This window comes from Callospermophilus lateralis, chromosome 3, assembly GCF_048772815.1.
Source record: "Callospermophilus lateralis isolate mCalLat2 chromosome 3, mCalLat2.hap1, whole genome shotgun sequence".
NCBI lineage: Eukaryota > Metazoa > Chordata > Mammalia > Rodentia > Sciuridae > Callospermophilus > Callospermophilus lateralis.
In genome coordinates this window covers 172085390-172157204 of record NC_135307.1, presented here as the reverse complement: position 1 = coordinate 172157204, position 71815 = coordinate 172085390, and the positions used below count along the sequence as shown (strand labels likewise).

At 44.0% G+C, this 71815-nt stretch overlaps 3 protein-coding genes across 3 annotated transcripts in view; all 3 read right to left on the bottom strand.

The window, feature by feature from the left end:
- LOC143394886 (signal-regulatory protein beta-1-like) overlaps nucleotides 1-1658 on the bottom strand; it is a 17307-nt gene extending 15649 nt beyond the window's left edge. Inside the window, exon 1 of the mRNA XM_076849454.1 lies at nucleotides 1304-1658. Coding sequence (XP_076705569.1) covers nucleotides 1304-1658 — 355 coding nt within the window. The remainder of the gene's footprint in view (nucleotides 1-1303) is intronic.
- Nucleotides 1659-41325: 39667 nt separating this feature from the next.
- LOC143394885 (signal-regulatory protein beta-1-like) lies at nucleotides 41326-60745 on the bottom strand. Its single transcript, XM_077109085.1, has 3 exons — nucleotides 60669-60745; nucleotides 44333-44685; nucleotides 41326-41438 (listed from the first exon to the last, which is right to left on the bottom strand). The coding sequence occupies exons 1-3, from the start codon at nucleotides 60743-60745 to the stop codon at nucleotides 41326-41328; spliced, it is 543 nt and encodes a 180-aa protein (XP_076965200.1).
- A 4452-nt stretch (nucleotides 60746-65197) lies between these two features.
- On the bottom strand, nucleotides 65198-71444 carry LOC143394884 (signal-regulatory protein beta-1-like). The gene is made up of 4 exons (XM_076849452.2): nucleotides 71090-71444; nucleotides 68853-69170; nucleotides 68004-68362; nucleotides 65198-65254 (listed from the first exon to the last, which is right to left on the bottom strand). Exons 1-4 carry the CDS (start codon nucleotides 71442-71444, stop codon nucleotides 65198-65200), a joined length of 1089 nt encoding a protein of 362 aa, XP_076705567.2.
- Nucleotides 71445-71815: the final 371 nt, after the last annotated feature.

Here is a 71815-nt window from a genome sequence, read left to right as displayed (position 1 = left end):
GCATACTACAGGGACACAGCCACATCAATGTTTATAGCAGCACAATTCACAATAGCTAAACTGTGGAAGCAACCTAGATGCCCTTCAAAAGATGAATAAAGAAAATGAGGTATATATACACACACAATGGAATATCACTCAGCAATAAAAGAGAATAAATCATGGCATTTTCAGGTAAAAGAATGGAGTTGGAGAATATAATGTTAAGTGAAGTTAGCCAATCCCCCAAAACCAAATGCTAAATGTTTTCTCTAATATAAAGATGCTGACTCATAATGGGAGTGAGGGGGGTGAGCATGAGAGGAATAGACAAACTCTAGATAGGGCAAAGGGGAGGGAGGTAAAGGGAGGGGAAATGGGGGTAGGAAATATGGTGGAATGAGATGGACATAATTATTCTAAATACATGTATGAAGACATGAATGGTATAACTATGTTGTGTACAACCAGAGATATGAAAAATTGTGTTCTATATATGTAATATGAATTGAAATACATTCTGCTGTCATATGTAACAAATTAGAATAAATTTAAAAAATAAATATAATGCAACTGTTATCTCCCACCATCTGAGGCGTATTACTTCTTATAACACCGTTTAACAAATAGGGAAAAAGATGGTAAGTTTTACACTGACTGATGAGTATGTAGCAGGCATTCCAAAATATTTCTGAATGTTGTTAAATGAAAAGCCAACATGTTTTCTTTGTTTTGTTGTTTTTTGAAAAATACTTGAATATGAAAAAAATGCAATCCTTATAATTTTCAATCTCAGTAATTCTATTATTTATATCATATGGGAATCTATGGTTTGATGTTTTAAAGATAATATTCTAAAGTTTAATTGGTTGTAATATCCCGAATACTAATCATATGTACTAATTAATGTGCAGCAGGAACTCTCCTGAGTATTTTATATTCATAAATACATTGACATTTATAATCCTTACAACAAATCTTCGAGATGGATACTATTATTATCCCTATCCTACCTATCCTACAGATGAGGCATAGAGAATTGAAGAATCTCATTTCAGTTTGTAAATGGCAGAGCTAAAAGTGGAACCCGGGCTACCTGGCCCTGGAGCCTGTACTTTAGTGCAACCTATTCATGAGCCTTTAGGAGTGGCAGGATTCAGAAGGTCAAGACTACTGATTATTTCAGCTCCGTCACCGGGACCCTCCACTGTCCTCCTCATCTGTCTCCAGTCTTGACACAAGAGCTAACAAAGGGGGCTGAGCTCCTGGGGCTTGTGACTTGTCTAGGAACAGCTTGTCTAGGGCTCTAGGGATCTGGACTTACTACGCACAAGTATCAGGGTGCCTGGTCCAGACTTAACTTCCACGTTGCCATCGCTTGTTGTCCTGAGCATCAAGCAGTAGTAGGTGCCAGCGTCTGCGAGGGTGAGGTTGCTGATGCGGATGGAAAAGTCCGTGTTGTTTGTCTTTGTGACATCTGACATACTTTTTATCCGAGGGAAGTGGCCTTCTTCGAAACTGTAGATCAACTGCCGGTCCCGTTCAGTGCCCTTGAACCACTTAATGGACCCCATGGGGAGCAGGGAGGTCACAGTGCACCGCAGAGAGGCTGACTGTCCTGCTGCTATGGACACCGACTTCACAGGTTGAATCACCTGTGGCTCCTCCTCACCTGTCATTCCTACAAGGAAACACAACTCGGTCACTCTTTTTTATTTATTTTTTTTTGTGGTGTTGGGGATTAGAACCTAGGTCCTTGTGAATGCAAGGCAAGCACTCTACCAACTGAGCTAAATTACAACTTAGTTTCAAGCGCCCTGTCTTGGTCCATCCTGGGTTGAGGCTGGGTGCTTGGGTCCAGACTGCAATTGAAGTCCCATTAATTCCTTCTTCGCACATCATGCATTAGCACCTAGGATGGGAAAACGGCTGAACTGGGTGCCAGGAGCTTCGCAAAGACAAGACAGGAACAGAGTCCTTGCCAAGGATTCAGACAGGAAAGTCACAGGGAAGAAACAAATCTATGAAAAGTTGTTCAGTAACCACAGTAAACCAGTGAAATGCACATGCTAAAGGCTATGGCAGACTAGCTGGAAGGATTACAAAAAAAATTTAGGCAAGACTCAGCATCTGAAATACCAGGGCACGTTTTCCAGCTGCAATGAAAGAGACAGGTTGATACCAAGGCCCACAGAACGGTCAATGACACCGAGAGAGAGACTAAAATTGGGTATAGGGAACTATGCAGATTTCTTGTGCAATCAAGCGGGGGTTGTACTCCCTTGGCAGAAAACTCTTGATAAGAAAACAAATATAACTTTAAAAATGTGATAGCCTCCAGGAAGTGGGATGGCTATGGAGACTTGTATCGATGACTTGTCTATTTCTTCCCTGTTTGGATTATTTGACAAGCTTGTAATAAAAATAAAATAAAACATTTCTCCCTTCTAAAAGCATACACTATTTTTAGAATGTTGGTTTGGTAGAAATGAAAATGATGGTCAGCTTTCAGTGTTGCTAACAGTGTCGTGGAATGGTATCGTGAATCAGGCTACTGCCACTGCAGGAAGCCACCCGTGAAATACACGAGGATCTTCTCTCGGCATGGAAGCCAGAGAGAGAGAGAGAGAGAGAGAGAGAGAGAGAGAGAGAGAGAGAGGGGCCTGGCATTGGGAACTCTCCGTGCCTCTCCCACGGTGATAGACTCCCCAATGCCAGTGACCTTTCCCTCCACTTGGCTAGAAAGGTTCCTCCTAGAAGCTCCAGAGGTGGGTGTAACCTGTTAGGAACTGAACAGCCTATCTTGAACCTTTTTTGGAGAAGAACATTCTTAGGAAGGCCTTTGATGCCTCCCAATATAAATAAAGCAGATGTGGGCTCCATTTTGCCAGAAGCTCCATCAGTTGGACCAGCTTGCCCGTCCTGCCCATGCTGTTGAAACTACCTTCTGTGTTCTGTGGTATTTTCTGCATTTCATTTCCTCTTAGCTTTTATTTCTCAGCCAACCCCTTCCACCGAGGGGAGCCCCATTTGCCACCCTACGGCAGGCAGGAATATAAATGGATGACAGCGGTGCAGGCCTGTCATCCCAGTAGCTCGGGAGGCTGAGGTGGAGGATCCCAAGTTCAAAGCCACCCTCAGCAACTTAACAAGTCCCTGAGAAACTTAGCAAGACCCTGTCGCTAAATAAAAAGTAAAAAGGGTTGGGGATGTGGCTCAGTGGTAGAGGGCCTCTGGGTTCAATCCCCAGTACTGGAAGAAAAAGAAATCAGCAAGGACATCAACAACAACATCAAAACCAAAATAGAAAGAAAAGAAACTAATAGTTAAAGTGACGTGGCTGAAGTGCATGTTGGTATTGATGATGATGTAGATATACGTATCTTGGCGTGGAAAATGATCTCCAATTTGTTTTTGAGTGAAAGAGCCATAAAACACTGAGTGTAATCCTATTTCTTTTTGAGTTCCACACACGTGGAAGCAACATAGTAAAGAGGTTAAACGAAAGGCTTGTGGGCCCCCTTGGATCCATTAGAATGCCTCCTCTTTTGCTTATTCGATGTTTGACCTTGAAAAAAAATTACTTAGCCTTCCGGAGCTGTAGATTTTCACCTATGCCACATAAACACTGTGGGAGGTGAGACTTTCCTTGTAGTTTTATTGTTAGACTGAAACCCGAAAGCCTTTGAGAGATACTCAAGACTCACGGGAGGACTTTTGCAAGAAGGTTGCTGTGGTTTGAGCATTCCCCCCCCCCGCTCCCCGCCAACTCGTGTTGGAAGATGAGTTCCTGAGGGCATCAGTGTTAGAGGCCAGGCCTCCTGGGAGGTGCCTGGGCTGTGAAGGCGCAGCCCTCACGAATGTCACGAATGCGCTGATTTCTTTCACAAGGTGAGTGAGCTCTCTCGTGGAACTGGGTTAATTATAGCAAAACTCGGTTGTTTTAAAGCCAGTCCATCCCTCATGTTCGGTGTCTTCTGCATGCTCCACTTTCCTTTCCACCATGAGTTGAAGCCAGATGAAGCCCTCACCATTGTGGCAGCTTGATCCTTGAGCTTCCCAGCTTCTAGAACTGGGAGCCAAAATAAACTTCTTTTTTTTTTATAAATTACCCAGTCTCTGGTATTCCGTTATAGTCACAGAAAACCAACTAAGACAAAGGGCCTCTCCCCATTGACCTGGAGTCCAGAGGATGAGGGCCTGGCCTGGGCATCAGGTTGATCTGGTCTCAAGGTAGGGCTTCAGGTCTGGAAATTCTGGGAGGCCCATTCCCTCCCTCTTCTTCCAGTTTCTTCTATGGAGCATAATAGATTATTCCTATTTCCCATCACTGCTGTGAATTTAAACAAAGACTCAGATTGCCAAGGATACACAGAGAGTGTCCTTTAATGGTTAGAACCATTTTTGAGATATTCTTTTGTATTTACTAAATCCTGGAAGGAGATAGCAGCCAGAGCTTACATAGATACTTCTGTGTGCTACATCTTACTCTAAACACTCAATTATAATTAACTAATTTAATTTTTACTACAACCCTGTTAGCAAGACATTATTATGTATCACTATCTCACAGACAAGAAAACACAGGCACAGAGAAGTTTAGTAACTTGCCCAGAAGCAAACAGCCTCCAAGTGATGAAATATGAAGTTGAGCCTTGGCAGGTTGGTTTTGAAAAATATCTGTGCTTTCAGCCACTTCAAATGCCTCTCAACTGAGATGCTGATAATCATGGGAGGAGGAGGGCTGCCTCTCCTGCCTGCCTGAGTCAGCTGTGGGGAGAAGGGAGGGGACAGGCAGGAGAAAGGCTCGTATCAATAATGTCGTTGTAAGATGCTGGGATTCTGGGAGACATGGTCTAAAAAGCACCAATTTCCATTTTTTTCTAACAGTCCACATCCCATGTATAGTCCTGGTAATTTCCCTCTCTCTCCATCTAGCCATCTCCATCCTTCAGAACCAAGACAGCACCCTTTCCCCCGCACGCCCTGGGTGCCGTGGCCTTCAGCAGGAGCAAGAAGTCAGCTGCCACCCCTCTCCCTCCTCCCTTGGAAGGGCACCGGGTCCTGCCCATCAAGCACACGGGGGTCATGAAGCCTTAGAGGGGGCCAGGAGTGCAGGAGAGGAGGGGCTGGGAACCCCTGCCATTGGGGGAGGCCTGGGCGGGGCGGCTGCTGTTTGGATCTGGGTGGGAAAGGAAAGGACCCTCCAGTCGATGAGGACCTGGCGGGGTTGGCGGAGGGAGGTGTCTCCAAGAGAAAGGAGCAGCAGGCAAAGAGGCCCTGGGACAGAGATCCATCTGCCCCGTGGCCAGGGCTCACCTGAGAGGCCCAGCAGCAGAGGCAGCAGTAGGGGCAGCAGAGGCAGGCGGGGCTGCGAGGCAGGGGTGGGCATCATCTGCTCCTAGGGCCTCCTGTCCGACGAGGTTCCTGACTCCCTGCTCCCTGGAAAGAGGCAGTATCTGTCTTGGGTGAAATAAGAGGAAGTACCCGAGGGAAGGGCTGTGGGACCCTGGCACTTCCTGCTGGTGGACTGTGACATGGGAGCTAGGCACGAGCTCAGAAGTGACTGATGTCAGAGTCCCCAGGTGCTTGCAGAGGTCCCCGGGGACTCCTCTAGCACCCAGGCTCTGACCCTGGACCCCTCGATTTCCATGTGGGGGCACCCATGGCCATTCCTCAGGAGCGTCCCTGGAGGCAGTCTGGCCTGGTGGAGGGCGTGTGTGCTCTGTGTGACAGGCTACCCCTGGGCACAGGTGAGCTGCAGAGCTGGGGTCAGGAGGAAGGCTGCTGGGCATGGGGCCTCCAGAAGCCAGGCCTCCTTCTCTCCTCCCCAGAGGTGCCAGGGTGAAAGAGCTCGCGTCTGACGGGGGCTGTGTTTGGGCAGAGTCCCCGTTTAGAGGAAGTGGCTTTGGGTGAGGTGTTTGGAATTAGGCCTTGGGAGGAGGAGCGAGGTTTCTGTTCTAGAAACCTCCCTCCTGGGCGCCTGGGCCTCGGCCTGCTCACGCTGCAGGAGAGCACATGCCCAGAATCAGCTGCGGGTGGCGAGGAGGGTGCCTTTCCTGGCCATCTAGGTCTGAAGCCAGCTCCGGGGAGAAGGAGTGGAGGGGCCAGAACACATCATCCCAAGAACGGACTTCCTCTTTCAATGTACTTCTGAGCAGCAGCAGGCATACAAGAGTGGGCCCGGAGCCGCAGCCTGGTGCCAGACAGAGCCTCCCGTGACTCAGTTTCCCCACTGCTCCCAAGCCCCGCCTCCTTCGCAGTGGCTGACCCTAGGCTGGGATGGGAAGGGCAGGACCACAGCCGGAGGGAGGATCTGATTGCTCTTCGGCAGACACTGGTGTTCTCACGGTGGGCAGGACATCTCCATGCCTGGTGTCCTGCTTGGCATCTACAAAACAAACTCACCTGCCAGGTCCCTCTCACGCCTTCCTGGGTCCTTCCTGCGTCCCTGTCTCAGCGTGTGACACCTGCTGCACCTCCCTCTCCACAGTCACCCCTGGCACGGACAGCCTCATCCACTTTCCCTGTGCCAGCCATCTGCTTACCCTGGGGTGGTCCTGTTAAAGGAGAAGTTTGATCACGTCACACTTTCAGTGGCTTCATGTCACTCTCTTTGGGTGGCTTCCCATTACTCTGAAACCCTTCTCTCGTCCGCACTGATTTGGCCCCCGATCCTTTGGCAGCTGCACTCCAGCCTTCACTTATGTGTGGGCTCAGCTCCACTGACCTCTCTGAGGGCACTCGAAGTCCCCGCTGTCCTCCTCTCTTTCTTCCTTAGGTCTGAGGCCACTGGATCTCCTGGGGATCGTCCTCCTCCTTGTTATCACTAGCATCCTTGGCAGAGTCTGTACTCACCATTTATATTTCATACTTGTCTTGCTTATGGAGCACGCAGCTCAGTGAGAACAGGGCGTGGTCTTCTCTGTTCTCCGCTGAGGATGCCCAACAGGTGTTTCTGAACCAGGAGAGGGTGTGGATGGAGGAGGTTTTGTCCTGGCACGGAGACAGCTTTACCTGCTTCCTGATTGCCACGTCCTGAGCTGCTCTCCTCTGCTGTGCCCTTCCACCACGATGCCCGGCCTCACCTCTGGCCCGCAGCTATGGAGTTGGCCATCTAGGGACTGAGACCTCTGAAACCAGGAGCCAAATAGACTTTTCCTCCTCTAATTGTTCTTGTCAGGTCTTTTGGCCACAGCAATGAAAAATCTGACTAAAGCCAGGAATCTCGACACTCACTAACCACCACAGTAGTGGCCACATAGCCAGCTCATCCCTGACCCACCTCTGTGAGGCCAGAGGCCACCTCTCCCATGGATTCTAATCCTCTCCGTTCTTCTGGGAGACCTTTTGCAAAGCTTTGCTCAAGCTCTTCTTCCTTCTTCACCACGCAGAGCTGTTTAGTGGACTCCAGGAGATTCCCGGAGGACTACCTAAGACAGAATCGGGTGTTCCCCTCTTCCAGATGAAACGTGGCACCTTGGGCCCTTCTTGGACTGGCTTCTTCCCCTAACCTTAGCCTGCTCCTGAGTCAGGCTGTGGTCACTCTTGTCCCTGTGCCTCCAGCATCTCCTCAGCCCTCTGCTTCCTGCAGAATGAAGGCTGAGACTCCATCTCCAGAAGCAACCTGTGGCCTAGGAGGAGAGTCACAAGAGCAAGGGTGGCAAGAAGAGTTGTCAGAGGTCACACAGGAACCCCTCCTCCAGGGCCTTCACTTTCCCATCCGAGGTCACTGAGGCCCATCTTGGGGACAACTATTCCTGCTGCACAGCGCACCCTCCCTGGTGCAGAAACCTGAGGTAGGAGCCCAGGAAAACATGCATCTCACCCTCCTCCACCGTTAGTTACCTTGCACACCTTGCTTGCTCCCAGCATAGTCACATGACATGGTTTATTATCTCCATGTTGGTTAGAAAACTGAGACTCAGTGATTGTAGGGTCACAAGGTGGTGAGACTGGAACCCACATGTCCATTCCTGCTGTCCCTCTAGATACAGGACAGGGGACCCAGACACCCAGACACTGGGAACCTGGAGCCTGGAAACCAGGAGAACAACATCAGGGCATAGGAGCACGTCTACCCTGGTAGTAAGTGGCATCTAGACAGCGCCTGTCGGGAGAGCTCAAGGCTGACTTGCTCCGCACCAGGACCTGGGTTCATGCAGGAAATGAGGAAACTTTAGAAACCTCTGGGCATGAAATCATTAAGAGCATTCAAGGAAACACGGACTCACTGGTCTGGTAGGAGTTCTCTAGTCCTCCTCATTGCCAGTACCCCAAATCTACTTTGTGGGTACATGAGGCCTTAAAAGTATTTACAGCAGATCATAAATAGGAGCTCTCTCCGCAGAGTTGAATTGGGTGTCATTGATTTTTTTTTTAAATTTAGTTGTCAATAAAACTTTTTATTTATTTATTTATTTATTTATGCATTTATTTATTTATATGGAGCACTGAGAATCGAAGCCAGTGCCTCACACATGCCAGGCAAATGCTGTACCACTGAGCCACAACCCCAGCTCTTGATTTTTAATATTTAGTTTTTAATAGATAATTACACAATTTTGGATTTTTTTTTTTTTGTGTGTGTATGCTTGTGTGAGAGTGAAAAGAGCAATCAAATGAATGAAAGAGCAAAAGTGAGAGTATTGTGTATGCATGGAAGAGAGAGAAAGAGAGAGAGAGAGGGAGGAAGAGAGGGGAGAGAGGGCACTGCAGGATTTGCTGTCATAATTTAAATTTCATGTTGGAGAAGAAAGTCTTCAAGAAAGATGATGGAGCCTCTTTAGATAAATCACAGAGGCTGCCATTGGCTACATCTTAGACTTGGCCTGGTGAGCAGAAGCCAAAAGTGTCCTTTTTGCAGAGACCTTCTGCTGCCCATCTTGTTCCACCTGGCAGGTGAGGACAGTGTCCTCCACGTGGTCAGTTTTCTTCCCTGGGATGAAGCTCTGCTCATTGCATAGTCCGTCGCTGCCTTTGGTGGGGACTAGAGTCTCATCTGTCTGGGAGACATTTCCATTCTTCTGCCAGGTCCGCTGTGCATTCTGGGGCTAGAACTTCTTTGCCTCTTGTCCTTTGAGATGGGGTTTGAAAAATAGACATTGTTGGTGAAACGGAAATAGCTCAGGACAAATGCTCAGACTTCATGAAATAATCAGACCCACCTTGCTCACTACTTGGTGGCCATTAACTTGCCACCTGCCTAGCCTGGTGGCAGTCCCTAGCACACGCATGAGCTCATCCAACTCAGCATTTCTATGGAGAGGGTGCTGCAGGCTCGGTGTGGCCCACACTGCCGATGGCATGAGAGCTGAAGTCCTCTGAGCCAGGGTCACCTTAGGATTGTGTTGGCATTACTACTTTCTTCAGCTGAACACCTGGAGGGATGAAGGTTCCTCTCCATTTTTGAACTACTTCAGGGTGATGTTTTATTGGGAAAGAAGCCACAAGACAAGCAGCTGAGATCCACAGTCTGCCCAAGTAGGGCCCGGTCCCATGGGCCTATTACCACGGCCAGAGAGGGTGAGACCCCAAGAAGGACAATAGATACCCATTAGAGTTGGTGAGCCAGCAACTGTTCGAGGCATTTTATATAATTTTAAGTCTAAAAACTTCTCAGAATTAAAATTGATCATGTCAGTTATATTCATGATCATGTCATTTATTGATATCCAGAAAGTGGGTACTGGAAGAGGGAAGGAATATTTGAGCAGATGCTCATATTTTCCTAGACTCAGGATGGACACAGATTTCTCTGCTTTGTGGGTACCATAAGGCTTACAAAGACATCTTTTGATTTTTTTACAATTTTATTTCAAATTATTTTGAAATAATGGCACTTAACCTTGATTGTAAAGATAAGGAACAAGAGATGTAAATATTAATAAAAACTCTACATTTCACTCTTCCTCCCCTTATTTTGAATTTTGATGTCCTATTTTATATATTTTATGTCACAGATCTCTTAACATACTAATGTAGATATTGTTGTTTTTGGCAGATGGCAGTTATTCAACGAATGAGAGTCATGATTATTGAGGTAATAATACACCAGGCCGAGTAGGAGACATACTCACCAATAACAGACACCTGGGTGCCCTGACCTGATTAGTACTCTGTGACACTTAGCATCTGCAAGAGATTTCACTGATAAAAATGGAAAAAGTCTGTGCTGTTGGGTTTGTTGGTGTCTCCAATTGCTTTTACTAAAGGAATGTGGCCTTTCTGGAAATTGTAGGTTAATTCTGGGGTTGGATCAGATCCCTTGAATCGTGAGACAGGCTCCAATTGGGATTGGAACTGGCATGTTGCAACCCATGGTGATTGTCTCTCTAGGTGACATGGTCTGTACCATCTCAGTTTGTTGCACCTTGAACACCTTGTCTGTGATTTCTGGAAAGAAATGAAAATCATTTCTCATGGCTTGGATGCAGGTCATGTTTGTGTCTTGTACCTTCCTTCTATTAATGACATGCACGCATGCCCACACTAAGAGCAGAAAAACCTAAACCCTCAGTGCTGCAAGAGGGGCATTGGTCCACTTCCTCAGTTCCGTTTCTCAGTTCCTGGCCATGTAAGAGGAAGGCACAGGAAGCAGGGGCCATTGGGATGGGTTAGTGTTTATTGAGAGACACGAGTCGCTTTACTCATCCAGAAGTCAGAACTTACTCAAGTTTGGAGGTGGCTGCCACTGTCGTTCTGCCACTTCACTCCTCTAGTGAGTTTGGAATTGACCTTCATCTGTCCTCAGAATCTGTGCAGAGATTAGTGCTTAGAGAAGTCAAGAGATAGCACAACGGAAAGATGTGGTCACTGCCCCCATGCACGGCCCCACTGCTCATCTCTGTAAGAGGGGAGAGAGGGACAGTTTCTTTCCTGAAGAATAAGAGAGTAGAGCTGGGCTCAGTGGTGCATGCCTGTGATTCCAGGCACCCAGGGACTTGGAAGGCTGAGGCAGGAGAGTGGTGAGTTCAAAGCCAGCCTCAGCAGTTTAGCAAGGACCTCGGTAACTTAGTGAGACTCCATCTCAAAATAAAACATAGCAAGGGCTGGGGATGTGGCTCAGTGACAGAGCGCCCCTGGGTTCAATCCCCAGGACCAGGAAAAAAAAAAAAAAAAAGAATAAGAGAGTAGAGCCTCAGGGGTTCTCAAAAATTGGGAAGTACTCCACTGACCCACATACCCCAAATTGTGTTGAGTTGACAAATCATCAAAATCACAGGCTAAAAGGAATTTAGGGAGAGAGGTGGCAGGAAAGAAGCGTTTGTTCCCATCATCAAGCTTCAGGGAAATCTGTGGTGTTCTCTGATCAGTTGGATGCCACAGAATGTGCCTGGACTCAGGGCAACATTGCTGGGAAGGTCCGGGCTCCTGGCTGAGCAGGAGGACCCCTGATCTCACTGCATTCATGAGGTTACTTCAGAGGGAAGTGACGAGAAGGAGAGTGAGGAGTAGGCTGTCCTCAGGGAGCGGAGGGGGTGGAATCTCAGGGCAGAGCTGGGAAAGGCCAGTGCAGGAGATGGCTTGACCCCTCCTGCAGGGCTTTCTGCACACAGGGCCTGGAGAGGGCGATGCACAAGGCCTCTCCTCCGGCCTCAGAATTCCCCGAAGCAGCTCCAGCCGGGGAGAGGTGACATGTCTGGTCGTTGAATGTCTGTGTGGGCCACATGGCCCTAGACTGGAATAGGGTGACCACTCAGGTTCCTGCTGCCAGTACCCCGTGACATCCTGGATGGCAATGCGGGGTGGCTGAGGGGGGTCTTGCAGGCAGGTGGCATCTTCCTGCCTGGGGAGGTCCCTTTGTTTTGGCTCAGGGGATATTGGGCACTTGGAATCCAACTTCACTCATGTTGGGATTCCATTCTGAAGCCAGAAGATCAGAGTTCAGATTAGACTTCTCAGACGGAAAGCTCAGGTGTAAAGCATAAGTCTTACACAGTGCAGATAGTGGAGGGCTGAGTTGTCCCTAAACTCTTAGAAAAGTCATTCAGCCCTCCAGGTCTCAGTTTTGGAAAGCTGACCAACATACCCTTCTCACTCAACGTAACTGAATCTCAGTTTCACCTCCTGTAAAACACCTAGCTCGTAGCCATGCTGTACACAAATATATCATATTTTTGCTTGGGAATATCCCTTTTCCTATGACCTTCAGTTCTGGTGATGTTGACCATCAGGGAAGTGTGTGGCCTATAAAAAACATGGCTTGATTCAATGCTTGGCACAAGACTCTAGAATAGCTTATCAGAAGGGCCATCTGTTAAATCCTAACCCACAGGGATTTTTTTTTTTTTTTTTTTTTTGGTGGAATACAGCGTATCAGTTTGGTGCATGGTACAGACTGTTAAAGATTCATCTTAATGAGCCCAGGGAATGGTGTATGAGGTGTGCTCACCCTTCACAGACACGTAGGTGTCTGGACCCGTCATAAACTCCACGTGGGGAAACTCTACCTTCACACAGTACTGGGTGCCTACGTCCTTCAGTGACACATCGCTGATGCAGATGGAATGATTTGTCTTTCTGGCCAATTATTTTTTGCCACTTGGGTTACTCAGGAGAAGTGGCTTCTGCTGAAACTAGATTAATTGTTGTCCTCATCTGGCCTTCTTGAGCCATGAGACCATCCCTTTTGGTGGCAGGGCAGACATTTGCAGGCCAAGGTTAGGACATCTCCAGTTTTGACTGACTCTGAATTCTCAGGCTGATCCACTCTGAATTCTTTATCTGAAGATCCTCTAAAGAAACCTGGGATAATCTCTCACATTCCTTGTCTTGTTCCAAGATGGCTTGAGAGTCAGATTCTAGGTCAGGGGCCTCATTACTCAACCTTTGGGTGAAACGTACTAGCACCCTTCATTTTATTTTTCTTAATTTAATTTATTTTATTTATTTTAAAAAAATGACAGCAGAATGTATTACAATTCTTGTTACACATATACAGCACAATTTTTCATATCTCTGGTTGTGCATAAACTCTGTTGACACCGATTCATGTCTTCATACATGTACTTTGGATGATGATGTCTATCACATTCCACCATCCTTGCTAACCCCCTGCCCCCTCCCTTCACTCCCAACCCTCTGCCCTACCTAGAATTCATCTATTCCTCCCATGCTCCCCCTCCCTATCCCACTATAAGTCAGTCTCCTTATATCAGAGAAAATATTCGGTATTTGTTTTTTAGGGATTGGCTAACTTCACTTAAACATTATCTTCTCTAACTCCATCCATTTATCTGCCAATGCCATGATTTTATTCTCTTTTATTGCTGAGTAAAATTCCATTGTGTATAAATGCCACATTTTTTTAATCCATTCATCCACTGAAGGGCATCTAGGTTGGCTCCACAGTTTAGCTATTGTGAATTGTGCTGCTATAAACATTGATGTGGCTGTGTCCCTGTAGTAAGCTGCTTTTAAGTCTTTGGAAAGCACCCTTCATTTAATTTTAGTGCCTGGAAACCAAATAATTATCCTTGCTCCACTGGAAATAATCACTAAAAATAAATAAATAAATAAACGTATGTATGTATATGAATTAAAAAAAAAGAAAGTAAAATCAGCATAGTATAGTGATATAGGCAGATCAATGTTTATAGCAGTGCAATTCACAATAGACAAATTATGGAGCCAGACAAGGTGTCCCTCTATAGAAAATTGGATAAAGTAAATGTGTTATATATAACAATGCAGTTTTACTCAGTCATGAAGAAGAATAAAATATTTCATGATAAACAAAAGCTAAAAGAATTCGAAGCCAGAAAACCAGCACTGCAAAGCATTTTGAGCAAAATACTACAAGAAGAGGAATTGAAAAATAGCGCCCAAAACTAACAGTGGGAGGTATCTCAGTAAAGGGGGAGAAAAATAACCAAAGGGGAAAAACTAGCCAAACTAAAATAAATAAATAAATAAACATGACTGGAAGTACAAACCATATTTCAAATGTAACCTTATATGTTAATGGCCTAAATTCACCAATCAAGAGACATAGACTAGTAACCTGGATTAAAAAAACAGATCCAACAATATGCTGCCTTCAGGAGACTCATATGATAGGAAAAGACATACACAGGCTGAAGGTGAAAGGTTGGGAAACATCATACCACTCACATGGCCATCAGAAGCAAGCAGGAGTGGCCATACTCATATTGAATAAAATCAACTTCAAACCTAAGTTAATCAAAAGGGATAAAGAAGGACACTATATACTGTTAAAAGGAACCATCCACCAACAAGACATAACAATTATCAATTTGTATGCACGAAACAATGGTGCTGCAACATTCATAAAACAAACTCTCCTCAAGTTCAAGAGTCAAATAGACCACAACACAATAATGATGGGTGACTTCAACACACCACTCTCGCCATTAGACAGATCCTCTAGACAAAAGCTGAATAAAGAAACTATAGAACTCAATAACACAATCAATAACCTAGACTTAACCGACATATATAGAATATATCAACCATCATCAAGTGGATACACATTCTTCTCAGCAGCACATGGATCCTACACAAAGATAGACCATATATTATGCCATAGAGCAACTATCAGTAAATATAAAGGTGTGGAGGTAATACCATGCAGCATATCTGATCATAATGGAATGAAACTGGAAATCAATGATAAAAGAAGGAAAGAAAAATCCTGCATCACCTGGAAAATGAACAATATGTTACTGAATGATCAATGGGTTACAGAAGACATAAAGGAGGAAATAAAAAAATTCTTAGAGATAAAAGACAATACAGACACAACATACCGGAATCTATGGGACACAATGAAAGCAGTTTTAAGAGGGAAATTCATTTCCTGGAGTTCATTCCTCAAAAAAAGAAAAAGAAAAAAAAAAAAAAACAAAACCTCAAAACCCTAGAAAAGGAAGAGCAAAACAACAGCAAATGTAGTAGAAGACAAGAAATAATTAAACTCAGAGCAGAAATCAATGAAATTGAAAAAAAAAACCATTGAAAAAATTGATAAAACTAAAAGTTGGTTCTTTGAAAAAATAAATAAGATCGACAGACCCTTAGCCATGCTAACGAAGAGAAGAAGAGAGAGAACTCAAATTACTAACATACGGGATGAAAAAGGCAATATCACAACAGACACTACAGAAATACAGAAGATAATTAGAAAGTATTTTGAAACCCTATATTCCAATAAAATAGAAGATAGTGAAGATATCGATAAATTTCTTAAGTCATATGATCTGCCCAGATTGAGTCAGGAAGACACACACAATTTAAACAGACCAATAACAAAGGAAGAAATAGAAGAAGCCATCAAAAGACTACCAACCAAAAAAAGCCCTGGACTGGATGGGTATACAGCGGAGTTTTACAAAATCTTCAAAGAAGAATTAATACCAATACTTTTCAAGCTATTTGAAGAAATAGAAAAAGAAGGAGCTCTTCCAAATTCATTCTATGAGGCCAACATCACCCTGATCCCGAAACCAGACAAAGACACTTCAAAGAAAGAAAACTACAGACCAATATCTCTAATGAACTTAGATGCAAAAATTCTCAATAAAATCCTGGCAAATCGAATACAAAAGCATATCAAAAAAATTGTGCACAATGATCAAATAGGATTCATCCCTGGGATGCAAGGCTGGTTCAATATACGGAAATCAATAAATGTTATTCACCACATCAATAGACTTAAAGATAAGAACCATATGATCATCTCGATAGATTCAGAAAAAGCATTCGACAAAGTACAGCACCCCTTTATGTTCAAAACTCTAGAAAAACTAGGGATAACAGGAACATACCTCAATATTGTAAAAGTTATCTATGCTAAGCCTCAGGTGAGCATCATTCTGAATGGAGAAAAATTGAAGGCATTCCCTCTAAAATCTGGAACAAGACAGGGATGCCCTCTCTCACCACTTCTGTTCAACATAGTTCTTGAAACACTGGTCAGAGCAATTAGACAGACAAAAGAAATTAAAGGCATAAAAATAGTAAAAGAAGAACTTAAATTATCACTATTTGCAGATGATATGATAATATATCTAACAGACCCAAAAGGGTCTACAAAGAAACTGCTAGAGTTAATAAATGAATTCAGCAAAGTGGCAGGATATAAAATCAACACGCATAACTCAAAGGCATTCCTGTATATCAGCGACAAAACTTCTGAAATGGAAATGAGGACAACCACTCCATTCACAATATCCTCAAAGAAAATAAGATACTTGGGAATCAACCTAACAAAAGAAGTGAAAGACTTATACAATGAAAACTACAGAACCCTAAAGAGAGAGCTAGAAGAAGATCTTAGAAGATGGAAAAATGTACCCTGTTCTTGGATAGGCAGAACTAACATTATCAAAATGGCGATATTACCCAAAGTTCTCTACAGGTTTAATGCGATGCCAATCAAAATCCCAACGGCATTTCTTGTAGAAATAGATCAAGCAATCAGGAAATTCATATGGAAAAACAAAAGACCCAGAATAGCAAAAGCAATTCTAAGCAGGAAGTGTGAATCTGGAGGTATAGTGATACCAGATTTCAAACTGTACTACAGAGCAATAGTAACAAAAACAGCATGGTACTGGTACCAAAACAGGCGGGTGGACCAATGGTACAGAATAGAGGACACAGAGACCAATTCACAAAATTACAACTTTCTTATATTTGATAAAGGGGCTAAAAGCATACAATGGAGGAAGGATAGCATCTTCAACAAATGGTGCTGGGAAAATTGGAAATCCATATGCAACAAAATGAAGCTGAACCCCTTTCTCTCTCCATGCACAAAAGTTAACTCAAAATGGATCAAAGAGTTGGATGTCAAATCAGAGATTCTGGGCCTGATAGAAGAAAAAATTGGCTCCGATCTACATATTGTGGGGTCGGGCTCCAAATTCCTTAATAGGACGCCCATAGCCCAAGAGTTAATAACAAGAATAAACAAATGGGACTTACTTAAACTAAAAAGTTTTTTCTCAGCAAGAGAAACAATAAGAGAAGTAAATAGGGAGCCTATATCCTGGGAACAAATCTTTACTCCTCATACTTCAGATAGAGCCCTAATTTCCAGAATATACAAAGAGCTCAAAAAATTAAACAATAAGATAACAAATAACCCAATCAACAAATGGGCCAAGGACCTGAACAGACACTTCTCAGAGGAGGACATACAATCAATTAACAAGTACATGAAAAAATGCTCACCATCTCTAGCAGTCAGAGAAATGCAAATCAAAACCACCCTAAGATACCATCTCACTCCAGTAAGATTGGCAGCCATTAAGAAGTCAAACAACAATAAGTGCTGGCGAGGACGTGGGGAAAAGGGTACACTTGTACATTGCTGGTGGGACTGCAAATTGGTGCGGCCAATATGGAAAGCAGTATGGAGATACCTTGGAAAGCCGGGATTGGAACCACCATTTGACCCAGCTATCGCCCTTCTCGGACTATTCCCTGAGGACCTTAAAAGAGCGTACTATAGGGATACTGCCACATCAATGATCATAGCAGCACAATTCACAATAGCTAGACTGTGGAACCAACCTAGATGCTCTTCAATAGAAGAATGGATAAAAAAAATGTGGCATTTATACACAATGGAGTATTATGCAGCACTAAAAAATGACAAAATCATGGAATTTGCAGGGAAATGGATGGCATTAGAACAGATTATGCTAAGTGAAGCTAGCCAATCCTTAAAAAACAAATGCCAAATGTCTTCTTTGATATAATGAGAGCAACTAAGAACAGAGCAGGGAGGAAGAGCATGAGGAAAAGATTAACATTAAACAGAGACGAGTGGGGGGAGGGAAAGGGAGAGAGAAGGGAAATCATATGGAAATGGAAGAAGATCCTCAATGTTACACAAAATTACATACAAGAGGTTGTGAGGGGAAAGGGGCGGGGGAAACAACAAGGGAGAGAATTGAACAATAGCAGATGAGGTAGAGAGGGAAGATGGGAGGGTAGGGGAAGGGGGATAGTAGGGGATAGGAAAGGTAGCAGAATACAACAGTCACTAATATAGTATTATGTAAAAATGTGGACGTGTAACCGATGTGATTCTGCAATTTGTATTTGGGATAAAAATGGGAGTTTATAACCCACTTGAGTCAAATGTATGAAAGATGATATGTCATGAGCTTTGTAATGTTTTGAACAACCAATAAAAAAAGAAGAATAAAATTATGCCATTTGCTAGTAAATGAATGGATCAAAAGAACATGATGTTGAGTGAAATAAGCCAGACTCAGAAAGTCAAAGGTCAAATCTTCTCTCTCATATGTGGAAATTAGAGAGAAATAAGGAATTAAAAAGTGTGTTGGGGGGAGGTGTCTCATGAAAATAGAAGGGAGAACAGTGGAAGAGAGGAAGGGGATGGAGGGGAGGGAGGTTGGATGGGGAAATGGAGGAACTGTGAATAAAACTGACCAAAATTACATATAAGAGGTTGTGAGGGGAAAGGGGGTGGAAACAACAATGGATAAATACATCACAATGAATTCTACATTTATGTATAACTACAATGCACCAATTAAAAAAAATAAAAACTATACGTAGGATGAGGAGAAGGGGACCAGGGAGGCTAGCACCTTCCTCCTGTCTCAGGACAGGAGGATGGCATGGGACATGGTAGACACTAAATATTTTGCATGAATAGATGGTTGATTTCATTTAAAAATATGAGATTGAACCTGAGTCATATTTTTCTTTATGTCCTCCAATAAGATCCCGAGCTAGGGACAGTGTGCTGCTATAATCTGAGTTCAGAGAGTGACCTGCAGGTGGAGGCAGCTCCTGTTTTGAACCAGCTCTTCCACCAGGCAAAAACCCCACTTCCAATTCCCTCCAAGTAAGCACTGAGCCATGCATTTTTCGAGGTTGATATTTCCCCTACAAGGTACAAATTGGTTCCCGGGACGTGCATGCATTGTAGATATTACAATGGTTTCAGCAAAACTCAATCTTCCCAGCACAATTGTGTTCCTTCATACATAATTTCTCTTGCTATGTGTTCTTGGGTATCACACAACAGCAGTGAGATTTGAATTCACGGGAGATACATAACATGTGCAAGATAAGTGCTACAAAACTCTGGAATCTTCTTTTGACTGATTTATTTTTTATTGAGTCCGGCGTACTTGTTTCCTATTGCTGAGTAACAAAACACCATAAACTTCATGGCTGCAAATGACACATATTTTTTTTCAAGGCTGTGTGTCCATATTTCAGACTATAGCTTAACTGGTTTTCTGTTTCAGGGTTTCACTAAGTACCAATCAAGGTGCTAGCTGGGCTGTATTCTGTTCTGGAGGTTAGACTGGGGAAGTTTCATTTTAAGTTCACACCGGTTGTTGGCAGAATTCTGGCATTTGTAGTCATTAGATTGAGGCCCTAGTTTTTGTGGGATGCTTACAATTCTTTGCTCTCTGGTCTCTCCATAGGCAGCCCACACTACTCCGTGCAACTCCTGGCTCCTTTCTATTTCAAGGCCAGCACGAGAGAGAGAGAGAGAGAGAGAGAGAGAGAGAGAGAGAGAGAGAGAGAGAGAGACTGACTACAGTACTCTGTGCAATAAGTTATGTTATGTAACCTAACATAATTGGAAGAGTGACAGACAGTTATCTCCTTTTCCATGTCCTACTGGGTAGAAGAACATAACAAGTCCTGCCCACGCTCTAGGGGAGATTATATAAAGGTGTGAACATAAGACTGCAGAGGGCACTTGGGATCACCTTATAGCCTATGCACTATATTCAGCAAGCATGATTATAAAGTTAAAAATTTTTTTTGGCCTCAGGTATTTTTTATTAACTTTTACCTTATTTTTTTTTCTAGTGAAACTTAACCCTGAAGAATAGCAGGAGGAAGTTCTAGATTTATTCTTACCCTGTATAAAGTACCCAGCATATAAAAACCTACATACACACATAAACAAGCACATATATCTGTGTTATTAAAATTTCATAGGGGGGAGTGTTATGGATTTAATCCGTCTTCCAAATACATGTTGAAGTCTTCACCTTTGGGGTCTCAGAATATCAGAATAGGTGAATCACGGAGGCCTGTGGGATTTCTTCCTGCCTGAGGAGCCCCTTCTTTTGGCTCAGGAGATACTGGGCATTTTGGTAACAAGCTTCACCCATGTTGAAATTCCATCCTGAAGCCAGAAACTAAAGATTCTACTGAAAGTTCAAAGTCAGGGATTAAGTCAAAATACATACAATGCCTATATGGGAGCCCAGGTTTGTTATTAAGTCTTTAGAAAACTGGGTCAGCCTTCCCTTTACAGAGGCGATCAGGTTTATCTTAAGGTCACTGGTAGTGGCCCTAATCTTACATGGCTGAAGTCCTCATTAAAAGGTGAAATTAACACAGAGAGACCACAGAGGTAAGGCCATGTGAAGACTCGGGGAGAACGCTTTCTACAACCCAAAGAATGATCAGAGATTAACAAAAGCTGGGAGAGGGGAGGGGAACTCACAGCCCCAGGGGGAACCCACCCCAAACACACTTTAATTTTGTGTATTTTGCCTTCAGATCCGTGTAAGCCACCCAGTTTGAGTCCCTTGTTGCAGCAACTACTGGAAACTAAAACAGGGTGACAGGGAAGCAAAAAATATAGAAAGACTTCTTAGCAGGATGATTATGGAAAAAGAAAGTTTGAGAAACACTGAAAACACTGAAAGTAGGGAAGGGGAGGAAGAAAGGAGACCATCATATAGTTCAGAGAGAGGATATTTCCTTTGTGTCCTTCTTGGTGACCTGACAGATAGTCATGACCACTAAGGGGAAAGCGGGGCTCATTTCTTGTGTAATGTGGGCGAATCAGACAGCTTACAGCTTCTAGTACCTGGAGGAGGCAGCAGCAGGGAGTGGGGCTGTGTTCTCATGCGGAGGTTGAGCGGGGAAGGTGCGTTCTAAGTTGGCCCAGGTTGTCGGTAGAATCCAGGTCTTTGAGCGGGTAGGTCTAAGGCCCTCGGCTCCTCCAGGCTCCCTCAGGTCCTTGTCATCTAGACAGTTGACACCATGGCTCTTTGCTTTTTCAAGTTGGTTTAGTCAGCTTTTTCTACCACAGTGACTAAAATACCCAACTGGCACAATTGTAAAGGAGGAAATGTTTATTTGAGGGCTCAGTTTCAGAGGACTCAGTCCATAGACAGCTGGCTCCATTCCTCAGGGCTCAAGGTGAGGCAGGACACCATGGTGGAAGCAGGTGGTGGACGGAGGCAGCTCACGTGATGATCAGCAAGCAGAGAGAGACTCCGCTTTCCAGATACAAAATATATACCCCAAAGCCATGCCCCCAAGGCCCTGACTCCTCCAGCCACACCCCACCAGCCTTCAATTACCACTCAACGAATCCCACCAGGTGATTAATCCACAGATTGGGTTAAGGCTCTCATAACCCCATCAATTCTTCTCTAAACCTTCCTGCAGTGTCTCACACTTAAGCTATCGGGGGACACCTCACATCCAAACCATAACGAAAGGTTAACAAAAGAGCAAGAGGAGCTCTTGATGTGGTGAATCCTCTGTAGCCTAATGCGTCATCATCTCTACTAGTGGAAGCTGAGGTGCATTCCTTCTCTAACTGTGAGCAAATCCTACCATTGACAGCTAACAGAATCTAGAGAAGGAGGCAGCAGGAGCTGGCCCAGCCAAGGGAGGGGTCAGAGAGCGGCCTGCCTGCCTCTGTGTGCTGCTAACAGGACTCTGGAGCTGTTGCCCTTGGTGGGGTGGATGGAGGGAAGGTGGCTGAATTTGGAGCAACACTGGGGAAGCTCGGCTGTCCTGACAGAACTCCAAATTCTCAGTGTGTTTTCTGAAGTTAATTCAAAAGGAGGGCGCGAGAGAGATTGTTTTCAGAGCCCCAAAGGAAGCAGCATTGTTTGGGTGGGAGGGCTGTGCTCAGACCCGGGAGTGTGGAGTTCCTGTGGGTGGGACTCAGCTCCCTCAGGGTGGGCTCTAACAAGCAAGGCCTTGGATGAGGCTGCTGAGCAAGGGTGCTGGGTTTGCTCTGAAATTCTTCAGAGCCGCTCCAGGTCGGGTAAGAGAGCGTGTGCACCCAGTGGCTTCTGGTGGGGAACTTGCCGGCCCAGGCACCCTCTAGTTCATGAGAGGAGGCTACGACTGAACAGGCCAGGAGAGGCTCCAGAGGTGCTGAGGTGCCAGAGGACAGAAGACCTGCCTCTGTGAGGGGATAAAGGGTCTCTGAGGACAACCCCCTCTATGTTGAGCCACTTCCTGTTCAGCCAGAGGCCGGAGGGGTCTTCCAGCGGATGTGGATTTCAGGCCTCTTGGGTGAAAGCTGGGCTGATGATAGACATGACAGACACCCTCGCCCCCTGGAGGGAGAGAACCTGCAGGAGGGTGACCAGGAAGGGACCCAGGGGTGTTCATTTCCTCAGTGGGTGTGAGAGGGTGGAGTCACCTTGGAGGACATCTCAGCTGTGTGAATCACTCCTCCTTTATGTTCATTGAGGATAAAAACCATTGGAATGAATGCACCCTGGGTTAACACCATCATTAGTAGAAAAGTGATGAATAATAATAAATCCTGTTATCTATTTATAATGTACTATTTCCTATAAGGAGATGAACACTCATTAATATCAGACCATTCTCCTCCCTTTTTATTATACCAGGGATTGGACATAACCACTGAGCCACATCCCCATCCCTTTTTGTATTTCATTTTGAGACAGGGTCTAGCTAAGTTGCTTAGGGCCTTGCTAAGTTGCTGAGGCTGGCTTTGGACTTGCGATCCTCCTGCCTCAGCCTCCGGAGCAGCTGGGATAGCAGGTGTGCACCACCAGCCTCTTCCATTTTCAAGCAGCTACAATTCAGGCCCTGTCCACAAGCCTGATAGAGAAATTCGAAAGTGAAAATTAGGTTTTGAACTTTAGCAACTCATACATTAGCACAGAAGAATGTATTTCCATATATAACACTATCTCTGTAACTATTGACACATTCAAATAGAATTTTCTATTTGTAGAATTTTAATGACATTATTTTCCTTTTATATACATTATTGCATATTTATATGTAATATTTACACTCTTCCTTTATGTCTATGATTTCCCTAAGATTAGCATAAGAAGAGAAAGTTTTAGGCTTTATTGACTTAAGAAGGACATTTTAATTTGGCAATTAAAAAATTGACCTTATATAACTTTGGTATTTTGTGGAAAGGTAAAGAAAAAATGAATACTTCTAAATCCACTGATGTCCCGTCCCTGTTCTACTGAAAGGTTGTAAAAAACTTGACAGATTATGAAGACCCAAGGGATGCTAAGACTCGATTGAGAAAAAGAAATTAAACTTGTGCTTTACTTGTTACTGTTAGTTTTCCTGAAGAATAACTTAAAGAATAAAGGCTTCCAGGAGCCAGAGGAGGAGAAAGCAATGTTAAAAACAAACTTGTAAAACCTCACCCAGCCAGATAGGCACAGGACATCCAGCTTTGGGTCAGTAATGGATATGAATTTCCCTTCCTTTCTGCTAGGTCCTCACAGGCGTAATTTATCTCAGGTTCAGTCATTTCAAGAGAAATACAAATATAAATATGGAATTACAGAAATTTATATATTTCTCTAAGCAAGTAATGGGTGAGTATAAGACAAGTATCAGTTTCCAATACATCAGTTACTAATTAAATCACCTCTTTTGATTCTCATGTAAGTAAAACATTCATATTTCCTTAAGTTGACCTTTAAAAATATTAATTTTTTAATATGACAGTAGAGTATATTTTGAAATACCATACATCCATGGAATAAGTATAACTCGTTCCAATTAAGATCCCATTATTGTGATTGTGTATGATGTAGAGTTACATTGATCTTATATTTATATATGAGGATAGGAAAGATATGTCTGATTAATTTTACTGTATTTCCTGTTATCATTCCCCCTCCTTTTCCTTCATTTCCCTTTGTCCAGTCCAATGAACTTCTAATCTTCTCCTTACTATTGTGGGTTAGCATCCACATAACAGAGAGAACATTCTGCCTTTGGGTTTTGTGGGCTGGCTTATTTCATTTAGCATGCTATTCTCCAGTTCCATCCATTTACCAGCAAATACCATAATTTCATTCTTCTTTAAGGTTGAGAAATATTCCATTGTGTATATATACCACATTTTCTATATCCATTCATCTGTTGAAGGGCACCTAGATTGGTTCCGTATTAAGCTGACTTTTTGGACTCAATTTAAATTAATGTAAAGCCAGGTGATCAATAAAGCCTTTGTTAACCTTGACACCAAACAGAAGGGTGACATTTAGAATGGGTGTCTTTCATTTATCAAACCAACATAATTTTTTTCTTAAAGTGGGATATTTCTATGAATTGTTGGTAAACATTTATTGGGAGTATTCAAGGTTAGCCAAGTATCATCCCAAACCAACCCGCATGACTGGGTATACTTAATCATAACTGTAAGATCTTCTCTTCTGTTTACCTCTTAAGGAGAGTTTCAGCTCTCCTTTTCAGCCAGGATTTCATGGAAATAAATTCTATGACCTTTAATTCTGCAATATTGTTAGCCTATAATAAAACAGTTATTGCTTATATACTACACGTGATATAAAAATAAAGTATTAACAAGGTTGTGGGATTTTTCTGGTCCTGCATTGGTTTAGCAGGACAGCCCTGGTGACCTTCAGGAGATTTGTAAAGAAACTCATGAACCCAGAGACTCTTTAGCTCTTCCTCAGGCTCAGATCACTGTTAACCACTAAGGCATGTGGACAATTTCAATGGCTTTCCTCTCTCTGTTGCTATTGCAGTTATCTGGTCAACCTGTACTTATAGTTTATTCAGCTTCCTCTCCTGTCCATGGTGAGGTACTCCAAGGATGCTTGGAAATGCTTCATGAAAAATCTCTTGGAATTACTCATCTATCATATACATCATCAATCCTGGAATGCAGCTCAACTGACCTAATTATTATACCTAAATCATTAGTAACCTAAGCATTTGTTTTCAGTATTCGTCCTTTATGAGTTCAAAGGAAGATCAATATATTTCCATGAATATATACAATTCTTTATTCTCTTGCTGCAAATATCTAATTTGTCTTCTTTCTTGCTGCCTAGCCATAACTATCATGGACAAGGAATTTTTTTTACTTAGATTACTTCATTACTTTTACACACTTGATGAAAATATTTTTTTCAGATTCTTATTTGTCATCTTCATATCTTCTTTAGTGTGATGTCCGGGTCTTTTCCCCATTTTAAAATAGAGTTTTCTTTTACTTATTAATGAATTTTAAGAGTTTTTTGGGTATATTTTGAATAAGAGTCTTACAAATTTGTGTTTTGCAAATATTTTCTCTTAGTCTGTGGAAGATTTGACTTTTTAGATTCAACACCAAGGCATAATTGATGAAATCATCAATCAGCTGGACATCATTAGAATTAATCTTTTTTTTTGAAGACAATTTCAAGAAAATTTAAAATACAAGTCACACACAGGAAGTATATGGGAAGTATTTGTACCTTCAGCTCAAATTTTCTCTGAATCTGTAACTTATCTAAATTTTTTAAAAGTTCAAGACATATACAATGTCATCTTGGTTTTCTCCTGTTAACTTGTAGGAGTTTTATAGCTTTGTGTTTCACATTTAAGTCTAGGATTTATTTTGAGTTAATTTTTGTGAAGGGTGTAAGGTCTGTGTCTAGATTCATCTTGTTGCATCTGGATGTCCTGTTGTTCCAGTACTGTTTGTTGAAAAACCTCTTTTTTAAAAAAATCTATTATATTACCTTTACTCCTTTGAAAAAGATCATTTGGGGGCGGGGGTTGTGGCTCAGTGGTAGAGCGCTTACCTAGCATGCATGAGGCACTGGGTTCAATCCTCAGCACCACATAAAATAAAATAAAAGATATGTGTCCACATTTAATTAAAAAATAAAAAAGATCAGTTGACTGTATTTGCATGGGTATATTTCTGGACTCTAGATTCTGTTAGACCTGTCAGTGTGTTGGTCGCTGTGATTTTACAGAAAACATTGAAGACTTTGTTCTTCTTCAATATCATGTTGGTTGTTATGGGTCTTTTGCTTCTCCAAATAAACTTTTATTTATTTTTTATTGGTTGTTCAAAACATTACAAAGCTCATGACATATCACCTTTCATACATTTGATTCAAGTGAGTTTTGAACTCCCATTTTTACCCCAAATACAAATTGCAGAATCACATCAGTTACACATTCACATTTTTACATAATGCCATATTAGTGACTGTTGTATTCTGCTGCCTTTCCTATCCTCTACTATCCCCTCTCCCCTCCCCTCCCATCTTTCCTCTCTACCTCATCTGTTGTTGTTCAGTCCTCTCCCTTGTTCCCCCCCTTTCCCCTCACAACCTCTTATATGTGATTTCGTATAACGATGAGGGTTTCCTTCCGTTTCCATGCAATTTCCCTTCTCTCTCCCTTTCCCTCCCACCACTCATCTCTGTTTAATGTTAATCTTTTCCTAATGCTCTTCCTCCCTGCTCAGTTCTTAGTTGCTCTCCTTAAATCAAAGAAGACATTTGGTATTTGTATTTTAGGGATTGGCTAGCTTCACTTAGCATAATCTGCTCTAATGCCATCCATTTCCCTGCAAATTCCATGATTTTGTCATTATTTAGTGCTGCGTAATACTCCATTGTGTATAAATACAACATTTTTTTTATCCATTCATCGATTGAAGGGCATCTAGGTTGGTTCCACTGTCTAGCTATTGTGAATTGTGCTGCTATGATCATTGATGTGACAGTATCCCTATAGTATGCTCTTTTAAGGTCCACAGGGAATAGTCTGAGAAGGGCGATAGCTGGGTCAAATGGTGGTTCCATTCCCAGCTTTCCCAGGAATCTCCATACTGCTTTCCATATTGGCCGCACCAATTTGCAGTCTCACCAGCAATGTACAAGTGTAGCCTTTTCCCCACATCCTCGCCAGCACTTATTGTTGTTTGACTTCATAATGGCTGCCAATCTTACTGGAGTGAGATGGTATCTTAGGGTGGTTTTGATTTGCATTTCTCTGACTGCTAGAGATGGTGAGCATTTTTTTCATGTACTTGTTGATTGATTGTATGTCCTCCTCTGAGAAGTGTCTGTTCAGGTCCTTGGCCCATTTGTTGATTGGGTTATTTGTTATCTTATTGTTTAATTTTTTGAGTTCTTTGTATATTCTGGAAATTAGAGCTCTATCTGAAGTGTGAGGAGTAAAGATTTGTTCCCAGGATGTAGGCTCCCTATTTACTTCTCTTATTGTCTCTCTTGCTGAGAAAAAACTTTTTAGTTTAAGTAAGTCCCATTTGTTTATTCTTGTTATTAACTCTTGGGCTATGGGCGTCCTGTTAAGGAATTTGGAGCCCGACCCCACAATATGTAGATCAGAGCCAACTTTTTCTTCTATCAGGCACAGAGTCTCTGATTTGATATCTAGCTCTTTGATCCATTTTGAGTTAACTCTTGTGCATGGCAAGAGAAAGGGGTTCAGCTTCATTTTGTTGCAAATGGATTTCCAGTTTTCCCAGCACCATTTGTTGAAGATGCTATCCTTCCTCCATTGCATGCTTTTAGCCCCTTTATCAAATATAAGAAAGTTGTAATTTTGTGAATTGGTCTCTGTGTCCTCTATTCTGTACCATTGGCCCACCTGCCTGTTTTGGTACCAGTACCATGCTGTTTTTGTTACTATTGCTCTGTAGTACAGTTTGAAATCTGGTATCGCTATACCTCCAGATTCACACTTCCTGCTTAGAATTGCTTTTACTATTCTGGGTCTTTTGTTTTTCCATATGAATTTCATGATTGCTTTCTCTATTTCTACAAGAAATGCCGTTGGGATTTTGATTGGCATTGCATTAAACCTGTAGAGAACTTTGGGTAATATCGCCATTTTGATGATGTTAGTTCTGCCTATCCATGAACAGGGTACATTTTTCCATCTTCTAAGATCTTCTTCTATCTCTCTCTTTAGGGTTCTGTAGTTTTCATTGTATAAGTCTTTCACCTCTTTTGTTAGGTTGATTCCCAAGTATTTTATTTTTTTTTAGGATATTGTGAATGGAGTGGTTGTCCTCATTTCCATTTCAGAAGTTTTGTTGCTGATATACAGGAATGCCTTTGATTTATGCGTGTTGATTTTATATCCTGCCACTTTGCTGAATTCATTTATTAACTCTAGCAGTTTCTTTGTAGACCCTTTTGGGTCTGTTAGATATATTATCATATCATCTGCAAATAATGATAGTTTAAGTTCTTCTTTTTCTATTTTTATTATGCCTTTAATTTCTTTTGTCTGTCTAATTGCTCTGGCCAGTGTTTCGAGAACTATGTTGAACAGAAGTGGTGAGAGAGGGCATCCCTGTCTTGTTCCAGATTTTAGAGGGAATGCCTTCAATTTTTCTCTGTTCAGAATGATGCTCACCTGAGGCTTAGCATAGATAGCTTTTACAATATTGAGGTATGTTCCTGTTATCCCTAGTTTTTCTAGAGTTTTGAACATAAAGGGGTGCTTTACTTTGTCGAATGCTTTTTCTGAATCTATCGAGATGATCATATGGTTCTTATATTTAAGTCTATTGATGTGGTGAATAACATTTATTGATTTCCGTATATAGGACCAGCCTTGCATCCCAGGGATGAATCCTACTTGATCATGGTGCACAACTTTTTTGATATGCTTTTGTGTTCGATTCGCCAGGATTTTATTGAGAATTTTTGCATCTAAATTCATCAGAGATATTGGTCTGTAGTTTTCTTTCTTTGAAGTGTCTTTGTCTGGTTTCGGGATCAGGGTGATGTTGGCCTCATAGAATGAATTTGGAAGAGCTCCTTCTTTTTCTATTTCTTGAAATAGCTTGAAAAGTATTGTTATTAATTCTTCTTTGAAGGTTTTGTAAAACTCTGCTGTATACCCATCCAGTCCAGGGCTTTTCTTGGTTGGTAGTCTTTTGATGGCTTCTTCTATTTCTTCCTTTGTTATTGGTCTGTTTAAATTGTGTGTGTCTTCCTGACTCAATCTGGACAGATCATATGACTTAAGAAATTTATCGATATCTTCACTATCTTCTATTTTATTGGAATATAGGGTTTCAAAATACTTTCTAATTATCTTCTGTATTTCTGTAGTGTCTGTTGTGATATTGCCTTTTTCATCCCGTATGTTAGTAATTTGAGTTCTCTCTCTTTTTCTCTTCGTTATCATGGCTAAGGGTCTGTTGATCTTATTTACTTTTTCAAAGAACCAACTTTTAGTTTTATCAATTTTTTCAATGTTTTTTTTTGTTTCAATTTCATTGATTTTCACTCTGAGTTTAATTATTTCTTGTCTTCTACTACATTTGCTGTTGTTTTGCTCTTCCTTTTCTAGGGTTTTGAGATGTAGTGGGAGTTCATTTATTTGTTGGTTCTTTCTTTTTTTGAGGAATGAACTCCAGGAAATGAATTTCCCTCTTAAAACTGCTTTCATTGTGTCCCATAGATTCCGGTATGTTGTGTCTGTATTGTCTTTTATCTCTAAGAATTTTTTATTTCCTCCTTTATGTCTTCTGTAACCCATTGATCATTCAGTAACATATTGTTCATTTTCCAAGTGATGCAGGATTTTTCTTTCCTTCGTTTATCATTGATTTCCAGTTTCATTCCATTATGATCAAATATGCTGCATGGTATTATCTCCACACCTTTATATTTACTGAGAGTCACCCTATGGCATAATATATGGTCTATCTTTGTGTAGGATCCATGTGCTGCTGAGAAGAACGTGTATCCACTTGATGACGGTTGCTATATTCTATATATGTCGGTTAAGTCTAGGTTATTGATTGTGTTATTGAGTTCTATAGTTTCTTTATTCAGCTTTTGTCTAGAGGATCTGTCTAATGGCGAGAGCGGTGTGTTGAAGTCACCCATAATTATTGTGTTGTGGTCTATTTGACTCTTGAACTTGAGGAGAGTTTGTTTTATGAACATTGCAGCACCATTGTTTGGTGCATACAAATTGATAATTGTTATGTTTTGTTGGTGGATGGTTCCTTTTAACAGTATATAGTGTCCTTTTTTATCCCTTTTGATTAACTTAGGTTTGAAGTTGATTTTATTCGATATGAGTATGGCCACTCCTGCTTGCTTCTGATGGCCATGTGAGTGGTATGATCTTTCCCAACCTTTCACCTTCAGCCTGTGTATGTCTTTTCCTATCATATGAGTCTCCTGAAGGCAGCATATTGTTGGATTTGTTTTTTTAATCCAGGTTACTAGCCTATGTCTCTTGATTGGTGAATTTAAGCCATTAACATTTAAGGTTACAATTGAAATATGGTTTGCACTTCCAGTCATGTTTATTTATTTATTTATTTTAGCTTGGCTAGTTTTTCCTCTTTGGTTATTTTTCTCCCCCTTTACTGAGATACCTCCCACTGTTAGTTTGGGGCGTATTTTTCAATTCCTCTTCTTGTAGTATTTTGCTCAAAATACTTTGCGGTGCTGGTTTTATGGCTGCGAATTCTTTTAGCTTTTGTTTATCATGAAATATTTTAAATTTCATTGTCAAATCTGAATCTTAATTTTGCTGGATATGGTATTCTTGGTTGGAATCCATTATTTTTCAGTGTTTGAAATACGTTGTTCCAGGATCTTCTCGCTTTCAAAGTCTGTGATGAAAAATCAGTCGTTAACCTAATTGGTTTACCCCTGAATGTAATCTGCCTCTTTTCTCTTGTAGCTTTTAATATTCTCTCCTTGTTCTGTATGTTGGCTATCTTCATAATTATATGTCTTGGAGTTGGTCTATTACGGTTTTGAATGTTTGGGGTCCTGTAGGCTTCCAGGATTTGGCAATCCATTCCATCTTTTATCTCTGGGAAGTTTTCTAGGATTATTTTATTTAATAGGTTATCCATTCCTTTGGTTTGAACCTCTATACCTTCTTCTATCCCAATGACTCTCAAGTTTGGTTTTTTAATGATATCCCATAACTCTTGAATAGATTGCTCGTGAGATTTAAGCATCCTTTCTGTGTTAACTATATTCTTTTCAAGTTGATAAACTTTGTCTTCATTATCTGATGTTCTGACTTCTAATTGATCTAGTCTATTTGTAATAGTCTCGTTTGAGTTTTTAATTTGGTTTATGGTTTCCTGCATTTCTAGGATTACTGTTTGGTTTTTTTTTAAAATCTCTATTTCCTGGTGAAGCTGGTTCTTTGCAGTTTATATTTGTTTGTTTAATTCGTTTTCAAAATATATTTTCATTGCTTGGATTTGCTGTCTCATGTCTTCTCTAATATTCCATTTCATCTGAGTTAGGTATGCCTTGAGTTCTTTCCCTATCCATGTTTCTGATGCTTCTAGGTCCTCCTGTAGATTTAAGTTGTCTTGCATTGTTTGTAATCCTTTTTTCCCTTGTTTTTTCATGTTGTTCACATTACTTTCCAGCTCTGTTTGACTGCTGTGTAACTGCTTTCTTCTATAAATTTGTTTTGGTTTTGTATATCTCTGTTGTCTCTCCTTTGTGGTGGGAGATTATGCCTAGAAATGTTGGGCTTTATTGTACTTTAAAGCTGATTTATTCAATTCATAAAAGGCTTCTGGGTTCTGTATGCATATAGTGATTTGTTGTTTGTTCTTAGAACTTTATGTTTAGGTTAGGTGCTATGGTGGTATGAGGGTTAGTATGTCTTGGCTACTTTAGAAGTTTGCTCTACTGAAGGGGGATACTAACAGGCGATTGGATCAGGGTGTTTGGTAATAGCTAGGTATTTAGGAGCCCTATAGACCACCTCGATACATTCACCTATTTGCATTTAGACAATTACACGTAATGGAAGATGTAACGCTTGGGATGAAAGTTGGGGGGTAGGGGAAGGAAGGTGCTCTTAAAAATAAAGAAGGAGAGAGAGATAGATAGATTAGAGGAGAATGAAAAGAACAATAAAACTTGAAACGGGAAAGAAAGAAAGAAGGAAAATGGGAGAAAGGAACAGAGAGAGAAGAAGAAAAAAAAAATGAACTCTTAGAGATCCATTTTCTTCTCTTCCAGTAGGCGGAGCTGTGCCCTCCGAGTGGAGCTTCTGCCCTCTATGTGCCGACAGCAATCCCTGTAAGGCGGCTCTGGGAGTCTCTCAATCTTGTCAGTCCAGAGCCGTTTCACTTCTCCATCCCTTCCCCCTCTTCCTCCTGTCAGCCAGCCAGCCAGGTCCTGTTCACCAGAAGCGGTTCCCCAGAGATCTAGTTACACTTGCAGCCCCACCACGCATCCCATTTAAGCCCCAGGGCTGTGGTAAACTGGCGGCTAAGACCTTGGGAGTCGCCGCTGGTGATATGGGGGGTTGGGGGTCGGGAGTCCCCTCTGCTTCCCTACAGACACGCCCCCGGAGAGATCCCTGAGGTTTCCTGGCTGCTTGTATCTGGATGGGGTGGGAGTCACACACCTGCTAAAGTGGCTTCTGCTGGGAATGAATTCCGTCGGCCGAACTCCGATGACGTCACCTCTCTGCTATGGCGTGCCCCAGGCTCCTTGCCGGAGTGTCCAAAGGGAGGGGTGGGACTGGTCCGTCCCCGGTTGGCCTCAGCTCCCAGCTCGCTATTTCATGAAGGCTTGGCTAAAGACCTCTTCCTGCCAAGCTGCGTCTCGGAGGCTAGCCACCCAGTCATGGTGGCTACGGGTGAGCTGGTGGGCGTGCAGGCAGCGGTTGGCAGATCTGGACCTCTGCGTCTCATGGCATGGATTCACTCATCTGGGGCAAACTGCCACTTTCAAAAATCCTAGTAACTCCCGGCCAGTCTCTCTTCAGTGGAATTTTGCTAGGAGATTCTCTGCCGGTAGAATCTAAGCGTAACTATGCGTCTTTCTGACCCCATCACTGAGGGGGTATTGAAAGCGCTGCCTCTCCGCCTGCCGCCATGTTGGATCCACTCCAAATAAACTTTGAAATAAGCTCATTAATATCCACAAAATAACCTGCTTGAATTTTGATTAGCAAAGTATAGAATCAATAGTTCAACTTAGGAAGAATTTGGTATCTTGACAACATTGAATGTTGCTCTCCCTGAACATGGGATATCTCTCCATTTATTTAGTTCCTTTTTAATTTTTCCCATTAATATTTTCCTAATATTGATCTTGTGTATATTTTGTTGGATTTATACATCAATATTTTTATGCTAATGTCAACGGTTACTTGTTTACTTTTAGTGTATAGAAATGCAGCTGATGGCTGTATGTTGATCTTTCATCCTGTCAACTTGTTGGACCCATTTTTCTAGGAATTGTTTTTTAGTAGATTCTTTGAAATTTTCTATGCAGACAATTATGTCATCTGCAATAGGGGTAGTTTCATTTCCTCCTTTCCAATCTGTGTGTCCCTCACCCATGTCTACACTTCCAGCACTATGTTGTAGCAGGTGAGAGTGAACACCCTTGCTTACTCCAGATCTTAGAGGGAGAAACAATCTTTCATTATTAAGTGTAATTTTATATATAGGCCTTTGTGGATGCTCTTTTTCAAGTTGGGAAAATTCCTTTGAAATTTCTAGTTTGCTGAGAATTTTTTTTTGAATCATGGAAGATGTTGGATTTTGTGAAATCATTTTTTCTGCACTAAGTGATATGATCATACAATTTTTCTTCTTAACCTTTTCATGTGTGGGTTAAAAAGACTAATTTTAAGATATTGAAACATTCTCGTATGCCTGGAATAAACCTAATTAGTTTCATGGTGCATAACTTTACACATTATTGGATTCTGTTGGGTAATATTTTGTTGAGGATTTTTGCATGTAAGTTGATGACACATATTGGTGTACAGGTTCTTTTTCTTTTTCTTTTTGTATAGTCAATTTGGTTTTATTATCAAGATTTCATAAAATGAATTGGAAAGTGTTACCTCCTATTTTCTGGAAGAAATGGTACAAAATTGGAGTTTGCTAAAATTTCCCAGTGGTGTCTCATATCTTTTATTCTTGTCCTTCTTCATACTCAGGTAATGGTCTTGCTCCTGCTCTCATTGGGTCTGAACCCTTCAAGTCACCCATGGTGGCAATTGGGACTCAAAGCCTCTTAAAACAGGGACCAACGGGACTAAAGAGGAGATTCCCCATGCCACTTAGATTTTGCAGAATATAGAAGCAGAACCAGTCAGGGGTCAACTTCCATTGTCAGGGACCAGCTTCCATTGCAGACCTAGAGAGATTTCTAGAAGTGACCACATCTGGCCAGTGTTCTCTGAGCACTCAAGTTTCTGTAAAATTTTAGTAATAATTATTTTTTGGTGCCATCACTTTGGCATATCTTTTATTCAAAATTTTATGTTTTATAAAGATATTTTTTCTTCACTGGGCAGGCAGCAGTTTTGCAGTGGGAACTCAGATGGGTGCTGTACTCAGCCCTGTGACCAGGAGTGTGAATCCATTACCTGAACAAATAGTTATGGGACGTGTACGGCCACTGGGAGATTTTGCAAACTGGGGGCCACCTCAGTTTAACTTCCTAAATTATGACTGTTCTAGGATGGGACAGAAGAAATTCTACGGGAATGGGTAGGAAGAGCAGATAAACAGGTTGGAGGAATCTCTGCCCACATATACCTGAGGGCTTTATTAGTCTGCTTTTTATTACTACAATAAAATACCCAAGGCAGGCTAGTTTTAAAAAAGAGAAGAGGTTTTATTTAGCTTACAATTTTGGAGGCTAAAATCTTGGATTGGATTCAGGCAAGGGCCCTTTTGGCTGTGTCACCTTGTGGCAGATGGAAATATTGGGAGTGCATGCAGGAGGAAGAGATCACATTGCCAAAAAGCAGCCAGAAAGAGGACAGATAGGGCCAGACTCATGTTTTTCTAACTACCCCTCTCATGAAAACCAACCAGGGTCCCATGAGAAATGTCTTAATCCCTTCCAAGGGCATTGACCCCAGAGACCCAAGGACCTCACACCAGGCCTCAATCCACACATCTCCCAACACTGCCACACTGAGGACTGACCTCCCAGCCCATGAACTGTGGGGGAGCGGACCACATCCAGACCATAGATAGCTCTGCTCCTCTGGGAGTCCCAACAGCAGGGGAACAGTAGGGAAGCAGATGGGTGGGGCGGGGAGGCAGGAATGGCCATCTTGGGGGCCTGCAGAGCCTGCTCTGTCTGAACGCCTGCCCTGAAGAGGTCTTGGACTCTGTGCTCTGAGGAGAGAGGGCAGATCCTGCCTTCATGAGGAAGGTCATGGGGCTGGGACACTTCTTCCTTTATAATTGCCAAGTTGGACAGACGAGTTGCTGCAAGCTGGGAAGTTGCTGCTGGGGAGGTCCAAGGTCACTGGAGCTGAAAGTCTTGACCTCTGCAAGCATGTATTCCTTCCTGAGCCTCTCCCTTCTCAGAGGTTTCTTCCAACCTCACGGCCTTTGCCCCGCTAGGAGCCCCAGAGACATGGACTGGACCAGAACTTTCTGGAAGGTTTTTCTGGGTGCCGTTTCTGCGGGAGCCCAACATCTGGGTCTCATGGGGATGCACATCAGCAGGAGCATAGACTTGCCCTCATGGTGAGGAGAATGGGGTATTAAAGATACCCTTCAAAATAAACCTTGATGTCATGTCTCAGGGGTGCCTGACTTTGCCACAATCCCTGCACATGACACTGGACTCACGTTTCCCTTCCTGCACAAGGATCAGGGACAGCTGAGAAAGGGACTTGAGTTTTGGAGATATTCAGAGGATGGAGGTGGTTTTAAGGGCAGAGGGTGGGTACGGGGAATGTCTCCAGGAGGAAAAGCCACATACTTAGGGACACACCTCGGAGGTGAGGACTCCCTCTCCTATCTGTGCAGGGGTTGAGGTAAACTCCAGGGCAATGAGTGGAGGGTCGGAAGAAAGTGACCCAGAAAGAGGGAGAATCAAGAATTTAGGCTTCCTTCTCTCTTACCTCTGCAACAGGTTGTATCCAAACATGAAAGTCGTTTTCAGAGACTCTGAACCCACACTCAGCAGGTACCACTTTAACGTGCAAGGACCCAGGGAGGGGTTCTATGGCGCTCTCCCTGTGGCTTCCTTGTGACCCTGCCTCCTTATCAGGTCCTACTGGATGTTAAGGCCAAGAGAGTTGTTAGAACAGGAGGGAAAATAGAAGCAGGTCCTGAACATCCTTGTGAGATAACAAGACTCTCCTTTCCCCTCGTTGTCTACATCCCATCCCATTGTCCTGAGATGATGATTCCATGCAGGAATCCCCATCCTGCCTCTATCACTCTGTCCTCCCTACACCTGGAATCTTCCCACCTTCCATTAGACTCTAAGCTCTCTGGAAGGGAAGTACTAATAGGTTGATGGCCAAGTATACCAGCTTTGGAACCAGGTACAATCTAAGATTAAACTCTTGAATCCACCTCCTAGTAGCTGAGTAATATTGAGCCCATAGTGCAAACCCATAAATTCTGCATCCTTCTTGAAGTCTTCATTTGTCTACTGCAAAGACTCAGATCTGAGGTCAAGATCTGCATGCATAGACCTTATCATCTCCTGCCTCTTCCATGGTTATATGGTACCATCATCCACCTGATTGATCCAACTACAAAGCAATCAATGTTCTACACCCTCACTACCAGGCCCTATTAAATTTGCCTCCTAAATCCCTCCCTGAACCAATCTATTTCTCCATCTTTATCATCATCTATCATTTGAATGAAAACAGTTACCTCCAATGGGCTGCCCCATCTTCTTTTGTCCCTTTTAGAATGTCTTTCTCGTACTTTAGGCAGAGTAACCCTCTTTACAACACATATCGGATCACCCCTTTCTCTTACATAAACACTTTTGTGAATTCTCATTGCTCCTGAGGTCATAAAACAATCCATCCTTCCATGACTGACCTGCACCTTAATAGGCAAAAGGGCCTCCACCTTTCTGATGTCTAGCACAACCTCTTTGTGCCAGGTGGGGTTTCCTGGAGACAGGCCCTGAGATGAAGATGGACAAGCAGGTCATTTTTCAGAGGACCTTTATAATCAACATGTGTGGAAGGGAGAAGGAAATGGGATTGGGTAGAAGGAGAAGTTGAGCGGCCATGAAATCCCAGGGAAGAGTTTAGCTGACCTCATATGGAGCTCTGGTTGTAGGATGTTCCTTGGGAGTTGTTGTGAGTTATGGGAGAGAATGCAGCCTCTCTACCACTAGCTGATGAATCATCAATATGGCCTGTTCCCAGACGCTACCTTCAGCCAGGTGGCTCTGCTCACTGAGGCTATCTCTGCAGGGGCTGACAGCTAAGGACCATCTTCTGCAGCCCCAGGCACCAGGACATCCTCCACACTCTTCTCTGGAACACACTCTACCTGCCAAGTTTTGAATCCAGGATCTATATTTACTAACCCCATGAGGTTCTCAAAGGCACCTCACTTCACACAGGTAATCCCCAATTCTCTGTCCCCACTCAGCCTGACCTGGGATTTGCAGATTGGAAAAGTGTAGGGTCAACCTCGTGAGTGACTGAGAAGCAGCAGCCTCTGTCATCTCTGGGTGCCTGGGATTGGGGTGAGCTCCAGCAGAGGACAGAGAAGGGAAGGACACACGGGGCTTGTGAAGTGAGATGAAACCTGGACACATTAGCAATGTCTCCTGCAAACATTTCCCTGTGTTGTTTCCCAAGGGACTAAAAGAGGCAAAGAAAGAGATCTAACCGAGGGAAAGGTGTTGAGTTTTAAAAATAGACAATATTTTAAAACAGTTTGGATTTACAGAAAAATAAATGATAATAGATTCCCCATATACTCTTAAATATATTCCCTTAATGTTTAAATCTTACCTGTGTGTGATCTATTTATTATAATTAATGAACCAACATTGATACATGTTTATCATGATTATCCAAGGTTTATAGTTTGTTTAGATTTGTTTTATTTTTATCTCATTTCCATGTCTCTACTCCAGGATCCCCGTAGGTTACAGTGTTTCATTTGCTTCTCATGGCTGTGATATATTCTTAGACTTTCCTTGATCTTGATGACCATTTCTGTTTTGAGGAATAGTTGACAGGTACATTGTAACATGTCCCTCTATTGGAACTTGTCTAGAATTGGTCTATTAGAATTTTTCTCATTTTTAAACAGGGGCTATGTGTTGGGGGTTGAAGTTTATGGAAGAGACTTGCTTGCTGCTCTTCTGATCCACCAGTGAATAAAGTCCCATGTCAGCTCCAAGACTGACCCGGTGGTTTATTTCAAATGCACCCAAACACTAGGAGTGGGGAATGTTCCCTATTCAATCATTTATTTATATCAGTATGGATGCATAGATATTTCTTTAATATTCTGGGTTACAAGACAATGCTACTTTGTTTTGTTGCTCAAATTGTTTCAGTTTGGCCATTGGGAGCTCCTTCAGCTGGATCCCATATCCCTTTGGCAAACTCTAATCAATGTTGCTTTTGGTTTTGGGTTTCTGTATTTTTTCCTCTTTTCTTCTCCTCCTTCTCCCTCTCCCTCTTCTTCCACTTTCTTACTCACATAATTTGGATCTAAATTCTTAAATGTCCCTGGAAGGCCCTATGTTAAATGTTTGTGCAAGAGTTTGTTGCAATTAGGAAGTGGTAGAATCTTTATGAGGCAGGCCAGGCTGGAGGTTTGGGGCCTCAGGGGCATGTCCTGAAGGGGTCCATGGGCCCACAGTCCTTTGCTCTCTGCCTTTTTCCCACCATAGGTAACCAGCTCCCTTCCGTCATGTTCTCCTGCCATGACTCACTGCTTCTCCATTGGCCCAAAAGCAATGGCTCAATTGATCATGGATGGAAACCTCCAAACCAGAATTCCAAACAAAGCTTTCCTCCTTGTAAGTTGATAACCTCAGCTGCCTTTTGACCGTGACACAAGGTTGACCAACACATTTTTAGGGATTTGAATTTTGATGGGATTTTTTCTTTCTATTGTAGATAATGATGGGAGTTGTTGTTACATGTTTTTACATGCACATAATCTAGCAATATAATTTGGCCAGTATCACTCTCCAGGACTTCAACCCTCCCTCCCTGTGATGGGATTTTCAACACATAAAGAAGATAGTCTTTAGAGAAAGAGTTGGAGAATATAAGAGCCATGCCATTGTATAAGGAAAAGTATGTTGAAATATAAGATCTAGAAGAAATCAACATCCCCAATAATGTTTTTATTCATTTATTAAAAAATTTGAAAACTGTTTTAAAAAAAACATTGCAGTTACTGACCTAGACATGGAGGCTTAGATGGTCCATTCCCTGTTAGAACTCAATTACATTTGAGGAAGACAGACAAGCAAATACAGGCAGTTCTCACTTTGGGGCTGATATGCATGAATTTTAGTTGTAACAGTTTAATTAAATAGCGCAAATCCCCCAATACATGGCTCAAATTTAATGTCACTGTAGGTCTACTGCAATTGCCTAGAGCAAATTCCACACTAGCTCTCTCATCCACAAACCATTATGGGGACACCAAATGGTCCTCCTCTTCAGTGACTTGTCACTGTTGGCTCTTGGATCCGTCCTGTGACTGTCTCACTCAGTTTCCACACAGACAGTGGAGCTTGGTTGTCATGTGACTTCCTTGTCTCCCAGCAATGAACCCACATGACATTTTCCAGAAATTAATAATTGAAAGAGGGACTTGCCAACGGACATGAAAGGACATGAGAGTCCTTCCAGTGACAATGCTGGAAGTGAGATTCACACTGGACACAAGCGGAGTCAGGATAGAAGTAGCTGGCCATGGTGTGTGGACATGGATCCCACACGGGGACTTTCCTTTGGCAGACGGAGGAACCTAGTGAAGGTGAAGTTACCCACATACACAAGGGGAGTGGTGGTGACCAAAAGGGTGATGGTGTTAAAGGGGCTGATGATTCCCCAAGGCAGAGAAGGTGCTGGCTTTATATTTTAAAGAAGAACAAGATGGACACTCTTCAGACCCTTCTGGATAAATTTTTACAAAGAAAAACAACACTACCATGCAGTTTCTAACGTTTCCACTTACAGTACACTAAGTGCTCATCTTATTATTATTTACATTTCCCTATACATTTAAAAGGATATTTAATTGACATAATTAGAGTTTTTAATATTCTGACAAAAACTGTGAATGTGCAAGAACAATCATTGTTTTTCTTAATCTTCATGGAGATGGTCCAGGGTTTCTATGAACAACAAGGACTGCCATCATCCAGTATAATGCTATTATTAATAAGTGCTAGGGAAGAAAAATCACTCAGATTAAGGCAAACTTGTTTTTCCTGGCTTTGAGGCATGGGACATCTATGTAAAGGAGAATGAGAATTATTCTTATTAAATAATTATGAGTTTCCTTTGAGAACCTCAACACCTTGCACCTCAACAAGGCTGGGGAGCAATGGCAGGCAGGAAAAGAGAGCGAGGACTTGGGGTGTTTGATGGCTGAGCCCAAGGCAAAGGAGGAGAGCCATGCTGATGTGGTCAGATGGGGCTTTCTTGTCACATTCTGGGGAGGGGTCATGAGTTGCTGTCCAGAGGCAGGTCCCAGGGCCCTGCTCAGGACCATGAGTGCAGGCTTAGCCCGGGGCATCGAGGACTGGGCAGAGGCACAACAGGGGCCTGTGGTCTGGGTGGTGTCCAGGGAAGAGGCATTTGGAACAGTCTACAGAGGCTTCTGGGCAGCTCCTTCTCTCAGACTGAACACCATGGAGCAGGAAGAAGGTGGCAGAGACGGAGGGTCCCAGGCAGCAGGGCTTGGTGAAGGATCTGTGGGAAACATGTCCACATTCAGTTTTCTGCTTATCTTTATGACACATCTCCTGAGAGCTGTGATGTCCTGATGTGGTCGTCCTGGGATGCCTGTTGTGAGTGGCCCAACAGCCCCAAGACAGGACTCTGAGCTCAGACCCTCCTGTGTCCTGACTGTCCTTCCCTCTCCCTGCAGCTTGGCCACACTGAAGGTCAGAAGGGGACCAGCCTGAGCAGCCCATCTAGAACTTCTGGACATTGCTTCCTACTGTAGAATCTTCCTGTCCATAGAGATCTAGTGGTGGACTAGTCTAGAGGTGGCCTCCAAGCGATACACCCAATCTGATGCTCTTCATTGCGCCCCATTATCCCATCATCTCTGGGGCCCCTAGGAATCAGTGCACACCCACTGACAATCCTTGATCTCATTTCCTGCAAACCCCACACATTTCCTGGGAGCTGGGACTCCACAGAAGTTGCCCAATAGCCTGAGGGTGCTAGGGGTGTGTGCCTGGTTCTCTAGACCCACTGACTCTGCAGCTGTGCACAGGTGGGCTGCACTCCCCCTGGCCCTGCCCGCTCTGCAGCAGCCTGTGGTTCACCCTCCCTCCTGGGGACTTACAGTCAGGACTTCTGCTTCCTGTGGACGTAGAAGGCAGAGACACTCAATGCTATTAGGGTCTTGAGTCCAAGTAACAGGGCTATGAGGTAGGAAGCAAGATTATCATTCACTTTTCCTAAAATCAAAGGACAGGAGGACCCATTAGAAGGGCTCCCGGGAGTCCCTTTCTCATTCTTTTAAATATCTGTTTCTGCACGCTGACCTGGCATCTTTGCCACCCAGGGAACTGTTTAAAGAAGCAAATGCAGGGACAAATAGCACCAGGACACCACCATGAACAAGGCTGTTCGAGTTTCATACACACATATGACATGTGCTGCACAGCACGTCTCTTCCCAAGCCACACAGAGCACAGTTGGCTTTGATCACATAGGGCTGCCTCTGGAAAATCAGCAAAGAGTGGGGTGCATTGGCTCAGTCTGAAATCTCAGCAACTGGGGAGGCCGAAGCAGGAAGACTGCAATTGCAAGGCTAGGTTGGGAAACTTAGCCACATCCTGCCTCAAAATTAAAAAATAACAAGAGCTGGGAATGTAGCTCAGAGGTGAAGTGCCCATGGGTTCAATCCCCAGTGCTAAAAACAAAACTAAACAAATCTGGCAAACACAGGTCCTCCTATTGGCAGATTTTATTCTGTGCAGGGTTCATCCACAGGGGGTTATGAATTCACCCTGATTGTTCTTCTTTCCACAAGTATGCCATGGGTCTCACCTGGGCCAGGGACTGAATTGAGAGGGAGAGGATGAAGGGATGCTTTTCTGAATCTGGGTCACTTTGCATTGGAGTCACAGGTCACTGAGAGCAGAGGAAGCCACAGGGCTGAGTTCTGACTGATGGCCCAGGTCCCTGAGCAGGTCCTCAGGATACTCAGGGGAGAGAATGAGCAGGACAATTACCTGTGGACAGGTACTTAGAGGGGTCCCTTGGTGCCTCCAGATTGCTCGTTACCACCCAGCACCTTCTACAGCTGTCACCAGGCAGCAAATGCCATGAATATTTGTATCAGCAAAGATTGACCTCCCTGCCTGACATGCACCCAACACTCAGAGGGCACAATATGGAGGGTGTCACTGACGAAGTGGAGTCACCCAGACCTCAGCAGCTGGAAGTCCCTACAGGGATTAGGGATTTGGATCAAAGGCCACTTATCAAGAGCTGCTCAGCATCCTAACACTGTCCTGAGCCCTTGGAGCCTCTCAGCTCTTGAATCCCCACCTGTCCCATGAGCGGGTCCTAGTGAGAGCCCATTATGAGACAAGGCTCAGGAGGGACATGGCTGGCCAAACCCACCCAGGATGGGGGAGAGGTGAAAAGAGCAGACTCCTCCACACAGGAGGATTGCTCAATAATTTTTTCTGCAGATGGGGGTCTTGGGCTGACGCTGGATCTGAGCGGGCTCTGTCGGGAGACCCTGCCACAGGGCCCCAGAGAGCTGAGCCCAGCACGTGCTGTTCTGAACACCCACACTGAGGAACCCTCCCGTGCTCTCCTTCATTGCCAGAGGAAAACCCCAACTTTCCTTCTGTGTCTTCAGGACATCTAGCTCAGGGGTTTTCAGCCCTGACTGTGTGTTAGTCTCTTCTGGAGTAAGTAAAATCTTCAGATGCCCAGACCCACGTCAGAGATTTTAGAATAAAATTTCTAGGTGAAGCCTGGGTCTGGGGGATTTTGTCTTCAGTTTTCCCCATGATTCCCACGCACAGCCAGTGGGGAGCCCCCGACCCCACCCACCACAACAGTAAGAACAACTGTAACATCTCCACAGGAAGAAGGCTTTGCCCTTGTTCAAATAATGGAGCAGCTCTGTGTGTCCTGCTGGGGCATCTCCCTGTGGAAGGAGACCATGGCTGACACTCAGGAGAGGTTCTCCAGTCCCTGTGGGCATCAGGGTGTGAATGTCAGCGGCACCTGAACCTTGGAAGATAGATGAGGAGCAGAGATGCTGCCCCTGCCCAGTGGGTCAGGTCAGGGTCTGTATTGAGTCCCTCCTGTGCCCTGGCTCCTCTGTGGGGACAGTGTCTATTCCCAGGGCAGCAGGAGCCTGGGCTGGAGTCAGGTCTGGGCTCTGTCCCCTCCTGGCATCAATGTGCTCTGTGAGAGAGGGCCTGCTGGGCCTCCAGCTCCCCAGGTCAACAAGGGTGGGCACAGGTGTGAAGGTCCATGTGTGCTGACCACCTCAGCCTCATGGCTTAGGGAGAGCATGAACGGCCTCTCAGAAAACAGAAAGTGAGCATCTGTGCTTCCTGAACCTGGAACCCCTGTGTCACCCAACATGGAGAACACTGCCTGGTGAGTGGCCCAGCTCTGCTCCTGCCCTGCAGGGCCTGTGAGGGCTGGTCCCTGAGACACAGGGATTTACAGGCAGACCCAGGGCAAAGGCCCAACCTCTTGGCAGCTCCTCCACCAGGGCCCCAGGTCTACAGGGAACCCGAGCCTGACAGAATCCTCTCAGGTGCTGTTCCAGGAGGGGAAGGAAGGAAAGCATGCCCTGCCCCCTCCCTTCTCTGGAGGCCTGGTCCTCAGGGAGGGACAGGAGCAGTAGCCTGTGGGAGAGAACTTTACCTGCTCTGCTCCCAGCTCTTTCCAGAGCATCCAGAGTGCAGATTGGCACACAGTGGGTCCTGGGTGCTGGTGGTATAGAGAAGGCTCACTCCCACAGGGCAGTGCTTTCTAAAGGCAGCAGACACAATCTGGCTCTGTGATTGGCAAGTCCCTCAAACCCTCAGAGCCCTCAGCTGGGGAGCCACAGGGCAGGCCAGACTGGAAAAGGTCAGGGCTGTGGAGCAGACAGGTGAGGGGTGCAGATGCCCCCCATTTACCAGCCATGGAGCCTGGACCAAATAGCACAGCCTCCACAGGCCTCTGCCTCCCTGACCTGCAGAAGGGTGACAGCAGGTCATGCCATGAGCACCCAGTGCTGCTCCTGCTTCTCAGCTGTGGCCCCCATGGTGGAGGGCGTGACCCCTGACCTCCTGTCCCACCCCAGGGAGGAGGAGGCAGCTGCACTCACCTCGCACAGACAACTCGGTGCCTGGTCCAGACTTGTACTCCTTATCAACAGGGGTCGATTTCTGGAACTTCACACAGTAGTAGGTGCCGGCGTCTGCTGGGGTGACATTACTGATGCGGATGGAGAAGTCCCTGTTGTCCCTCCTTGTGACATCTGAGAGATTTGTGACTCGGGGGAAGTGGCCTTCTTTGAAGTTGTAGATTTCCTCCCGGCCTGGCCCTGTCCCCTTAAACCACAAGATGGACCCCACGGGGAGCAGGGAGGTGACAGTGCAGTGCAGAGTGGCCGACTCTCCAGCAGCGACAGACACTGACTTCTCAGGCTGGATCACCTGCAGCCCTGTGCAGCCGCTCCTGGGGGAGACACAGGGTGGTCACTGCTCATCCTGGGGATCCCCTTGGTTTACCACGTGGTATCAGCAAAGCCTGTCACTGACTGAGTGCCCCAGAGTGGCCTTGAGCTCAGCACAGGGCGTGTCCTCCCACTGAGCCTCCCTGGCCTGCACCTCCACACTGTGGGACACCTGCCCCTGAGGCCCAGAGCCCTGAGCACGGTGGGGGGAGGGGACTTGGGGCCTGAGCCCTCCCCTGAGCTCTCACGTGTCACAACTGTTTGTTGCTCTTCCCTTTCTGACCACAAGGTCACTGGCACTTCATGGACCATGACACTGGGTGGGATCATGTAGCCCCCAAGACTCCTGAGTTTTGGGGGAGTGTGGGCACAGTTAGTGGGAAATGCATTTCACTGTGAGAGTCTCTGGCTCAGCTCCCTGTTCCACAGAGATTCCAGCTCACGATGGGGTTTCCTTCATCACCTTGGAGTGACCTTAGTGCATACAGCCATGAACTTGCAGCTCAAGTAAGAAATGAAACATTGCTGAACTCCTCGCATATTTCCCCACAGTAAAATCAAATTATGTCTAATGCTGTTGTGACAAATGACTGCACACCTAGTGCCTAAAACAATAGATCTATCATGTTATGGTTGTAAACACGAGAAATCCAAATTTCCCGTCACTGGGCATCCACCCAGGGGTCCTCATGAGAGCTATGTTTCATTACAAGGCTTTGTTCCCTATTCTTCACATCCAGGGGCTGCCTGAGCTGCTTCCCTGTTTCCCATCCTCCTGTTCCTCCACCCTCTTGCCGCCCCCATCCCATATCCTTCCCCAGCTCACCCCTCCTGCCTCCTTCTCCTCAGGACTTGGTGGGCCCACTTGATTAGAGACCAGCACTGTGAAGCAGCTGTCTCCAACATGCTCTAGGAAAATATGGAAAAGTAGAAAAGGAAACGTGGAATGTGATCAGCAAATTGAGAACATCAATAAAGAGAGAGACAGTATAAAAATAAACGAAAGAGACATTTGAGAGTTGTAAAACTCAACTAACTGAGAAGTTCATTGGAGATTCTACCGTGGATTTGAACAGGCAGTTAAAAATCATGAAATGTGGAGCAGGACCCATTGATATTGCAGAAAAGAAAAAAGGGGATCTTAAAAAGACCCTAAAGTCCATTCAGGATACTACGGAGTACACTGACACACTTATGAGAACCCCAGAGGAGAAAGAAAAGAGAAAGGCAGCAGTTTATTTGAAAAAGAAATGTCCTCCACAATCTTGAATGTGATCAAGTACATGAATGTTCTGATTCAAGAACAAACTCCAGGTACCATCATCCCAAAGACCCACACTGGGGCACACTGGAAACCCATCTGCCAAAGCTAAAGTAAAAGAGAGAATATTGAAGCAGAAAGAGAGGCCTGTCCACCACATACAGGGTTCCTCCAAAGGTTTGTATCAAGTTCTTAATGATGGGAACCAGAGGCAGCAAGATGATGTATCTACAGTGTTGGAAAAAAAGGTACTAAGAATTCTCTACCTGGCAAAGCTGTCCTTCAACATGAATGAGAAATGAAGATATTCCCACATAAACAGAAACTGAGCAGGTCGCTACGTCTAGAAATGTTCTTCAAGAAATTCTAAGGGAGTCCATTAAGTTGCAATGAAAGGATGTTAGATAATAAGGCCAAATTGTACCACAAACTAAAGATCTGTTGTATCACAAATGATTTAAATTTCCTGATGCCTCAATATCCCTACAAGCAGATATGAACACTCCATTCAGCCAACAGGTTCATCAATGCAGTAAGCTGTTCTCTGTCCCAAGTTCCCTTGCTGCTCTCCCTGGACTGTGATCTAGTGGCATCCACACACACCTGTGAGATCCCTCACAATGTTGGCTTGTGTGCTCTGCAGGGACCCCCAACAAGGTTCTTGCCCAGGGGTTCTGTCTCTAGAAACTATGTTCCTGATAAATCCTTAATTTCTTGTGCCTCTCCAGCTGCAGTTCCCATGGCTCTGTTGACTTGGGTTTTAGGTGGCTCATCAGTGGGATCAACCCTCCCATTGACAACACAGTAAAGATGAGGAAGGGAGGTTCTAAAGTCAGGTGCAAAGTCCCTGGGGCATGGCCTCTGACTGCTCATGCCTCACTACCTGGCTGTCCCCAGTGGCTCCACCATGTTGCACAGCTCTCTGGCCTGCTGGCTGACTTGTGCCCTCGGGTGTACAGCTCACTGCTGGTGCCTGTGTAGTTCCATGAGGAGCTGAGTGTCCTTTTCTGAGTGCTAGTGTGAGAGTCAAGGGGGCAGAGGGCCACAGAACAGCTGGATGAGCCTGTCCACAGTGTCCAGCATGTGGTGAGTGGCATCAGTGAGAGATAATTCCTTTTCTTCCCTCTTGACTTCGCATGGTCCCCCAAATGACTCCCCCTAAATGTTCATGCTGCTCTGCTGGCAGCCCCTTCTCTAATGTGTTCTTGCTGATGTTGATCTCCACCTCCCACCCCATCCGTGGCTGCCGTCCAAGGTGATGGGTGGCTCCTGGTACAGGGGGAACAGAGGAAGGAGCAATTTGAGCCCTCTATCCTTCAGATGCCCAAAAATGTAATTTGAGGTTATAAATCTTACCTGGGAAATGTGCTTGGACTTTGAAGTGCTGCTGCCATTGACAGGCTAAGAGTCTCTCTCTTAAAATTAAATGGTAACAAATAAAGAATTTAAAAGACACAGTTGAGACCACGATTGCTCCTCTGGATTGCTCCCCTGTCCCTCTGCATTAGTCAACTTTGTTTGCTGTGGTCAACACCTGACAACAACAAGTTAGAGGAGGAAAGGGTATTTTGGGCTCACAGTTTCTGAGCCAGTCCACTGTCAGTTGGCACCAAGGCATGATGTCCATGAGGGGAGGGCATGTGGTGGATAACGGCTCAGTCCATGACAGCGAGTGCAAGGAAAGAGAGAGAGAGAGAGAGAGAGAGAGAGAGAGAGAGAGAGAGAGAGAGAATAGTGGTGGGAAGATCAAGTGCACATGACAGTCCAGGGATAAAATACAGTCCTCAGGGACAAGCCCAGGGACTTCTTTCCTTTCGCCAGTCCACACCTGCCTCTATGACCACCACATTGGAATTCCAACACACTCCTGTCAGATGGCAATCATCAAGAATATAAACTACAGATGGTGGTGAGGAGGGGAAAAAAGGAACCCTTACTCAGTGTTAGTGAAAATGTTAATTACCAAAGCACTATGGAAATCAGTGTGGAGCTTCCTCAAGAAACTAGAAACAGAACTACTGCATGATCAACTCGACCACTCCTTGGTATTTATGTTAAAGAATTGAAGTCAGTACACTGTAGAGAACTGTAGAGGTACATGCTTACCTATTGTTATGGTTTAGACATGAGGTGTCCCTCACAAGCTCCTGTGAGACAACGCAAGAACGTGAGAAGGTGAAATGATTGGGTTGTGAGAGCCTTAACCTCATAGTGTCTTAATCCCCTAAACGGAATTAACTGAGGGTGACTGCAGTCAGGTGTGGTGTGCCTGGAGCAGGTTGGATGACTTTGGGGTCTTTATTTGTTCTGAAATGCAGTTTTATCTCCTTCTTCTTCCTGGTGGCCATGTCCTGACCTGCTTATTCTGCCACATACATCTGGTATGATGTTGTGCCTCAACTCCAGCCCAGAGGAATGGAACCTCTATATGCTGAGACCTCTGGAAAAGTGAGCTTTCAAATTAATCTATTCCTCCTCTAATTGTAGGTCAGGTTTTTAGTTCACAGCAGAAAATAAGATGACTAAGATACCCATGTTTATCACAGCACAACTCACAATAACCAAGTCATGGAATCACCCAAGTGTCCCTCAACAGATAAATGGATAAAGAAAATGTGCTACATTTACACAATGGAATTTTTGTTAAACCATAAAGAAGAATGAAATTACATCATTTTCAGGAAAAAATGTATCTGGAGATCATCATTTCAAGCAAAATCGGAGAGACTCAGAGAGACAAGCAGTGTCTTCTACTTGTGGAAGATAGAGGGGGGAAAACCAGAGTATCATGAAAGTAGAGGGGAGGAAATGGAATCTGGGGGGTGGGGAAGGAGGGTGCAGAGAGGTACTGGGGCATTAGGGAGTGAATTTAATCATTATGTTATATGCATGCATGAATATGTCACAAAGAAATGCATTATTTTGTGAAATTCATATGTCCTCTGACTCCAAACAAACAAACAAACAAAGAAAGAAACACAAAAACAGTAAAAAAGAAAGAGGAACAAAGCCCCCTGGCATCTTTCCAGCAGAGGAGGTTGGATGACCTTTGCAGACCAATGTTGAGGGACGGTTCAACCTATGTCAGCAACATAGCTGCTGAAAAGGCTCACAGCCAACACAGGCTTGCAGCCTAGTTAAGGGAGCAGCCTGGAGGCTCCACAGTAGCTGGGCATAGGAAACGGATCTCACATCATCTCCCCACCAGCCCTAGAGCCCAGCCTGCTCTAGTGGTGCCATCCTAAGAAGTGAGTTATTGTCTGAATTTTTACTGCTTGAGGGATTAAACCACTATATATCCCTCACTCTGGTAGTCCATAATTGATGAAATAATAAGGAATGAAATTAGTAATCAATGATAAAACAAAGAATGGAAGTTACTCTAACACCTGGAGGCTAAATCATATGCTATAGAATGACCAATGGGTAGCAGAAGAAATCAGGAATGAACATAAAAATACTGAGAGGTAAATGGAAAGAATGATACAATTTATCAAAATCTCTGGGACACTATGAAGGCAGTTCTAAGAGGAAAATTCATTTCATTGAGCTCATTCATGAAAAGAAGAGAAATTCACCAAATAAATAACCGAAATCACCCTCAAAGCCCTAGAAAAAGAAGAAGAAATCAACACAAAAACACAGAACAAGATAGGAAATAATTAAAATGAGAGCTGACATCAATAAAATTGAAACAAAAATAATTTTAATAATTGAAGACACAAAAGGTTAATTCTTTGAAAAAAGAAATAGGAGTGATAAACCCTTAGCCAAACTAACAAAGAGAAATAGAGAGAAAACTCAAATTATTAAAATTAGTGATGAAAAATAAAATATCACCACAGACACTACTGAAATGCAGAAGATAATCAGAAACAATTTTGAAAATAAATACTCTGATAAAATAGAAAATCTTGAGGACATTGCCAAATTTTGAGAAACATATGACCTAACCAAATTGAATCAGGAAGGCAGAGAAAATTCAAACAAATGATTTTAAGCAATGAAATTGAAGATGCCATCAAAAGCTGACAAAAGACCCAGGCCCAGGTTAGGCCCAGGACCTCCCACACCACTAGCAGCCCACTTTGGAGCCCAAGCCCAGGTCAGAGTCCAGGTCCAGTCCAGGTCTGCCTGGCAGACCCCATGTGGGAGCCCATGTCTAGGTCAGACCCAGGACCACCCCAACTGATCCACCTGGGAGCCCAGGCCTAGCCTGCCTCTGTCTCGGGACACTGCAGCCATTACCATACCTCCCCATGTAGTAGCCCCCACCTTGGGACAACAGAAAGGGTCAGGAGGCAGCTTAGTCTCGAAACAGGCAGCCCCAAACCTCTGTAAGGCCCACACTTTCAGCCCCACCTGTGAAAGTGGTTGCATCCATCTTAGGACACTGGCTGGACTGGAAGCCCAACACCAAGGTAAAGTCCAGGTAATATTCTGGGTCACTAGAAGATTATAGGGTAGAAACTGTAATACCTCAGATCCAATCTGCAAGAAACAAAGACACATAGATGACATGAAAAAACAAGGGAAGAAGGTGCCCCAAGTAAACCAACTACAATAATAGAATCCATTGACAAGGCAGTTGGTGAAATGTCAGAGAAGGAGTTCAGAATGTACATAATTAAAATGATCTGAGAATTAAAGAATGACATAAGAGAGCAAATACAGGCAACCACTGATCACACCAACAAAGAGATAAGGGAGCCAATACAAGTAGCAAAAGATTAGTTCAAGAAAGAGATAGAGATTCTGGAAAAAAATACAATCATAAATCCTTGAAATGAAGGAAACAATAAACCAAATAAAAAACTCAATACAAAGCATCACCAACAGACTAGGCCACGTGGCAGATAGAATGTCAGATAATGAAGACAAAATATGTAGTCTTGAAAATAAAGTTGACCACACATGAATATGGTAAGAAACCATGAACAGAACATCCAAGAATTATGGGCTAGTATCAAAAGACCAAATCTAAGATTTATTGGGGTAGAGGAAGGAACAGAGATTCAAACTAAAGGAATGCACAATCTCTTCAATGAAATAATATCAGAAAATTTCCCAAACATGGAGAGTGAATTGGAAAATCAAATACAAGAGGTTTACAGGACATCAAATGTACAAAATTACAACAGATCTACACCAAGACACATTATAATGAAAATACTTACCACAAAGAATAAGATAGAATCTTTTTTTTTGAGAGAGAGAGAGAGAGAGAGAATCTTTTTTTTTTTTTTTTTTGTAGATGGACACAACACAATGCCTTTATTTTTATGTGGTGCTGAGAATCAAATCCAGGTCGTACCCATGCTAGGCAAGCGCTCTACTGCTGAGCCACAATCCCAGCCCAAGGATAGAATCTTAAAGGCTGCAAGAGAGAGGAATCAGATCCATATGGGGGAAGCCCAATTCAGATCTCAGTGGATTTTTCAACCTAGACCCTCAAAGCCAGGAGATCCTGAAACAACCTGTACCAAGCTCTGAAAGAAAATGGATGCCAATCAAGAACCTTATATCCAGCAAAATTAAGTTTCATATTTGATGACAAAATAAAACACCTTTCATGATAAACAAAAGTTAAAAGAATTTACAGTAAAAAAAGCCTTCACTACAGAGCATTCTCAGCAAAATATTCCAGGAGGAGGAAATGAAAAACAAAATGAAAATCAGCAAAGGGAGGAACTACATTAAAGGAAAGGCCAATCAAAGGAGAAACCAAGTTGGGTTAAAAACCAAAAATAAACCAAAATGCCTGGGAATACAAATCATATTTCAATAATAACCCTGAATATTAATGGCCTAAACTCATTAATAAAAGACATAGACTGGCAGATTGGACTTAAAAAAAAAGACCCAACAGTAGGCTGCCTTTAAGAGATTCTTCTCACAGGAAAAGACATCCACAGACTAAAGGTGAAAGGGTGGGAAAAAAATGTACCACTCACATGGACTGTGTAAAAAAGCAGGGGTTTCCATCCTCATATCAGATAAAGTGGACTTCAAACAAAAGCTAGTGAAAAGGGACAAAGAAGGACATTAAGGTATTCATACATCAACAAGACATAACAATCATAAGTATCTATGCCCCAAACAATGGGGCATCTATATGTGTAAAACAAACCCGTCTCAACTACAAGAATCAAACAGACCACAACACAATCACACTGAGTGACTTTAACACAGCTCTCTCACCACTGGACAGATCTTTCAAACAAAAACTAAGCAAAGAAACTATAGAACTCAATAAAACAATTAGTAATTTAGACTTAACAGACTTATATAGACTATTCCATCCATTGAAAAGTGAAGACATTTTCTTCTCAGCAGCACATGGATCCTTCTCCAAAACAGACCATATATTATGCCACAAAGCAAGTCTTAGCAAATACAAAAAAAAAAAAAAATAGAAATATTACCCTACATTCTATCTGATAATTTTGGAATAAAATTATAAATCAATGACAAAATAGAAAATAGAAGCAACTCCCACAACTGGAGTCTAAACAATATGCTGTTGGATGATGCATGGACAACAGAAGACATCAGGGAGAAGATAAAAAAAATTCTTACAGATATATGAGAACTCTGATACAACTTATCAAAATCTCTGGGACACTGTGAAGTCAGTGCTAAGAGGAAAGTTCATTGCCTTGAGCTCACTCATTAAAGAATAAAAAGTCAAAAAATAAATGACCTGACATTACATCTAAAAGTCCTAGGAAAAAAAGAACAAACCAAACCAAAAGTAGTAGAAGACAGAACATAATTAAAATAAGGGTGGAAACCAATGAAATTGAAACAAAAGAAACAATTCAAAAGATTGACAAAACAAAAAGCTGATTCTTTGAAAAAACAAATTGACAAACCCTTAGCCACCTTAATGAACACAAAAATAGAGAAAACTCAAATTACTGAAATTTGTGATGAAAAAGGAAATATAATGACAGACACCACTGAAATACAGAGGGCAATTAGAAACTAAATTTTGAAAATTTATACTTCAGTAAAATAGAAAACCTCAAAGACACTGACATATTTCTAGAGGCATATGATTAACCCAAACTAAGTTAAAAGGACACACACAATTTAAACAGATGAATTTCAAGCAAGGAAACAGAAGATGCCATCAAAAGCCTATCAACCAAGAAAGGCTCAGGATCAGGCAGATTCACATCTAAGTTGTATAAGACCTACAAAGAATTAATACCAGTGCTTCTCAAATTATTCTATGAAATAGAAAAGGAGAAAACCCTTCCAAATTCATTCTAGGAAGCTTGTATCATCATGATATCAAAACCAGGCAGGGATACATTAAGAAAAGAAAATTTCAGACCAATATCCCTGATGAACATGGATGCAAAAATTCTAAATGAAATTCTGGTTAATTACATACAGAAACATATTTAAAAAATGATGCACCATAATCAAGTGGGGTTCATTCCAGGGATGCAGCTTGGTTCAACATATGGAAATTAATCAATATAATTTATCACATCAATAGACTTAAAGATAAGAATCATGTGATTATATCAATTGATGTAGATAAAGCATTTGACAAAACACAGCATCCCTTCATGTTCAAAGCACTAGAAAAACTAGGCATAGTAGGAACATACTTCAACATTGTGAAAGCTTTCTATGCTAAGCCCAAGGCCAACATCATTCTAAATGGAAAAAAATTGTAAGTATTTTCTATAAAAACTGAACAAGACAGAGATGCCCTCTTTCCACCACTTCTATTCAACATAGTCCTTGAAACTCTGGCCAGAGCAATTAGACAGATGAAAGAAATTAAAAGGATATGAATAGAAAAGAAGAACTCAAACTATCATTATTTGCCGATGACATGATTCTATACTTAGAGAATCCAAAAACTCTACCAGAAAACTTCTAGAATTAATAAATGAATTCAGCAAAGTAGCAGGATATAAAATCAATACCCATAAATCAAATGCATTTCTATACATTAGTGATAAACCCTCTGAAAGAGAAATTAGGAAACTATCCCATTCACAATAGCCTCACAAACAATCAAACAAACAAACAAAAAACATGGGAATTGAAGACACAGAGACAAATCCACGTAAATACAGTTATCTTATGCTATACAAAGGCACCAAAAACATACATTGGAGAAAAGATAGCCTCTTAAATAAACGGTATTGGGAAAACCAAAAATCCATATGCAGCAAAATGAAACTAAACTCCTATTTCTCATCATGATCAAAAACCAACTCAAAGTGGATCAAGAACCTAGGAATTAGACCAGAGACCCTGCGCCTAATAGAGGAAAAAGTAGGCCAAAATCTTCATTACTTTGGATTAGGCCCCAACTTCCTTAACAAGACTCTTAAAGCACAAGAAATAAAATCAAGAATCAATAAATGGATTGAATTCAATCTAAAAATTTTCTTCTCAGCAAAAGAAACAATCAATGAGATGAATAGAGAGGCTTATTTTGGCACCAAATTTTTTGCCACATGCACATCAGATAAAGCAGTAATCTCCAGGATATATGAAGAACTCAAAAACTTGACACCAAATAAAAAAACAACCCAATCAATAAATGGGCTAAGGAGCTAAACAGACACTTCTCAGAAAAAGATATGCAATTAATCAACAAATATATGAAAAAATGTTCAACACCTCTAGCAATTAGAGAAATATATATAAAAACTACTCTAAGATTTTATCTCCCTCCAGTCAAAATGGCAGTTATCAAGAATACAAGCAACCATAAGTGTTGGCAAGGATGTAGGGAAGAAGGCACACTTCTGCATTGCTGAAGGGATTGCAAATTGGTCCAACCAATATGAAAAGCAGTATGAAAATTCCTTAGAAAACTTGCAATGAAACCACCATTTGATCCAGCTCTCCCACTCCTCAGTCTATACCCAAAGGACTGAAAATCAGCATACTATAGAAATGCAGCCACATCAATGTTTATAGCAGCTCAATTCACAATAGCTAAACTGTGGAACCAATTTATATGCCCTTTAATAGATGAATGGATAAAGAAATTGTGATATATATATATATATATATATATATATATATATATATATATATATATATACACACACAATGGAATATTACTCAGCATTAAAAGAGAATAAAATTATGGCATTTGCAGGTAAATGGATGGAGTTGGAGAATATCATGCTAAACGAAGTAAGCCAATCCCAAAAAACCCAAGGCCAAATGTTCTCTCTGATAATTGGAGGGGTGGGGCATGGGAAAAATGTAGGAACTGTGATAGCACAAAAGTGGGGAGGGGGCATGGGGCAGGAAAGATGGTGGAATGGACGGGCATCATTACCCTAGGTACATGGATGACTGCACATATGGTGTGACTCTACATCGTGTACAACCAGAGAAATGAAAAGTTGTGCTGTAATTGTGTACAATGAATCAAAATGCATTCTGCTGTCACATATAGCTAATTAGCATAAATAAATTAATTTTAAAAAGTTGATCAACAACAACAACAAAGAAGCACAGGAAGGATTGTCAGCCTGTTTCGAACAGTTCTTCAAAGAAGAACTAACATCAATCCTCCTCAAATTATTCCATGAAATAGAAAAGAAGGGAACTCTTCCAAACTCATTCTATGAAGCTAATATAGACAAAGACACATCAAGGAAAGCACACTTCAGATCAATATCCCTGATGAAAACAGATGCAAAAATTCTTAATAAATAAAATACTGACAAATCACATAAAAATGTGGGAAGCCGCCCTGGATGAACACACTTTTAAGTCTTGATGCACCCGGGTTCTGAACAATTATTGCATCACAGTAACTTGGGTGTTACCCCAGCTTGGATAACAAGGTGTGGTTCCAGGAGTAGGCGTCACCTGCTGGGGTTGCCTTACACTCACCTGTTCTTTTGTAATCCTACCCCTTTTGCCTTTTTCAGATAGAATGTTCTAAGAAATAGTGCCCCCCCCTATAAAAGCCCACTTCTGAACATGCTCACTTTCTCTTATCAGCCTTTCGTGACATTCTGTTGTCCCCCTTTTGGGGACCCTGAGGCCGGGAGATGGGAAAATTGTCCTGAAGCTTATAAAAGGTATTCTGTGTCTGTGGGGTATTTTGCATCACCCCAAATTCACACAAGTGACTTTAGTTCAGCTGCCTGTGCTGGTTGTGGGTAGCAAAAAAGCATATAAAAAAGATAGTGCACCATGATCCAGTGGGGTTCATACTAGGCAAGGTTGGTACAACCTATGGAAATCAATAAATGTAATTCATCATGTCAGTAGACCTAAAGACAAGAATTACATGATTATATTAATAGATACAGAACATGCATTTGACAAAATATAGCATTGATTCATATTCAAAACACTAGAAAAACTAGGGATAGTAGGAACATACCTCAACATTGTAAAAGCTATCTATGCTGAGTCCAAGGCCAACATCATTCTAAATGGAGAAAAATGGAGATACTCCCTGTATAAACTGGAACCAGACAGGGATGCCCTCTCACAACTTTTATTTACCATTGTCCTTGAAACTCTAGACAGAGCAATTGGACAGAAGAAAGAAATTAAAGAGATACAAAGAGGAAAGGAAGAACTCAAACTATCCTATTTGTTGATGAAATGATTTTACATTTAGAAGACCCCAAAACTTCACCAGAAAACTTCTAGAACTCAAAACTGAATTCAGAAAAGTAGAAGGATATAAAATTAAGACTCATAAATCAATTGTGTTCCAATATATCAGTGATGAATTAACTGAAAGAGAAAATAGAAAAAACTATCTCATTCATAGTAGCCTCAAAAATATTTGGGAATCAATCTAACAAAAGAGGTGAAAGACTATTAGAATGAAAAGTACAGAATACTAAAGAAAGAAATTGAAGAAAACCTCAGGAGATGGAAAGATCTCCCATGTTCTTGGATAGGCAGAATTAATATTTTCAAAATGGCCATACTACCAAAAACATTATACAGATTTAATGCAATTACTATTATAATTCCAATGATGCTCTTCATAGAAATAGGAAAAGAAGTCATGAAATTGATTTGGAACAATAAGAATCCCAGAATAGCAAAATCAATCCTTAACAAGAAAAGTGAAGCAGGAGGCATCACAATACCAGACTTTAAATTACACTACAGAGCTGTAGTAACAAAAACAGCATGGTTTCAGCACCAAAACAGACAGGAACACCAATGGTACAGATTGGAAGACAAACAGACGCACCCACATACACACTGCTCTCATACTAGACAAGGCACCATAAACCTACACTGGAGAAAAGATAGCCTCTTGCAAATGGTACTGGCAAAACTGGAAAACTGCATGTAGCAATTTGATATTAAACCACTATCTCTAACTCTGCACAAAACTCAACTCAAGTGAATCAAGGGCCTAGGCATTACACCAGAGACCTTGCACCTACTAGAAGAAAAAGTAGGCCCAACTCTTCTTCATGTTAGCTTAGGAACCAAATTCCTCAACAATACTCCTAAAGTGCAAGAAATAAAATCAAGAATCAATAAATGGAATGATATCAAACTAAAAAGCTTCTTCACAGCAAGGGAGATAATCAAGAATGTGAACAGAGATCCTACAGAATGGGACAAAATCTTTGCCACTTGCACCTCAGAAACAGCATCAATCTCCAGGATATACAAAGAACTTAAAAAACTTAACACCGAAAACAAGCAAACAAAACTAAAATCAGAATCACAAATTACCCAATCTATAAATGGAAAAGGAACTGAACAGTCACATCATAGAACAAGGAATATGATTGATCAGTATATTGATCAATAAATATATGAAAAAATGTTCAACATCTATAGCTATTAGAGAAATGCAAATTAATATTACATCTCCCTCCAGTTGAATGATAATTATAAAGAATACATGTAGCAATAAAATGTTGGCAAGGATGTGGGGAAAAAAGGTACACTCATACATTGCTGGTGGAATTGTAAATTGGTGCAACCATTGTGGAAAACAGTATGGAGATTCCTCAGAAAACTTGGAATGGAACCACCATTTGACTCAGATATCCCACTCCTCTGTTTGTACCCAAACGGCTTTAAATAAGCACACTACAGTGACATGGCCACATCTATGTTTAAAACATCTCAATTCACAACAGCTAAGCTATGGAACCATCCTAGGTGCCCTTTAACTGATGAATGGATAAAGAAAATATAGTATATACACACAATGGATTGTTACTCAGTCATAAAGAAAAATGAAATCATGGCATTTTCTAGTAAACGGATGGAAATATCATGCTAAGTGAAATAATCTAATCTGAAAAAAAACCAAAGGCCAAATATTCTCTCTGATGTGTGGAGGCTAACAACAAGGGAGGGTGAGGAGGGTGAGGAGGGATGAATAGTTCGTTGGATTAGACGAAGGGGAATGAAGGGAATGACGTGGGAGATGGGAATAGGAACGACAGTAGAATGAATTAGTTGTAACTTTCCTGGGTTTACATATGAATGCACCACCAGTGTAACTCCACATTGTGTACAAACACAAGAATGGGAAGTTATACTCCATGTATGTAAAATATGTCAAAACACACTCTACTGTCATGTGTATCTAAAGAGAACAAATAATTTTTTTTTTTTTAAAAAGACCAACATCACTGCTGTTATTTCATTCAACCAAGCAAACCTAAATTCCTTTGGAGTCTCTAGATCACTCACAATGACCACAAAGCCATGGGTGGATTTGGAGGCAAACATCTTCCCCTCATGGTCTTGTCTACATATCATAAGAGCAAGGTGACCCCTTGCCTCTCTAGGACTTAGATGCTCTGTAAATACTGATCACTTCAACTGCTCCCCCCAGCTACCAAAGCCTGATCAGGAGAGGACAGGGCAAGAACTGGACCTCTGGTGTGTTTCATCTGCAGGATGGCGTGGCTTCCCCATGCTGAGTCCCTTACATGAAGTCTGGGTATCAGAGGGGGTCACTTCCCACCAGCCCCTTGGCTAACTGAAGCCCTAAGAATTAACCTGGAGGACCCAATGGGAGTCACAGCAGGGACATCTGCTCTCATGCCCTGTGCACATTCCCCTCCTCAGGGATCCCTGCCCAGACCACCCCATTTGCAGTAGCTCTCTCCCACAGAGTCTCCAGTTAGTTCCCTTTTCCAGCTGACTGTTTTCACTTCACACTGATCACTGTTCAATATGTCATATGACTTACCTATTTGTTATGTATTGATCACCACCATTGTCCCTAGAATGATCTTAGCTACACAGGGCAACTCCTTTGCCTCTTTTATGCCCAACACACTGCAAGTTTCTTCAACAGTTCCTGGCACACAGTAGGTGTTCAATCAATGTGTGCTTATTTTATGAATTGCTCAATGCGACACCCGCTGCGTTTCAGACGTCTATTTGAAATGCATAAATTTTGTAGAAGTGGCCACAGGTTGATTTTCCATATAGAATACTTGGCAGAACAAAAGCTATTTGCCAAATATAGGCAGGGAGCAGAAGAGCCCAGGAGAAGAAAACTACAAACCATCTTTCCCTAACCCACCATTCTCTAGGCCCATTTACAGAAGTTGTAGAAACTGTGTCAATCAGGCAGCATATGCCAGATTTACTGATTTCACTTACAAAGTAAAACCAAGCACTCAGAGAGAGAGAGAGAGAGAGAGAGAGAGAGAGAGAGAGAGAGAGAGAGAAGAAACAAGATCAAAATCCTCTTTGGGTGCTAGACCACTCGGATGAATTGAGATGTACCAGGCCTTTGGAAGCAAAAAATCTTACCTCCCATGGTCTTATGCTGTAGATCATTAAAACAGATGTCTGTCTAAATACAGAGTCAGGTCCACAATGATTGAGAAGATGGTGGCTGAACCACGAGCTCCAGATAAGAGCATCTGTACCCAAACCCCAGCCCTCGCACTGCCATTGAGTGACCCCGGAGCTCCTGGTGCTTCTGCTTCTTAGCTGTAAGGTGGGTGACCAGAGTGTCTGCTGTGGGTGTCATGGTCACATGACATGAGAGTTGTACAGCATTTCAAGAGAATCTGGCCCATGGTGAGTGTTCAAGGAATTGAAAATTATCACTCAGCAGTTTTCCTGAGGCCCAGAGCCTTCCACTGGCCCCCTATGATGTAGATAAGGGTAAGGACATCGTCACAGCCTGTGTCAGTCAACTTTTCATTACTGTAAGTAATACCTGAGACAAATCCACTTATGAAGAGAAAAGCAGGATGAGCTCACAGTTTTAGAGGTTTCAGTCCAGCATTGATTGGCCCCAAGGCTATTGGGCCTGTGGGGAGGCACCAAATCAATGGGGGAGAAGGCAAGATGCTTGAAGACCTGTACCTCAAGGCCAGACAATGAGAGAGAGGGGGGGGGAGAGATATCACTCCCTGCATGGCCTTGATAAGGTCACCTTGCCTCTTGGGGTCTCAGGAGTTATGAGGACTTAAACATTGATCCTCTGGAGAGGTGTTCTGTGAGCTGAAGGATTGTAATATGCAGGTCATTCTTGTCCCTGCTGTGTGAAGCATCAGCTGATGTGACGCCTCTGGCCCCAGCTGCAGGGGAGGCCTCCCAGAGACACTGCTCAGGACCCTTGGTCTGGGCTCCAGATATTGCCCTGTCCTTGCCGTTGGTGGCAGAGCCTGTGTTTGTCCTGAGTCCCTGGGAGTCCAAGGACAGAGCTGGCCCAGGGACAAGGACAGAAGATTCTCCCCAGACAGTGCTCACTCACCTGTGAGTCCCAGCAGGAGGGTCAGCAGCAGGACAGGACAGGGATGCTGGGGCCAGGAGGCAGGTGCAGACATGGTGGAGCCCTGAGGAGCTGCCCTGTCCCAGGGTCTGTGCTGGGGAGATCCCCGACTCTGTTCTATGGAGAGAACTGACACCTGCCTCCCTTGTTGCAAGAGGAAGTGACTGTGACAGAGTGACAAGCATTTCCTCCAAGATTGAGAAGTAGAAACCAGGATCATAGACAGCAAAGGTTAAGGGTCTCTCATGCTGCATTTTTAGAAGGAACTGGACAGGCCTCGAGGAACAAGACAAGACTCCTTCCCCTGGGGCCTGCGCTGGCTCCATATGACCCTTCGTGGTTAGTTGGGCCTTAGTGATGGTCTTTGAGAGTCCCAGGACAAGAAAGGTGAGCCCCGACCCCTGACCCTGAGACCCTGGTGTGGCTGGCTGGTGGCCTCACTCTGCAGCAGCCTCACTAAGCGCTACTCAGCAGAGGGAGGAGGAGGGGCCTGGGGCCTGCTCAGTGTTAAGGAGGGACTGGTTATTTCTTGCAAGGGCCATGGATTTTTCTCTTTAAAGGATTATAGTTACCCGTAATAGTTGCTTCATCCTGAAACAACCATACAGGCGTGGAGTTTGGTATTGGTTCTGGGTCCCCCTTTCCCTCCCGTCCTCACACCACCTGCCTCCTCCTTCTTGATTTCCGCTAGACTTTTTTTGCTCATCTCTTCATTTATTTTTGATTGTTTTTACATTTATACATACAGATGAAGTTCCCTGTGGGAAATTTATACTTGCACCTAACAAGATTTCTTAATGACTCATTCCACATTTCCTCCCTTTCTCTGTCCCTCCCCTCTGACTCTTGATCTCCTTGTATAACCCTGACCTTTCCTGGGTCTTTACTCTATCCTTCTTTTTCTCCTTCTTTCCCTTATTTAACTCTAGCTTCACAGATGAGAGAAACTTCCCAACTCTGATTTTCTGGGTCCAACCTGTCTCACTTAGCATGATGTTCTCCATTTCCGTCCACTTTACCAGCAAATGCCCTAATTTCACTGAGGAGAATCCCCCTGTGTGTAAAAACCAGAGTTCCTTAAACCTCTCATCTGTTGACAGGAGCCGGGTTGATTCCTTGTTTTAGCTGTTGTGAACTGTGCTGCTATAAACATTTAGGTGGCTGCACTCCTGCACTGTGCTGGTTTTAGATCTTTTTGAAAAACACCAAGGAGTGGGATGGCGGGGTCACGCGGTGGTTCCCTTCCTAGTTATTTGAGGACTCTCCATGCTGCTTTCCTGAGTGGTGGCCTGCAACACTGAGTGAGTTGCACTTTATCCTCGCCAACACTTATTATTATTTGTACTCTTGGCATTCGCCACCTGATGCAGTGAGATGATGCCTTAGTGTAAAGTTGACTTGCATTTCCCTGATGACAAGCATTGTTCGACATTTTTGCATATACATATTGGCCATTTGTGTTTCTTTTAATGTTTCTGTTTGATTTTTTGGACCATTTGTTGATTGGGCTACTATTTTTATTGTAATTTAGGTTGAATGTATTCGAGGTCTTTACCCATTCTTTACATATTTGAGGTCTTACATATACAGTGAATATTAATCTCCTGTTGGAGGAGTGGCTGGCAAAGCTCCTCTCCCATTCTGTAGACTCTTTCTTCATTCCCTTCATCATTTCCTTTGCTGTGCACAAGATGTTAACTGATGGCATCCCCCTGATTGATTCTTGGTTTTCTTTCTTGCACTTTGGGGGGGTTTGTTAAGGAAGTTGTCACCAGGATCTACATCATGGAATGTTGGCCCTATGTGTTTTTTTTTCCCTAGTGGCTGTAAGCTTTCTGGATTAATTCCTGTGTCTTTGATTCATTTTTATGTGACTTTTGTGCAGGGTGACAGATATGGATCTGCTTTCATTTTCCTACATATAGGCAACTATCCAGCTTTCCCAGCACCATTTGGTAAAGAGGGTTTTTTACGAAATGTATTTTGTCAAATATCAGATGGCTGTGAGCATGTGGGTTTGTCTCTGTGCCTTCTATTCTTTTCCATTGGTCTTCATGTCTATTTTGTGCCAATGCCATGCTGTTTTTGTTACTGCAGCTCTGTAGTATAATTTAAAGTCAGGCACTCTGATGCCCCCAGCATCATTTTTCTTGCTCTGTAGTGCTTTGGCTATTCTGGGTCTTATTCTTCCAAATGCATTGAAGATTCCCCCCCCACCCCAATTCTGTGAAGAATGATATTGGCATTTTGATGGGGATTCCACTGAATCTGCACATTACTTTTGGTCGTATGGCCATTTTGAGATATCAGTTCTGCCTAGGAAAGAACATGGGATGTCTTTATCTTCTAAGGTTCTCTTCAATTTCCTTCTTCAGTGTTCTGTAATTTTCATGGTAGAGCTCTTTTACCTCCCTGGCTAGATTAATTTTCATGACCCCCTTTCTTTCTTTTTTTTTTTTCAGTTTTGTGAATGGGTGGTTTTTCTGTTCAGTGGATGAATTTGTTCTTTTTTTTTTCATTTTCAATTACATTGATTTTGGCTCTAATCTTAAGATATTTCCTATCTCCTACTGTTTTTGGGATTAATTATTCTTTTTCTGAGGATATGAGGTACTGATAAGCTGATTTATTTGAGATCTCTTTATGTTTTTAAGGTAGGCACTCAGAGCTGTAGATTTTACTCTCAGAACCACTTTCATAGTGTCCCAGAGATTTAGATATGCTGTGTCTCTGTTCTCATTTGCTTCTAAGGATTTCCTGGTGTCTACTCTCAATCCCTCTTGGGTCCAGTCTATATTTAAAGAAAAAGCAACAGAGATGCAAGTGCAGTGAGGACAGGACACGTGAAAATGTTGGAAGTGAGATTAAGCTGGACACAGGTGGAATCAGAGTAGAAGTAGCTGTCCTTGGTGTATGGACTCATTTCCCACATGGGGACTTGCCTTTGGCAGACAGAGGAACCCAGTGAAGGTGATGTTACCCATCTACACGAGGGGAGTGGTGGTGTTCAAGGGAGCTAATAATTCACCAAGGTAGAAAAGACGCTTGCTTCACATCTTCAGTTAAAGTGAACAAGGTGACATGGTTGAAACTCCCTGGATAAGTTTTTACAAAGCAATAAAACTCTGACACTCAGTGTTCAATGTTTCAAATCACTGTGACTAAGCACTCATTTTATTATTGTTCTCATTTCCCTGCATGATTAAGATGAAAATCGACTGATATTTTAGGTGTTTTAATATTTTGACAAATCCTACAAAGGTGGAAGAACAATCATTATTTTTCGTGACCACTGTGGAGATGGCTTCCCAGGGTTTCAGTTTCCATGGTCCTTTTTACAATCCTGCTCTTCATGGAGAGTGGTGACCGCCTTTATCCAGGACAATAGTGTTGTTCATAAGTACCAAGGGAGAAAATCAACCGGATTAAGAAGAACTTTTTTTTTTTCCTGAGTTTGAGGAAACTTTGGTAAAGAGGAAAGAGAATAAATTTTCCTTATTAAACCAGAATGTGTTTCATGTGAGAACCTCAACAAGGCTGGGGAGGAGGGTAGGCAGGAAAAAGATGGCTGAGTGACTCTTGAGAGCGAGATATGGGGTGCTTGATGGCCAAGCCCAAGGCAATGGAGGAGAGCCATCCTGACGTGGTCAGGTGGGGCTTGCTGGTCACATCTGGGGAGGTGTCATGAGTTGCTGTCCAGAGGCAGGTCCCATGGTCCTGCTCAGGACCATGAGTGCAGACTCAGCCATGGGGCATCAAGGACTGGGCAGGGGAGCAGCAGGGGCCTGTGGGCTGGTGTCCTGGGAGGAGGCATTTGGAGCAGAGGCTACAGAGGCTTCTGGGCAGCTCCTTCTCTCAGGCTGAGCACCGTGGAGCAGGAAGAAGGTGGAGACGTAGGGTCCCAGGTAGCAGGGAGTGAGGAAGGATCTGTGGGAAACATGTCCACATTCAGTTATCTGCTCACTATTCGTGAGAGTCTCCTTAGAGCCAGGAGGTCCTGGTGTGGCCGTCCTGGGATGCCTGTGGTGAGTGGACCAACAGCCCCAGGTTAGAACTCTGAGTCTCTCCTGTGTCCTTCCCCCCTTCCCTCTCCCTGCAGTGGGCCACAGTGAGGGTCAGAAGTGAGCACCCTGGGAGCAGCCCACCCAGGTCTTCTCAGCATTGCTTCCTGCCCCTGGAGGCCTGGTGGTGGACTCACCTAGAGGTGGCCTCCAAGGCTCACACCCAGTCTGATGCCCCTCATTGCACCCCCTCAGCCTGTATTCTCTGGAGCCTTAGGACTCAGTGGACACCCAATGCCAACCCTTCACCTCCTCATCTCCTGCACACCCCACACACTACCTGGGACCCCACAGAAGTTGCCTGAGATCCTGAGGGTGCTGAGGGATATGTGCCTGGTTCTCCAGACCCACTGACTCTGCAGCTATGCACAGGTGGGCTGCACTCCCCCTGGCCCTGCCCCCTCTGCAGCAGCCTGTGCTCCACCCTCCCTCCTGGGGACTTACAGTCAGGACTTCTGCTTCCTGTGGATGTAGACGGCAGAGACACTGACAGCCAACAGGATCTTGAGGCCAAAGAACAGGGCGATGAGGTGTGAAACCCGTGTAGACACCACTGTTCCTGAAAATCAAGGGACAGGAGGGGCTCTTAGAGGGCCTCCTAGGTGTCTCTTCCCAGAAAACTGCGCTTGCCCCAGGTGAGGCTGTGGGGACCCAACAGAGTTGTGAAACTTGAGCACACACACGTTGTCCTGGCTGCCAGAGTCCAGAGATTCCTCATTCCCACTCGCCCAGTCTCAGGTCCCAGGGTGTGCTACCTGAGCAAAGGCGAAAATGTGTGCTCCGTGCACACTGCCCACCCAGCCATGCTGGTTCCCTCCATGAGCCTCACCATCCTGCGCAGAGGGGTTATCATCTCCTCCTGTAAGGAAACTGATTCTTGGGGAGTTTACGGAGGGTTACTGTTTAGTGGAATCCAAATCAGAAAAGTCCCCCCTCCCCTTTAGTCTGATATGATTATTCCTGGATTCAAGTTCTTTAGACCCAGAGAGTGATCCATTGTCTCTGGGCCATGAAAACAATTTTCAGTGAACATGCACACGGGATGGGAGCCGTTCCATGGTGAGAGAGGAGAGCAAGCCTGCCTGCTCAGTACTGTGGGTGAGCTCAGTGACACTGTGTCTCAGGAGAGCATTCTAAGGAGCCTGCTAAGGAAGTATAGGCTGCAATAATGAAATCACTGGCTGGGAAACAGTCTGGTGAATCAAGGAAAGGGTTCTCATACTTGGGAGGGGCCTCAGTCTCCAAATAGCAGACCTCCCCTCCAGTACTGTGTCACCTGAAGTCTTTCTGTTGGACACACAGAGCCAGATCCTGGCTGGCAAGCAGACCTGTGGAGTCTTTGCATTTTTAACATTAGTCATTTTTGCTTTTAAGATGATGCTAACAAAGATAGAAAATTTTTTTATGAAGAAAGAAATACTTCCTTGTCCCTAAGAAGGAGTGGACACTTCACCCTGCTGCCCTGCAGCAGCCTGTGCTCCAGGCTGAGTGGTACTCTCGACTCCCCCTCAGTGGAGGAGAGCTGCCCTCCTGCCCCCTCCTCCCTCTAGAAGGCACCAGCTCAGAGCCTGGTGAGCAGGGAGTGGAAGGCCCCCCCCTCCACTGAAAGCAGCTCTGGGACTCCTCTGGCTTCTGTGGGAGCAGCTGCAGCTTCTGCTTCTTCTCTCCCTTAGGTGAGAGGGACCCTGATGTTGATCCTGAGAACATTCCAGAAAGCTCCCTCATCCCCTATGCCCATCACAGAGGGCGCTTTCTATGGAAACCCAGCTCAAAGTAGAGTCTGGGAATTGCATTCCATAATGTGAGTTTGAACCTGGGACCGTCAGCTGGGTGGTGACATGACCCCAGTGCTGGGGGTCAGTGGCACCTGGGCAGGCAGTGGTCTGCACTGGAGATGCCCTTGTTCACTCTTTCACCAGAAGTGAACCTGTTGTCTAACCTCAGGAAGGGAGTTCTTGGCATCTGGTGCTTGAACTTCAATTGGGAAATGGCTGTTATTAGGCTCTGGCTTCAGAGGGCTGGTTCTGCACATCAGTCCTTTGGGGAAAGACAATGAGAAGCTAAGTGTGAGGGGTATTGAAAATTCCAATATGGAATGGAGGCTGGACAGAGGTCCACAGGGTAAGGAGGAGGGAGAGGCCCTGAGGCAGGAGAACAGAGCAGCAGGTGGGTGGAGAGACAAGAGGCAGGACAGTAAGACAGGACGGTTCCCCTCCCTCTCCTCCTTCTTTAATGTCTGTTGAAAGATCCATGGAAAGATGGATCCAGGTCTTCACAGTGGAGACTCTTGGGGTGATTTCAGGGGACTGTAATATATATTCATAAACTTTTGAATTATTCTATAATGATTAGGAATACTACCGAGAGAGAGAGAGAGAGAGAGAGAGAGAGAGAGAGAGAGAGAGAGAAAAGACCCAGCTGACTGGAGTGGAGACTCCACCAGGGAGATATATTTTTGTTTTGGTTTGGGAACCAAAGATTGAACCCAGGGGTATTTAATCCCTAAACCACATCTGCAGCCCTTTTTAATATTTAATTTACAGACAGGGTCTTGCTGAGTTCCTTAGGGCCTCACTAATTTGCTGAGGCTGACTTGGAACTTGTGATCCTCCTGCCTCAGCCTCCTGAGCTGCTAGGATTAGACACCTCACCTGGCCAGGAGGTGTCTGTACCCTGCTTTTTCTGGGGTCCCTGAAATTTAGCCTATGGCTTCTGGAGGTGGCTGGCTGCCTGTCATGTGCCATTTGGCAGGTGAGCACCATATCACCGCTCTGGGCACATGAGTTTTCCAGAAGCCTGCTCATGTGGTCACAGATCCCATCCTTGTTCTATGGAATAGCTGAAGTGTGGACACATTTCCATTCTCCAACCAGGTCACATGCAAGCTCTGGGGATAGAACTTCTTTGCCTGGCCAGTGGTAGTCACCTGGTTCTGTGTTATTGTGTGTTTTTGGGTGACCTTCACAGTGGGTGGGAAGATAGGTGGAAGGGAAGGACAATTAGAATTGACAAATGGCAGGTAAAGAAGGCAAGAGACGGCTGTCAGGACAGGTCCATCCCCCCTTCCTTCCTCCTTAGTGTCCCTGTTTGAAGGCCCCATGGGATGTGAGCCCAACCCCACAGAGGAGACCCTCAGAGTGTGGTGTGGGGAGCTGACTAAGACGCTGCTGTTCCAGGCTCTGGGTGCCCTGGGGGGAGGGGGGGTCACTGCTCTCAGGTCACAACACACAGAGTCAAGGTGAAGTTTAGAGCAATCGATCTCCTGGGAGAGGCCTCACCAGGGGTGTTGTCCAGGCCTTGCTCCCTGGGGCCAGCAGAGACCTTCAGGGTGTAGCTCCTGGTGGTGGCTGGCTGCCCATCGTGCTCCACCCGGCAGGTGAACGTCACGTCCTCCCTGTGCACAGAGGAGTTGACCAGCAGCCAGCTCGTCAGGTTGAAGGTCCCGTCCTTGTTCTCTGAGCGGGTCGAGCCTGTTTCTGTCCTGGACACATTTCCATTCTCCACCCAGGTCAGCTGCAGGCTCCGGGGGTAGAAGTGCTTCACCTGGCAGGTGACGTTCACCTGGTTCCCTGCCATGGTGGGCTGTGGGGTGACCTCCAGGGTGGGCGGAACTGAAACAGCACAGGGAGAAGCTGTGACCTTATGGGACAGACAGCTGAGCTCCTCCCAGCAGGGCAAGGGCCTCCCTCGGGACAGGGACAGGCATGCAGAGGGGCTCAGACACTGGGGGTTTGCACGGGAGGGAATCACTAACCACAGGGCCTGCCACCCCCAGGTGCCAAGTGACCAGCAGCTCCCCTGAGGGTAAGTGAGTGAGGCTGACAAGCCCAACTCCTGGGCTGCAGGAAGTGAGCACAATGGATGAAACCTCCTTCACGTCAAGGCTCAGCTCTGGGAGGAGCTCAGTTGTGTTAGTTGCTTCTGGTCAATGAAATGAAGCCACCAGCTCATGCTGGCCACAGGGCAGGAGTCCACATGTGATGGCAGGTGGCAGCACTGCTGGGAATTAGAGCCCAGGCCACTGAGGTCCTGGCCAAGGTCCCTGGAGAGCAGCAGGCTGGGTGGGCAGTGTGGGCTGAGGTGGGGAGCAGGGTCCTGTACCTCGGATGGTGTCAGACAAGTTGGCAGTCCCAAGAAGAGGGCTGCCCTGTAGGGTGACGTGGGCCACCTCCCAGATGACCTGAGAGTGGACGTCCCCTGGGGCCAGGGTCACCTGGGCTGTGCTGGACACACTGTAGGACACACTTTCTCCTGTGGGGTGCGTGCTGGTCTGGGTGTGCGAGAGCTCATTCCCATTTTTGAACCACTTGAGGGTGATGTTCCGGGGGGAGAAGCCGTGGGACTTGCAGGTGAAGCTCACCATCTGCCCAGGTGTGGCCCTGGTCCCAGGACCCGATACCATGGGGGGAGAAGGTCTGGCTGCAGAGGAGCATTGACAGACAAGTCAGGTGATCAGGAGGCCACCTCTGACCACAGAGAGTGACACTGTGAAGACCCTTCCTAGACGTTGTCTTTGTTGTCATTATTATTTGCTGTGCTGGGGTCATCCTCAGGTGCATGCTGAACGTCTGCACTGTCACTGGGCTACCTCTGTTATCAGGACCATAATGCATTTCTGAATCCTCCAATAAAGCTCTCTGGGTGCTGTGCTCATCCCTGTTGGTGTCCCTACCCCCCCCGAGTAGGCGAGCACAGCTGTCCACCAGACGGTGAGGACCTGAAGCCCAGGAGCTGCTCCAGGGCTGAGGTCTTGCTTCCCCTCAGCACCAGGGCTCAGGGAGGAACTGGGGACCTGTCTCTCCCTCTCTGAACAACTGATTCCTGCTGACCTGCCCTGGAAAGATTGGCACCCAGGTAGCCATTTATAGAAACAAATGCAGGGGACAAATGGCACCAGGACAGCACCATGAACATGGGAACAAGGCTGGGACTTGGCCCAGTGCCACATCAGTGAACTGGGACTGTTGCACTTCTCCTCCCAGGACACACTGAGCACAGCTGGCCTTGGAACATTAGGGAGATGCTTCTGGAAAACAAGCAAATGCTGGGCGTGTTGGCCCAAGTCTGCCAATTCAGCGACTGGGGAGGGTGAGACAGGGGATTGCAAATTCAAAGCCAGCCTGGGACACTCAGCAAGACCTTGCCTCAAAATAAAATATAAAAAGGGTGGGGGATGTAGTTCAGTGTAGAGTGCCCATGATTTCAATCCTCGACCCAAAGTAAAAAACAATATAAAAACGAAACAAACCCAGGTCCATCTTTTCTAGACTTACACTGTGCAGGGCTTGACCACAATTCAGAATTCACCTTGATTGTTCGTCTTTTGACAAACATGCCAAGGGTCTCACCTGGGCCAGGACTTAATTTGAGAAGGAGAGGAGGAAGGATCCTTTTCTGAGTCTGGGCTTTCCTGGGTCACTTTGCATTGAAGCCAGAGGTCACTGAGTACAGAGGAAGCCACAGGGCTAAGTTCATAACTGATGGCTAATATAAGAGATGCAGACCCAGGGCCCTGGGCAGGTCCTGAGGGCACTCAGGTGAGAGGATGAACAGGCCATCTGCCTGTGGTTGGGTCCTCAGACGGGTCCTTTTGTGTCTCCAGATTGCTCCTCACCACCCAGCACCTTCTACAGTTGTCACCAGGCAACAAGTATCATGATCTTTGGTATTAGAAATATTGACCTCACTGCCTGACACCTGTTACATACATCTGGGGGGTGTCACTGAAGAAGCGGAGTCACCCAGACCCCAGCAGCCTGGAAGTCCCTACAGGGGTTAGAACTCTATCAGTGGCCACTCATGAAGGTCTGCTCAGCATCACGATGGCCTGAGCCCTCAGAGTGTCTCAGCTCTTCCATTCCCATATGCCTCGTGAGGGGGGCCGAGTGAGAGTCCTTTTTGGGATAAGGTTCAGAGAGCGGGGTGCTGGTCAAGGGCACCAGGCTCAGGAGAAGGGAACATAGTAGACTCCTGTCATTCACAGGACCATTAATCTAACACCTGTTTTTTTTTTTTCCTGATCCTCAGTGTCCCCTTCTGTAGAGAGTGATTAAAAACACTGTTCTGCAGGAGGAGTGTGAAGGCAAGGCACAGCACTGGCATGGGTGGTGTGGAGCAGGCAGGTGAGGGGTGCAGATGCCCCCCATTTGCCAACCATGCAGCCTGGACCAAATAGCACAGCCTCCACAGGTCTCTGCCTCCCTGACCTGCAGAAGGGTGACAGCAGGTCATGACATGAGCACCCAGTGCTGCTCCTGCTTCTCAGCTGTGGCCCCCAGGGTGGAGGGCGTGACCCCTGACCTCCTGTCCCACCCCAGGGAGGAGGCAGCTGCACTCACCTCGCACAGACAACTCGGTGCCTGGTCCAGACTTGTACTCCTTATCAACAGGGGTCGCTTTCTGGAACTTCACACAGTAGTAGGTGCCAGAGTCTGCTGGGGTGACATTACTGATGCAGATGGAAAAGTCCCTGTTGTCCCTCTTTGTGACATCTGAGAGATTTGTGACTCGGGGGAAGTGGTAAGTCCTTGATTCTTGTGCCTCTCCAGGTGCAGTTCCCACAGCTCTGTTGGCGTGGTCCTTAGGTAGCTCATCAGTGGGATTAACTCTCCCATTGACAACACAGCGGTGTTGAGGGAGAGAGGTTCTAACATCACGTTCAAAGTCCCTGGGGCATAGCCTCTGACTGCTCATGTCTCACTACCTAGCTGTCCCCAATGGCTCCACCATGTTGCTCAGCTCTCTGGCCTGCTGGCTGGTTTGTGTAGCTCTCTGAAAACTCTCCACCTTACAGTGCTACTCCTGTCCCAACCCCAAGAATGTCCACTGAGATACCAGCTCCTAGCCTTGACCCCAGCTGCGGAATCATCCTACCATTGGAATCTGGAACCCCAGAACATGTGAATTGGCTCTTTACCAGTGCACTTGTGTAGGAATGTGATTTGAGGAAGGACCTCTGCTAGTGGGTGTAGTTCCATGAGGTGCTGAGTGTCCATTACTGAGTGCTAGTGTGAGAGTCAAGGGGGCAGAGGGCCACACAACAGCTGGATGTGCCTGTCCACAGT

Excerpts from the sequence above, each read along its gene's own strand:
- LOC143394884 (XM_076849452.2), bottom strand. The coding sequence starts at position 71,444 with ATGAGCAGTCAGAGGCTATGCCCCAGGGACTTTGAACGTGATGTTAGA. Across the intron at positions 69,171-71,089 it reads CACCGAGTTGTCTGTGCGAG|CCAGACCTTCTCCCCCCATG; the intron begins GTGAGTGCAGCT and ends GCTCCTCTGCAG. Across the intron at positions 68,363-68,852 it reads CTTGTCTGACACCATCCGAG|TTCCGCCCACCCTGGAGGTC; the intron begins GTACAGGACCCT and ends GTGCTGTTTCAG.
- LOC143394885 (XM_077109085.1), bottom strand. The coding sequence starts at position 60,745 with ATGTCTGCACCTGCCTCCTGGCCCCAGCATCCCTGTCCTGTCCTGCTG. Across the intron at positions 44,686-60,668 it reads CTGCTGGGACTCACAGGTGA|GAGCGGCTGCACAGGGCTGC; the intron begins GTGAGCACTGTC and ends TGTCTCCCCCAG. Across the intron at positions 41,439-44,332 it reads CACCGAGTTGTCTGTGCGAG|GAAAAGTGAATGATAATCTT; the intron begins GTGAGTGCAGCT and ends CTTTGATTTTAG.